The 71,360-nt window shown below is 44.4% G+C and overlaps 5 protein-coding genes and 1 pseudogene across 10 annotated transcripts in view; 2 read left to right on the top strand and 4 right to left on the bottom strand.

The window, feature by feature from the left end:
- Positions 1–29,331: 29,331 nt before the first annotated feature.
- LOC125527128 (citrate-binding protein-like) lies at positions 29,332–30,135 on the bottom strand. Its single transcript, XM_048691693.1, has 2 exons — positions 29,860–30,135; positions 29,332–29,736 (listed from the first exon to the last, which is right to left on the bottom strand). The coding sequence occupies exons 1-2, from the start codon at positions 30,133–30,135 to the stop codon at positions 29,332–29,334; spliced, it is 681 nt and encodes a 226-aa protein (XP_048547650.1).
- Positions 30,136–33,031: 2,896 nt separating this feature from the next.
- Positions 33,032–50,485, top strand: LOC125527130 (uncharacterized). Its single transcript, XM_087514904.1, has 11 exons — positions 33,032–33,446; positions 45,053–45,210; positions 45,288–45,476; positions 46,142–46,246; positions 46,337–46,378; positions 49,500–49,595; positions 49,683–49,778; positions 49,911–50,021; positions 50,129–50,161; positions 50,244–50,294; positions 50,387–50,485. Exons 1-11 carry the CDS (start codon positions 33,032–33,034, stop codon positions 50,483–50,485), a joined length of 1,395 nt encoding a protein of 464 aa, XP_087371030.1.
- On the top strand, positions 34,906–43,915 carry LOC125527129 (uncharacterized). 6 transcript variants are annotated; one of them, XR_015618337.1, is made up of 5 exons: positions 34,906–35,418; positions 35,519–35,598; positions 35,704–37,109; positions 38,387–41,038; positions 41,164–41,518. XR_015618337.1 is itself a non-coding variant. In XM_087546555.1 (5 exons), the coding sequence occupies exons 4-5, from the start codon at positions 41,280–41,282 to the stop codon at positions 42,381–42,383; spliced, it is 1,017 nt and encodes a 338-aa protein (XP_087402681.1). In that variant the 5' UTR covers positions 34,910–35,418; positions 35,519–35,598; positions 35,704–41,038; positions 41,164–41,279; the 3' UTR covers positions 42,384–43,915. The 6 variants fall into 6 exon arrangements, 1 of the variants encoding a protein (XP_087402681.1); XR_015618336.1 differs by having other exon boundaries at positions 38,380–41,038; XM_087546555.1 differs by adding an exon at positions 42,201–43,915 and having other exon boundaries at positions 34,910–35,418; positions 35,704–41,038; positions 41,164–42,113.
- LOC147978821 (uncharacterized) lies at positions 43,436–43,849 on the bottom strand (annotated as a pseudogene).
- Positions 50,486–51,461: 976 nt separating the features above from the next.
- LOC125527127 (citrate-binding protein-like) lies at positions 51,462–52,078 on the bottom strand. Its single transcript, XM_048691692.2, has 2 exons — positions 51,989–52,078; positions 51,462–51,888 (listed from the first exon to the last, which is right to left on the bottom strand). The coding sequence occupies exons 1-2, from the start codon at positions 52,070–52,072 to the stop codon at positions 51,484–51,486; spliced, it is 489 nt and encodes a 162-aa protein (XP_048547649.2). The 5' UTR covers positions 52,073–52,078; the 3' UTR covers positions 51,462–51,483.
- An 18,435-nt stretch (positions 52,079–70,513) lies between these two features.
- Positions 70,514–71,360, bottom strand: part of LOC125543141 (protein FAR1-RELATED SEQUENCE 5) — a 4,400-nt gene continuing 3,553 nt past the window's right edge. Inside the window, exons 5-6 of the mRNA XM_087546554.1 lie at positions 70,871–70,938; positions 70,514–70,786 (exon numbers count right to left, since the gene is read on the bottom strand). Coding sequence (XP_087402680.1) covers positions 70,930–70,938 — 9 coding nt within the window. The 3' untranslated portion in view covers positions 70,514–70,786; positions 70,871–70,929. The remainder of the gene's footprint in view (positions 70,787–70,870; positions 70,939–71,360) is intronic.

The following is a 71,360-nucleotide window of genomic DNA, read 5'->3' as shown; positions in this document are numbered from 1 at the left end:
CCTGCCTCGTGGGCCCCCTGGTGGCTCTCCGATGACCATCTTCTCCTATATGAAGTCTTTCGTCGAGAAAAAAATAAGAAGCAACCTTTCGGGACGAAACTCCGCCGCCACGAGGAGGAACCTTGGCGGATCCAATCTAGAGCTCCGACAGAGCTGTTCTGCCGGGGAAACTTCCCTCCTGGAGGGGGAAATCATCGCCATCGTCATCACCAATGCTCCTCTCATCGGGAGAGGGCAATCTCCATCAACATCTTCATCAGCACCATCTCATCTCAAAACCCTAGTTCATCTCTTGTATCCGATTCTTGTCTTCAAGTCCGGGATTGGTGCTAGTAGGTTGCTAGTAGTGTTAATTACTCCTTGTAGTTGATTCTAGTTGGTTTAATTGGTGGAAGATCATATGTTCAGATCCTTTATGCGTATTAATACCCCTCTGATTATGAACATGAATATGCTTTGTGAGTAGTTACGTTTGTTCCTGAGGACAAGGGAGAAGTCTTGCTACTAGTAGTCATGTGAATTTGGTATTCATTCGATATTCTGATGAGATGTATGTTGTCTAGCCTCTAGTGGTGTTATGTGAATGTCAACTACATAACACTTCACCATTATTTGGGCCTAGAGGAAGGCATTGGGAAGTAATAAGTAGATGATGGGTTGCTAGAGTGACAGAAGCTTAAACCCTAGTTTATGCGTTGCTTCGTAAGGGGCTGATTTGGATCCATATGTTTCATGCTATGGTTAGGTTTACCTTAATACTTTTGTTGTAGTTGCGGATGCTTGCAATAGAGGTTAATCATAAGTGGGATGCTTGTTCAAGTAAGAACAGCACCCAAGCACCGGTCCACCCACATGTCAAATTGTCAAAGTACCGAACGCGAATCATATGAACGTGATGAAAACTAGCTTGACGATATTCCCATGTGTCCTCGGGAGCGCTTTTCCTTATATAAGAGTTTGTCCAGGCTTGTCCTTTGCTACAAAAAGGATTGGGCCACCTTGCTGCACTTTATTTACTTTTGTTATTTGTTTCTCGCTACAAATTATCTCATTACAAAACTATCTGTTACCACTTATTTCAGTACTTGCAGAGAGTACCTTGCTGAAAACCGTTTATCATTTCCTTCTGCTCCTCGTTGGGTTCAACACTCTTACTTATCGAAAGGACTACGATATATCCCCTATACCTGTGGGTCATCATCAATCCCTACACTGTCACTTCCGAGAGTGAGATCTGATAGATATGATAAGATAATATTTTTGGTATTTTTATGATAAGATGCAAAGTAAAATAAAAGCAATGAAAATAACTAAGTATTGGAAGATTAATATGATGAAGATAGACCCGGGGGCCATAGGTTTCACTAGTGGCTTCTCTCGAGAGCATAGGTATTTTACGGTGGGTGAACAAATTACTGTTGAGCAATTGACAGACTTGAGCATAGTTATGAGAATATCTAGGTATGATCATGTATATAGGCATCACGTCCAAGACAAGTAGACCGACTCCTGCCTGCATCTACTACTATTACTCCACACATCGACCGCTATCCAGCATGCATCTAGAGTATTAAGTTCATAAGAACAGAGTAACGCCTTAAGCAAGATGACATGATGTAGAGGGATAAACTCATGCAATATGATGAAAACCCCATCTTGTTATCCTCGATGGCAACAATACAATACGTGCCTTGCTGCCCCTACTGTCACTGGGAAAGGACACCGCAAGATTGAACCCAAAGCTAAGCACTTCTCCCATTGCAAGAAAGATCAATCTAGTAGGCCAAACCAAACTGATAATTCGAAGAGACTTGCAAATATAACCAATCATACATAAAATAATTCAGAGAAGATTCAAATATTGTTCATAGATAAACTTGATCATAAACCCACAATTCATCGGTCTCAACAAACACACCGCAAAAGAAGATCACATCGAATAGATCTCCACAAGAGAGGGGGAGTGCTACGTCTTGAGCTTGCGTTGGTTTTCCCCGAAGAGGAAGGGATGATGCAGCAGAGTAGCGTAAGCATTTCCCTCAGTTTTTGAGAACCAAGGTATCAATCTAGTAGGAGCCCACGCTCAAGTCCCTCGTACCTGCACAAAGTGATAGCTACTCGCAACCAACGCGATTAGGGGTTGTCAATCCCTTCACGGTCACTTACGAGAGTGAGATCTGATAGATATAATATTTTTGGTATAAAGATGCAAAGTAAAAAGTAAAAGCAAAGTAAAAAAGCAAAGCAAGATTAAAGTGATGGAGATTGATATGATGAGAATAGACCCGGGGGCCATAGGTTTCACTAGTGGCTTCTCTCAAGAGCATAAGTATTCTACGATGGGTGAACAAATTACTGTTGAGCAATTGACAGAATTGAGCATAGTTATGAGAATATCTAGGCATGATCATGTATATAGGCATCACATCCATGACAAGTAGATCGAAACGATTCTGCATCTACTACTATTACTCCACTCATCGACCACTATCCAGCATGCATCTAGAGTATTAAGTTAAAAACAGAGTAACACCTTAAGCAAGATGACTTGATGTAGAGAGATAAATTCATGCAATATGAAATAAACCCCATCTTGTTATCCTCGATGGTAACGATACAATACGTGCCTTGCTGCCCCTTTTGTCACTGGGTAAGGACACCGCAAGATCGAACCCAAAGCTAAGCACTTCTCCCATGGCAAGAACTACCAATCTAGTTGGCTAAACCAAATGGATAATTCGAAGAGACTTGCAAAGATAACCAATCATACATAAAAGAATTCAGAGGAGATTCAAATATTATTCATAGATAGACTTGATCATAAACCCACAATTCATCGATCTCAACAAACACACCGCAAAAAGAAGATTACATCGAATAGATCTCCACAAGAGTGGGGGAGAACTTTGTATTGAGATTCAAAGAGAGAGAAGAAGCCATCTAGCTACTAACTATGGACCCGAAGGTCTGAGGTAAGCTACTCAGACTTCATCGGAGGGGCTAGGATGATGTAGAAGCCCTCCGTGATGACGGTCCTCTTTCGGCGGAGCTCCGAAACAGGCCCCAAGATGGGATCTCGTGGATACAGAAAGTTGCGGCGGTGGAATTAGGTTTTTGGCTCCTGTTCTGATCGTTTAGGGGTACGTGTGTATATATAGGAGGAAGAAGTACGCCGGAGGAGCAACGAGGGGCCCACGAGGCAGGGGGTGCGCCCCCCACCCTCGTGACCGCCTCTTTTGTTCCTTGGAGCAGGGTCCAAGTCTCCTGGATCACGTTTGGTGAGAAAATCACGTTCCCGAAGATTTTATTCCGTTTGATATTCCGTTTATCTGAAACACTGAAATAGGCAAAAAACAACAATTCTAGCCTGGGCCTCCGGTTAATAGGTTAGTCCCAAAAATAATATAAAAGTGGAAAATAAAGCCTAATATAGTCCAAAACAGTAGATAATATAGCATGGAGCAATCAAAAATTATAGATACGTTGGAGACGTATCAGGCATCCCCAAGCTTAATTCTTGCTCATGCTCGAGTAGGTAAATGATAAAAAGAGAATTTTTGATGCGGAGTGCTACCTGGCATAATTTCAATGCAAATCTTCTTAATTGTGGTATGAATATTCAGATTAGAAAGATTCAAGACAAAACTTCATATTGACATAAAAATAATAATACTTCAAGCATACTAATAAAGCAATTGTGTCTTCTCAAAATAACATGGCCAAAGAAAGTTATCCCTACAAAATTATATAGTCTGGCTATGCTCCATCTTCACCACACAAAGTATTCAAATCATGCACAACCCCGATGACAAGCCAAGCAATTGTTTCATACTCTAACTTTTTCAAAACTTTTTCAATCTTCACGCAATACATGAGCGTGAGCCATGGATATAGCACTATAGGTGAAATAGAATGGTGGTTGTGGAGATTTCAAAAAGGAGGGGAAGATAGTCTCACATCAACTAGGTGTATCAACGGGCTATGGAGATGCCCATCAATAGATATCAATGTGAGTGAGTAGGGATTGCCATGCAACGGATGCACTAGAGCTATAAATGTATGAAAGCTCAACAAAAGAAACTAGTGGGTGTGCATCCAACTTGCTTGCTCACGAAGACCTAGGGCAATTTGAGGAAGCCCATTATTGGAATATACAAGCCAAGTTCTATAATGTAAAATTCCCACTAGTATATGAAAGTGACAACATATGAGACTCTCTATATGAAGAACATGGTGCTACTTTGAAGCTCGATATATGAGACTCGCTATATGACGGTGCTACTTTGAAGCACAAGTGTGGTAAAAGGATAGTAGCATTGCCCCCTTTTTTTGGGCCTTCTTTTTTTGGCCTTGCTCTCTTTTTTTTATTGGGACAATGCTCTATTGAATGATGATCATCACACTTTTATTTATTTACAACTCAATGATTACAACTCGATTCTAAAACAAAGTATGACTCTATATGGATGCCTCCGGCGGTGTACCGGGATATGAAATGAATCAAGAGTGACAAGTATGAAGAAATTATGAACGGTGGCTTTGCCACAAATACTATGTCAACTACATGATCATGCTAAGCAATATGACAATGATGAATGTGTCATGATGAACTAGATGGTGGAAAGTTGCATGGCAATATATCTCGGAATGGCTATGGAAATGCCATAATAGGTAGGTATGGTGGCTGTTTTGAGGAAGGTATATGGTAGGTGTATGATACCGGCGAAAGGTGCGCGGTATTAGAGAGGCTAGCAAAGGTGGAAAGGTGAGAGTGCGTATAATCCAGGGACTCAACATTAGTCATAAAGAACTCATATACTTATTGCAAAAATCTAGAAGTTATCAAAGCAAAGTATTACGCGCATGCTCCTAGGGGGATAGATTGGTAGGAAAAGACCATCGCTCGTCCCCGACCGCCACTCATAAGGAAGACAATCAATAAATAAATCATGCTCCGACTTCGTTACATAACGGTTCACCATACGTGCATGCTACGGGAATCACAAACCTTAACACAAGTATTCTTTAAATTCACAACTACTCAACTAGCATGACTTTAAAATTATCACCTCCATATCTCAAAACAATTATCATGCTTCAATCTTTTCTTAGTATTCAACACACTCAAAAGAAAGTTTCACAAATCTTGAATACCAAGCATATTATTATTAAGCAAATTACCATGCTATTAAGAGACTCTCAAAATAATTTGAGTGAAGCATGAGAGATCAATAGTTTCTTTAAAACATATCCACCACCGTGCTCTAAAAGATCTAAGTGAAACACATAGAGAAAAATTATAACACTCAAAAGATATAAGTGAAGCACATAGAGCAAAATTATCTAGCTCAAAAGATATAAGTGAAGCACATAGAGCAAAACTACTTAGCTCAAAAGATATAAGTGAAGCACATAGAGTATTCTATCAAATTTTAATTCATGTATGGCTCTCTCAAAAGGTGTGTACAGCAAGGATGATTGTGGCATACTAAGACACAAAGACACAAATAATACAAGACGCTCCAAGCAAAACACATATCATGTTGGTGAATAAAAATATAGCTCCAAGTAAATTACCGATGGAAGTGGACGAAAGAGGGGATGCCTTCCGGGGGCATCCCCAAGCTTTGACTTTTTGGTGTCCTTGGATTATCTTGGGGGTGCCATGGGCATCCCCAAGCTTAGGCTCTTGCCACTCCTTGTTCCATGATCCATCAAAAGAATTCACCCAAAACTTGAAAACTTCACAACACAAAACTCAAGATAGAAAACTCGTGAGCTCCGTTAGCGAAAGAAAACAAAATACCACTTCAAGGTACTGTAATGAACTCATTCTTTATTTATATTGGTGTTAAACCTACTGTATTCCAACTTCTCTATGGATTATAAACTATTTTACTAGCCATAGATTCATCAAAATAAGCAAACTACACACGAAAAACAGAATCTGTCAAAAACAGAATAGTCTGTAGTAATATGTAGCTAGCGCAAGATCTGGGACCCCAAAAATTCTACAATAAATTTCTGGACTTGAGGAATTTATCTATTAATCATCTGAAAAAATAATTAACTAAATAGCACTCTTCAAATAAAAATGACAGCAGTTCTCGTGAGCACTAAAGTTTCTGTTTTTTACAGCAAGTTCAACAAGACTTTCCCCAAGTCTTCCCAACGGTTCTACTTGGCACAAACACTAATTAAACACAAAAAACACAACCAAAACAGAGGCTAAATAATTTATTTATTACTAAGCAGGAGCAAAAAGAAAGGAATAAAAATAAAATTGGGTTGCCTCCCAACAAGCGCTATCGTTTAACGCCCCTAGCTAGGCATAAAAGCGAGGATAGATCTAGGTATTGCCATCTTTGGTAGGCAATCCATAAGTGGCTCTCATGATAGTTTCATATGGTAATTTTATTTTCTTTCTAGGAAAGTGTTCCATGCCCTTTTTTAATGGAAATTGAAATCTAATATTCCCTTTCTTCATATCAATAATCGCACCAACCGTTCTAAGGAAAGGTCTACCAAGAATAATAGGGCAAGAAGGATTGCAATCTATATCAAGAACAATGAAATCTACGGGCACATAATTCCTATTTGCAACAATAAGAACATCATTAATCCTTCTCATAGGTTTCTTAATAGTGGAATCTGCAAGATGCAAGTTTAGAGAGCAATCATCAAAATTACGAAAATCTAGTAAATCACACAAAGTCTTGGGAATACTAGAGACACTAGCACCCAAATCACACAAAGCATAAAACTCATGATCTTTAATTTTAATTTTGATAGTTGGTTCCCACTCATCATAGAGTTTTCTAGGGATAGAAACTTTCAACTCAAGTTTTTCTTCATAAGATTGCATCAAGGCATCAACAATATGTCCGGTGAAGGCTTTATTTTGACTATAAGCATGTGGAGAATTTAGCACGGATTGCAACAAGGAAATATAATCAATTAAAGAGAAACTTTCATAATTAAATTCCTTGAAATACAATATAGTGGATTTAGCAACATCTAGAGTTTTATTTCTTTCAATCCCACTTTCATCAATTTCATCATTAAGATCTAAATACTCCGAATTTTTAGAACGCCTTCTAGGTAAAGAAAGATCATATTCAGTTTCATCAAGATTCATATTGAAAAATAAAGATTTAATAGGGGACACATCAATAACTTTTAGATCTTCATCTTGATTCTCATAGGTATTGGAAAAACACGCTTTAATAAAGGCATCTTTGGAAGCACGCATCCTAGCGGTTCTTTCCTTGCACTCATCAATGGAAATTCTCATGGCTTTGAGAGACTCATTGATATCATGCTTAGGAGGAATAGATCTAAGCTTTAAAGAATCAATCTCAAGAGAAATTATATCAATTTTTCTAGCCAAATCATCAACTTTAAGCAATTTCTCCTCAAGCAAAGCATTAAAATTCTTTTGTGAATTCATAAACTCTTTGACACTAGTCTCAAATTCAGAGGGCATCTTATTATAATTTCCATAAGAGTTGTTGTAGGAATTCCCATAATTATTAGAAGGATTACTAGGATATGGCCTAGGATTAAAATTCCCTCTATAAGTGTTGTTACCAAAATTATTCCTACCAACAAAATTCACATCCATAGATTCATTGTTATTCTCAATCAAAGTAGACAAAGGCATATCATTAGGATCAGAAGAAACACTCCTAGTAGCGAATAATTTCATAAGTCCATCCATTTTTCCACTCAACACATTGAAATTTTCTATCGCATGCACTTTTTTATTAGAAGATCTTTCAGTATGCCATTGAGAATAATTAACCATAATATTATCTTGGAGTTTAGTAGCATCTCCTAAAGTGATTTCCATAAAAGTGCCTCCCGCGGCTGAATCTAAAAGATTTCTAGAAGCAAAATTCAATCCAGCATAAATTTTTTGTATAATCATCCACAAATTCAAACCATGAGTAGGGCAAATTCATATCATTAATTTCATTCTCTCCCAAGCTTGTGCAACATGTTCATGATCAAGTTGTTTAAAGTTCATAATATCGTTTCTAAGAGAGATGATCTTAGCGGGAGGAAAATATTTAGAGATAAAAGCATCTTTGCACTTGTTCCATGAATCAATACTATTCTTAGGCAAAGACGAAAACCAAGCTTTAGCACGATCTCTAAGAAAAAAAGGAAATAGCTTCAATTTAATGACATCATTATTGACATCTTTTTTCTTTTGCATATCACATAAATCAACGAAGCTATTCAGATGAGTAGCGGCATCTTCACTAGGAAGGCCGGCGAATTGATCTTTCATAACAAGATTCAACAAAGCAGTATTAATTTCACAAGATTCAGCATCGGTAAGAGGAGCAATCGGAGTGCTAAGGAAATCATTATTATTGGCATTGGTGAAGTCACACAATTTAGTAGTATCTTGAGCCATCGCGACAAACAAGCAATCTAACACACGAGCAAACAAAAAGGCAAATAGAGAGGGAGGATAGAGAGAGAGGGCGAATAAAACGGCGAGGGTGAATTGGGGGGAGAGGAAAACGAGAGGCAAATGGCAAATAATGTAATGCAAGAGATAGGGATTGTGATGGGTACTTGGTATGTTGACTTTTTGCGTAGACTCCCTGGCAACGGCACCAGAAATCCTTCTTGCTACGTCTTGAGCTTGCGTTGGTTTTCCCCGAAGAGGAAGGGATGATGCAGCAGAGTAGCGTAAGTATTTCCCTCAGTTTTTGAGAACCAAGGTATCAATCCAGTAGGAGACCACACTCAAGTCCCTCGTACCCGCACAAAGCGATAGCTACTTGCAACCAACGCGATTAGGGGTTGTCAATCCCTTCACGGTCACTTACGAGAGTGAGATCTGATAGATATAATATTTTTGGTATTTTTGGTATAAAGATGCAAAGTAAAAAGTAAAAAGAAAAGTAAAAAGCAAAGCAAGATTAAAGTGATGGAGATTGATATGATGAGAATAGACCCGGGGGCCATAGGTTTCACTAGTGGCTTCTCTCAAGAGCATAAGTATTCTACGGTGGGTGAACAAATTACTGTTGAGCAATTGACAGAATTGAGCATAGTTATGAGAATATCTAGGCATGATCATGTATATAGGCATCACGTCCGTGACAAGTAGATCGAAACGATTATGCATCTACTACTATTACTCCACTCATCGACCGCTATCCAGCATGCATCTAGAGTATTAAGTTAAAAACAGAGTAACGCCTTAAGCAAGATGACTTGATGTAGAGAGATAAATTCATGCAATATGAAATAAACCCCATCTTGTTATCCTCGATGGCAACAATACAATACGTGCCTTGCTGCCCCTTCTGTCACTGGGTAAGGACACCGCAAGATCGAACCCAAAGCTAAGCACTTCTCCCATGGCAAGAACTACCAATCTAGTTGGCCAAACCAAACGGATAATTCGAAGAGACTTGCAAAGATAACCAATCATACATAAAAGAATTCAGAGGAGATTCAAATATTATTCATAGAAAGACTTGATCATAAACCCACAATTCATTGGTCTCAACAAACACACTGCAAAAAGAAGATTACATCGAATAGATCTCCACAAGAGAGGGGGAGAACTTTGTATTGAGATTCAAAGAGAGAGAAGAAGCCATCTAGCTACTAACTATGGACCCGAAGGTCTGAGGTACACTACTCACACTTCATCAGAGGCGCTAGGATGATGTAGAAGCCCTCCGTGATGACGGCCCTCTTCCAGCGGAGCTCCGGAACAGGCCCCAAGATGGGATCTCGTGGATACAGAAAGTTGCGGCGGTGGAATTAGGTTTTTGGCTCCTGTTCTGCTCGTATGGGGGTACGTGTGTATATATAGGAGGAAGAAGTACGCCAGAGGAGCAACGAGGGGGCCACGAGGCAGGGGGCGCGCCCTAGGGGGGGCGCCCCCCACCCTCGTGACCGCCTCTTTTGTTCCTTGGAGTAGGGTCCAAGTCTCCTGGATCACGTTCGGTGAGAAAATCATGTTCCCGAAGATTTTATTCCGTTTGGACTCCGTTTGATATTCCGTTTATTTGAAACACTGAAATAGGCAAAAAAACAACAATTCTGGGCTGGGCCTCCGGTTAATAGGTTAGTCCCAAAAATAATATAAAAGTGGAAAATAAAGCCCAATGTAGTCCAAAACAGTAGATAATATAGCATGGAGCAATCAAAAATTATAGATACGTTGGAGATGTATCAGGGAGAACTCTGTATTGAGATCCAAAAAGAGAGAAGAAGCCATCTAGCTAATAACTATGGACCCGTAGGTCTGAGGTAAACTACTCACACTTCATCGGAGAGGCTATGGTGTTGATGTAGAAGCCCTCCATGATCGATGCCCCCTCCGGCGGAGCTTCGGAACAGGCCCCAAGATGGGATCTCGTGGATACAGAAAGTTACGGCGGTGGAATTAGGGTTTTGGCTCCTGTTCTGATCATTTGGGGGTACGTAGGTATATATAGGAGGAAGAAGTACGTCAGTGGAGCAATGAGGGGCCCACGAGGCAGGGTAGGTGCGCCCCTACCTCGTGGCCTCCCTGTTGGTTGCTTGACGTAGGGCCCAAGTCTCCTGTATCATTTTCGGTGAGAAAATCACGTTCCTGAAGGTTTCATTCCGTTTGGACTCCATTTGATATTCCTTTTCTTCGAAACCCTAAAATAGGCAAAAAAATAGCAATTCTGGGCTGGGCCTCCGGTTAATAGGTTAGTCCCAAAAATAATATAAAAGTGGAAAATAAAGCCCAATAATGTCCAAAACGATAGATAATATAGCATGAAGCAATCAAAAATTATAGATACGTTGGAGACGTATCAACCGCTGCGAAGACTAACACCGATAGAAGGATTAAAGTAGGGAATGACTCTACTTTGGAGAAGGATGCTCGAGTCGGTGCCATGGAGCTGGAAGTAGCGCTTGCGAAGATGGATGGCCTGGTCGCGGGAGAGGGCATCCATTGCGAAGTAGGTTGTCCAGAAGACAGCGGAGGTGAACCTTGCGGGAAACAACTTGACGATGCTATTTCGTGCGGCTGCGAGCGCCAATGAATCTATAATTTTTGATTGCTCCATGCTATATTATCTATTGTTTTGGGCAATATTGGGCTTTATTATCCACTTTTATATTATTTTTGGGACTAACCTATTAACCGGAGGCCCAACCCAGATTTGTTGTTTTATGCCTATTTCAGTGTTTTGAAGAAAAGGAATATCAGACGGGGTCGAAACGGAGCGAAATCAACTAGAGAAGTTATTTTTGGAACGAAAGCCACCCGATGGACTTGGACCCCACGTCAAGGAAGGAACGAGGTGCTCACGAGGGTGGGGGGCGCCCCCCCTAGGGCGCGCCCCCTGTCTCGTGGGGCCCTCGTGGCTCCCCTGACATACCTCCTGCACCCATATATACCTACGTGACCTAAAACTTCCAGAATGCAACATAGATCGGGAGTTCCGCCGCCAGAAGCCTCCGTAGCCACCAAAAGTCAATCTAGACCCGTTCCGGCACCCTGCCGGAGGGGGGGGGGACTCTCACCGGTGGCCATCTTCATCATCCCGTTGCTCTCCATGACGAGGAGGGAGTAGTTCTCCCTCGGGGCTGAGGGTATGTACCAGTAGCTATGTGTTTGATCTCTCTCTCTCTCTCGTGTTCTTGATTTGACACGATCTTGATGTATCGCGAGCTTTGCTATTATAGTTGGATCTTATGTTTCTCCTGCCCCTCTTCTCTCTTGTAATGAATTGAGTTTTCCCCTTTGAAGTTATCTTATCGGATTGAGTCTTTAAAGACTTGAGAACACTTGATGTATGTCTTGCCGTGGATATCTGTGGTGACAATGGGATACCACGTGCCACTTGATGTATGTTTTGGTGACCAACTTGCGGGTTCCGCCCATGAACCTATGCATAGGGGTTGGCACACGTTTTCGTCGTGATTCTCCGGTAGAAACTTTGGGGCACTCTTTGAGGTTCTATGTGTTGGTTGAATAGATGAATTGAGATTGTGTGATGCATATCGTATAATCATGCCCACGGATACGTGAGGTGACAATGGAGTATCTAGGTGACATTAGGGTTTTGGTTGATTTGTGTCTTAAGGTGTTATTCTAGTACGAACTCTAGGGCTGTTTCTGACACTTATAGGAATAGCCCAACGGATTGATTGGAAAGAATAACTTTGAGGTGGTTTCGTACCCTACCATAATCTCTTCGTTCGTTCTCCGCTATTAGTGACTTTGGAGTGACTCTTTGTTGCATGTTGAGGGATAGTTATGTGATCCAATTATGTTAGTATTGTTGAGGGAACTTATACTAGTGAAAGTATGAACCCTAGGCCTTGTTTACCATCATTGCAATACTGTTTACACTCACTTTTATCACTTGCTACCTTGCTGTTTTATTATTTCAGATTACAAAAACTATTATCTACTATCCATATACCACTTGTATCACCATCTCTTCGCTGAACTAGTGCACCTATACAATTTACCATTGTATTGGGTGTGTTGGGGACACAAGATACTCTTTGTTATTTGGTTGCAGGGTTGCTTGAGAGAGACCATCTTCATCCTACGCCTCCTACGGATTGATAAACCTTAGGTCATCCACTTGAGGGACATTTTCTACTGTCCTACAAACCTCTGCACTTGGAGGCCCAACAACGTCTACAAGAAGAAGGTTGTGTAGTAGACATCAAGCTCTTTTCTGGCGCCGTTGCCGGGGAGGTGAGTTCTTGAAGGTATATCTTTAGATCTTGCAATCGAATCTTTTTGTTTCTTGTTTTATCACTAGTTTAGTTTATAAAATAAAACTATAAAAAAAATGGAATTGAGTTTGTCTCATACGCTTCACCTTTTTAATATCTTTCGTGAGTATGATGGAAAGGAAAATTGTGCTCAAGTGCTAGAAGAAGAAATCTATAAAATGTTTGGTACTAAATATGTGAATGATGACCATGATTGCAATGTTGTTAGTACGAATTCTTTGAATATCCATGATGCTAATGATGATTGCACTAGTTATGATGAAAATGCCTCCTATAAACATGTCAATTTTTGTGGAGTAGACTGGGTTTGCAAGTACACACAAAATAGGGAAGGTAGATATTGCAAGAGGCATAAGTACTTAGAAACCAAATTGTTGCAAGAAGAGCTAGATGAATGTGCTGAAAAATTCAATATTTTTTGTGCCCCTTGTGAACTTTGCAATGAACATGGTCATTTAAAGCTCCAATGCTATTTGTTTCATGATCAAGTCGTGTCCAAACATTGTGATAATTTGATTACCCTTGAGCATCATAAAGAGCTTAGCCTTCTTTTGGGTTATGAAGAAATGAAACGTATAACTGAGGGTATTCCAAAGTTTAATCTTGATAAAGTTCTTCATTTTGATATAGAAAAGATTTATATGTATTGTGCGGTGAATTGCATTGAAAATCCTTATATTGCCAATTACATAAAGAAAAGAAAACAAATAGAAGATGAAGAGAATACTAATGAAAGGGAAGAGACTTCCCAATACCCTCCCATTATTTCTTATGATGAATCAGGTAACGAGGAGGAGCCTCCTATTCAACCAATCTCATTAATAAGGAGCTACAAAAAGAGGATTGAACCCACACATGATGTGGTGAAGAAGAAGAAAAGAAAAAGGAAGAGAGGTAAAAAGATAACTCTCCCAAATAAAGTTGCTCCTATTATTACTGTGCCTCATGAAAATGAAGATGATACACTTTATGATGATCTCGTTATGCCTATTGCTTGTTGTGATGATTATGATTGGGAAGATAATGATACTTCTTATGATCTTGAAAATCTTTTTGGTACTTGCTTGGAAGAATATGATAATAATGTTTGCTATACTATTGGTGCTATCCATACTATTAATGATGAGAGTGATTATGCTTATGATACGAAAAGGCCCAAGCTTGGGGAAGATATGTTTGATGAGGATGACATATTTGAGAATATATTTGCTGCAATTAATGTTTGTCCCAAGCTTGGGGATGCTATGTTTAATAATGATGATATTTTTAGCCTTCCATGTTTTGATATGCAAAGTGATTATGATGAGAACAAAGTTGCTACTTATGATGATTATTGTGATGAAACTTATGCTATAAAAAGTAGTGATGATTATATTTATAAAACTTGTCATGATTATGAGTACCCTTTCTCTGAACATTACTCCTTTAACGTGGAAACAATTTATAGTATTCAAGTCTCTTATGATACTCCCACTATTCCGAATGAGAAGAATTTTGCTTATGTGGAGAGTAATAAAATTTCTATGCTTGTAGATCATGAAAAGAATGCTTTAGGTGCTGGTTATATTGTTGAATTCATTCATGATGCTACTGAAAATTATTATGAGGGAGGAACATATGCTTGTAGGAATTGCAATAATATCAAGTTTCCTCTCTATGTGCTTAAAATCTTGAAATTATGCTTGTTTTGCTCTCCTATGCTAGTTGATTATTGTTCCCATAAGTTGTTTGCTCACAAAATCCATATGCATAGGAAGTATGTTAGACTTAAATGTGCTAGTCATATTCTTCATGATGCTCTTTTTATGTTACAATTCTTATCCTTTATGTGAGCATCGTTGAAATCATCATGCCTAGCTAGGGGCATTAAACGATAGCGCTTTGGGAGGCAACCCAATTTTATCTTTGTTCCTTGCTTTTTTTTCCTGTTTAGTAATAAATAATTCATCTAGCCTCTATTTAGATGTTTTTTATATGTTTAATTAGTGTTTGTGCCAAGTAGAACCTTTGGGAAGACTTGGGGAAAGTCTTGTTGATCATGCTGTAAAAAACAGAAACTTTAACGCTCATGAGAATTGCTGCCATTTTTATTTTGAGAGTGCTATTTAGTTAATTATTTTTGAAGATGATTAATATACACATTCCTAAGGTCCATAAATTTATTTGAGAATTTTATGAGTTCCAGAAGTATACGTTTGATCAAGATTACTACAGACTGTTCTGTTTTTGACAGATTCTGTTTTTCATGTGTTGTTTACTTATTTTGATGAATCTATGACTAGTAAAATAGTTTATAAACCATAGATAAGTTGGAATACAGTAGGTTTAACACCAATATAAATAAAGAATTAGTTCATTACAGTACCTTGAAGTGGTGATTTATTTTCTTATACTAACGGAGCTTACGAGTTTTCTGTTAAGTTTTGTGTTGTGAAGTTTTGAAGTTTTGGGTAAGGATTCGATGGACTATGGAATAAGGAGTGGAAAGAGCCTAAGATTGGGGATGCCCAAGTCACCACAAGGTAATATTCAAGGATAGCCAAGAGCCTAAGCTTGGGGATGCCCCGGAAGGCATCCCCTCTTTCGTCTCCGTTCATCGGTAACTTTACTTGGAGCTATATTTTTATTCTCCACATGATATGTGTTTTGTTTGGAGCATCAATTTATTTTGTTAGGATTTGATTTATGTTATTTAGAACAATTTTTTGCATCTTTTATTCCAATAAAAGTGGCATTGATAGCCTTTACTATGCCTATGTTACAAGTATACATGTTGCTGTTTGAAAACAGAAAGTTTACCGCTGTTGCAATAATTCCCTAGAAAAGTAAGAATGTGATAAAATGTTGAAACCTTTTGCATATTAAGCTCTGATAAATTTACTACAGTGGGAATTTTATATCATAATTTTTGGAGTTAGGGAAGTATGGATGTTGCAGCATTCTTTACAGACTATCCTGTTTAGGCAAATTGCTGTTATGTTTGCATTGTTTGCATATGTTTGCTTCTTTAATGATTATATTTGAGGATAGGAATATTAAATATGCAGAGGCATTTAGTATGAAATGTTGAATAATAATTTTAGTGATTTTCTACAGTAGAGTATGATAAGGTTTTGGCAATACTAACTTATCTCACGAGTCCTTGTTGAGTTTTGTGTGGATGAAGCTTTTGAGATTTAGGGAGATCGTGATATGAGAGGAATTAAGGAGACACAAAAGCTCAAGCTTGGGGATGCCCAAGGCACCCCAAGATAATATTTCAAGAAGTCTCAAGCATCTAAGCTTGGGGATGCCCCGGTTGGCATCCCACCTTTCTTCTTCAACAATTATCGGTTAGTTTCGGTTGATCCTAAGTTTTTGCTTCTTCACATGATGTTTGATATTCTTAGAATGTCATTTTCTTTTGCTTTGCTTGCTGTTTGAATAAAATACCAAGATCTGGAATTATTAAATGTTAGAGAGTCTTCACATAGTTGCATAATTATTCGACTACTCATTGATCTTCACTTATATCTTTCGGAGTAGTTTGTCATTTGCTCTAGTGCTTCACTTATATCTTTTAGAGCATGGTCGTAGTTTTATTTTATAGAAAAAGATGAACTATCATGCTTCACTTATATTATTTTGAGAGTCTTAAATAGCATGGTAATTTGCTTAAAATCCTAATATGCTAGGCATTCAAGAATAATAAAATTCTCTTATGTGTGTGTTGAATACTAAGAGAAGTTTGATACTTTATAATTGTTTTGAGATATGGAGATGGTGATATTAGAGTCATGCTAGTTGAGTAGTTGTGAATTTGAGAAATACTTGTGTCGAAGTTTGTGATTCCCATAGCATGCACGTATGGTGAACCGTTATGTGACGAAGTCGGAGCATGATTTATTTATTGATTGTCTTCCTTATGAGTGGCGGTCGGGGATGAGCGATGGTCTTTTCCTGCCAATCTATCCCCCTAAGAGCATGCGCGTAGTACTTTGCTTTGATAACTTCTAGATTTTTGCAATAAGTATTTGAGTTCTTTATGACTAATGTTGAGTCCATGGATTATACGCACTCTCACCCTCCCATCATTGCTAGCCTCTCTAGTACCGCGCAACTTCCGCTGGTACCATAAACCCACCATATACCTTCCTCAAAACAGCCACCATACCTACCTATCATGGCATTTCCATAGCCATTCCGAGATATATTTCCATGCAACTTTCCACCGTCCCGTTTATTATGATACGCTCCATCATTGTCATATTGCTAGCATGATCATGTAGTTGACATCGTATTTGTGGCAAAGCCACCATTCATAATTCTTTCATACATGTCACTCATGCATCATTGCACATCCCGGTACACCGCCGGAGGCATTCATATAGAGTCATATCTTGTTCTAAGTATCGAGTTGTAATTCTTGAGTTGTAAGTAAATAAAAGTGTGATGATCATCATTATTAGAGCATTGTCCCAGTGAGAAAAGGATGATGGAGACTATGATTCCCCCACAAGTCGGGATGAGACTCCGGACGAAAATAAATAAATAAAAGAGGCCAAAGAAGCCCAAATAAAAAAAGAAAGAAAAAAAGAGGCCATAAAAAAGAGAGAAGGCCCAAATAAAAAAATAAAAAATGAGAGAAAAAGAGAGAAGGGACAATGCTACTATCCTTTTACCACACTTGTGCTTCAAAGTAGCACCATGATCTTCATGATAGAGAGTCTCCTATGTTGTCACTTTCATATACTAGTGGGAATCTTTCATTATAGAACTTGGCTTGTATATTCCAATGATGGGCTTCCTCAAAATGCCCTAGGTCTTCGTGAGCAAGCAAGTTGGATGCACACCCACTAGTTTCTTTTGTTGAGCTTTCATACATTTATAGCTCTAGTGCATCCGTTGCATGGCAATCCCTACTCACTCACATTGATATCTATTGATGGGCATCTCCATAGCTCGTTGATACGCCTAGTCGATGTGAGACTATCTTCTCCCTTTTTTGTCTTCTCCAAAACCACCATTCTATTCCACCTATAGTGTTATATCCATGGCTCACGCTCATGTATTGCGTGAAGATTGAAAAAATTTGAGAACATCAAAAGTATGAAGCAATTGCTTGGCTTGTCATCGGGGTTGTGCATGATTTAAATATTTTGTGTGGTGAAGATGGAGCATAGTCAGACTATATGATTTTGTAGGTATAGCTTTCTTTGGCCATGTTATTTTGAGAAAACATAATTGCTTAGTTGGTATGCTTGAAGTATTATTATTTTCTATGTCAATATGAACTTTTGTCTTGAATCTTATGGATCTGAATATTCATGCCACAACTAAGAAGAATCACATTGGAATTATGCCAACTAGCATTCCACATCAAAAATTATCTTTTTATCATTTACCTACTTGAGGACGAGCAGGAATTAAGCTTGGGGATGCTTGATGTGGAGTTGAAGCGACGCTTGATATGCCTGGTCTTCCTGTGAAACCTGGGCTCCTTGGCAAGAGCAATAGCTCCAGTGTTGTCACAGAAGAGAGTCATCGGGCCCGACGCATTGGGTATGACTCCTAGGTCGGTAATGAACTCCTTCACCCAGACTGCTTCGTGTGCTGCCTCCGAGGCTGCCATGTACTCCGCTTCACATGTAGATCCCGCCACAACGCTTTGCTTACAACTGCACCAGCTTACTGCCCCACCATTCAAAATATACACGTATCCGGTTTGTGACTTAGAGTCATCCAGATCTGTGTCGAAGCTAGCATCGACGTAACCCTTTACGACGAGCTCTTCGTCACCTCCATAAACGAGAAACATTTCCTTAGTCCTTTTCAGGTACTTCAGGATATTCTTGACTGTTGTCCAGTGTTCCTTGCCGGGATTACTTTGGTACCTACCTACCACACTTACGGCAAGGTTTACATCAGGTCTGGTACACAGCATGGCATACATAATAGAACCTATGGCTGAGGCATAGGGGATGACACTCATCTCTTCTATCTCTTCTGCCGTGGTCGGACATTGAGCTGAGCTCAATTTCACACCTTGCAACACAGGCAAGAACCCCTTCTTAGACTGATCCATATTGAACTTCTTCAATATCTTATCAAGGTATGTGTTTTGTGAAAGACCTATGAGGCGTCTTGATCTATCTCTATAGATCTTGATGCCTAATATATAAGCAGCTTCTCCAAGGTCCTTCATTGAAAAACTCTTATTCAAGTAGGCCTTAATGCTGTCCAAAAGCTCTATATCATTTCCCATAAAAAGTATGTCATCTACATATAATATGAGAAATGCTACAGAGCTCCCACTCACTTTCTTGTAAACGCAGGCTTCTCCATAAGTCTGCATAAACCCAAACGCTTTGATCATCTCATCAAAGCGAATGTTCCAACTCCGAGATGCTTGCACCAGCCCATAAATCGAGCGTTGGAGCTTGCACACCTTGTCAGCATTCTTAGGATCGACAAAACCTTCCGGCTGCATCATATACAGTTCTTCCTTAAGATAACCGTTAAGGAATGCCGTTTTGATGTCCATTTGCCATATCTCATAATCATAGTATGCAGCAATTGCTAACATGATTCGTACGGACTTCAGCTTTGCTACGGGAGAGAATGTCTCATCGTAGTCAACCCCTTGAACTTGTCGATAACCCTTAGCGACAAGCCTAGCTTTATAGATGGTCACATTACCATCCGCGTCTGTCTTCTTCTTAAAGATCCATTTATTTTCTATGGCTCTCCGATCATCGGGCAAGTCAGTCAAAGTCCATACTTCGTTTTCATACATGGATCCTATCTCGGATTTCATGGCTTCCAGCCATTTGTCAGAATCCGGGCCCACCATCGCTTCTTCATAGTTCGAAGGTTCACCGTTGTCTAACAACATGATTTCCAAGACAGGGTTGCCGTACCACTCTGGTGCGGAATGTGTCCTTGTGGACCTTCAAAGTTCAGTAGGAGCTTGATCAGAAGTATCTTGATCATCATCATTAACTTCCTTTCTAATTGGTGCAGGCACCACAGGAACATTTTCCTGAGTTGTGCCACATTCCGTTTCAAGAGGTAATACTTCATCAAGTTCTACTTTCCTCCCACTTACTTCTTTCGAGAGAAACTCCTTCTCTAGAAAGGATCCATTCTTGGCAACAAAGATCTTGCCTTCGGATCTGGGGTAGAAGGTATACCCAATAGTTTCTTTAGGGTATCCTATGAAGACGCATTTTTCCGACTTGGGTTCAAGCTTTTCAGGTTGAAGTTTCTTGACATAAGCATCGCATCCCCAAACTTTTAGAAACGATAGCTTAGGCTTCTTCCCAAACCATAATTCATACGGTATCGTCTCAACGGATTTCGACGGAGCCCTATTTAAAGTGAATGTGGCAGTCTCTAAAGCATAGCCCCAAAATGACAGCGGTAAATCGGTAAGAGACATCATAGATCGCACCATATCCAATAGAGTGCGATTACGACGTTCGGACACACCATTACGCCGAGGTGTTCCAGGCGGCGTGAGTTGTGAAACTATTCCACATTTTCTTAAGTGTGTACCAAATTCGTGACTCAAGTATTCTCCTCCACGATCTGATCGCAAAAACTTGATTTTTCTGTCACGTTGATTCTCAACCTCACTCTGAAATTCCTTGAACTTTTCAAAGGTTTCAGACTTGTGTTTCATTAAGTAGATATACCCATATCTACTCAAGTCATCAGTGAGGGTGAGAACATAACGATATCCACCACGAGCCTCAACACTCATTAGACCGCACACATCAGTATGTATGATTTCCAATAGGTTGGTTGCTCGCTCCATTGTTCCTGAGAACGGAGTCTTGGTCATCTTACCCATGAGGCATGGTTCGCACGTGTCAAATGATTCATAATCAAGAGACTCTAAAAGTCCATCTGCATGGAGCTTCTTCATGCGTTTGACACCTATGTGACCAAGGCGGCAGTGCCACAAGTATGTGGGGCTATCATTATCAACCTTACATCTTTTGGTATTCACACTATGAATATGTGTAGCATTACGCTCGAGATTCATTAAGAATAAACCATTCACCATAGGAGCATGACCATAAAACATATCTCTCATATAAATAGAACAACCATTATTCTCGGATTTAAATGAGTAGCCATCTCGAATTAAACGAGATCCTGATACAATGTTCATGCTCAAAGCTGGTACTAAATAACAATTATTGAGGTTTAAAACTAATCCCGTGGGTAAATGTAGAGGTAGCGTGCCGACGGCGATCACATCGACCTTGGAACCATTCCGACGTGCATCGACACCTCGTCCTTCGCCAGTCTCCGTTTATTCCGCAGCTCCTGCTTTGAGTTACAAATGTGAGCAACTGCACCGGTATCAAATACCCAGGAGCTACTACGAGTACTAGTAAGGTACACATCAATTACATGTATATCACATATACCTTTCGTTTTGCCGGCCTTCTTATCCGCTAAGTATTTGGGGCAGTTCCGCTTCCAGTGACCACTTCCCTTGCAATAAAAACACTCAGTCTCGGTCTTGGGTCCATTCTTTGGCTTCTTCCCGGCAGCTTGCTTACCGGGCGCGGCAACTCCCTTGCCGTCCTTCTTGAAGTTCTTCTTACCCTTGCCTTTCTTGAACTTAGTGGTTTTATTCACCATCAACACTTGATGTTCCTTTTTGACTTCTACCTCTGCTGATTTCAGCATTGCAAATACTTCAGGAATGGTCTTTTCTATCCCCTGCATATTGAAGTTCATCATGAAGCTCTTGTAGCTCGGTGGAAGCGACTGAAGGATTCTGTCAATGACCGCGTCATCCGGGAGATTAACTCCCAGCTGAGTTAAGCGGTTATGTAATCCAGACATAGTGAGTATGTGCTCACTGACAGAACTATTTTCCTCCATCTTACAGCTGAAGAACTTGTCGGAGACTTCATATCTCTCGACCCGGGCATGAGCTTGGAAAACCATTTTCAGCTCTTCGAACATCTCATATGCTCCGTGTCACTCAAAACGCTTTTGGAGCCCCGGTTCTAAGTTGTAAAGCATGCCGCACTGAACGAGGGAGTAATCATCAGCACGTGCCTGCCAAGCGTTCATAACGTCTTGGTTCTGTGGGACGGGTGCGTCACCTAGCGGTGCTAGTAGGACATAATCTTTCTTGGCAGCTATGAGGATGATCCTCAAGTTCCGGACCCAGTCCGTATAGTTGCTGCCATCGTCTTTCAGCTTGGTTTTCTTTAGGAACACATTGAAGTTGAGGACAACGTTGGCCATTTGATCTACAAGACATATTGTAAAGATTTTAGACTAAGTTCATGATAATTAAGTTCATCTAATTAAATTATATAATGAACTCCCACTTAGATAGACATCCCTCCAGTCATCTAAGTATAACATGATCCGAGTTAACTAGGCCGTGTACGATCATCACGTGAGACGGACTAGTCAACATCGGCGAACATCTTCATGTTGATCGTATCTTCTATACGACTCATGCTCGACCTTTCGGTCTTCTGTGTTCCGAGGCCATGTCTGTACATGCTAGGCTCGTCAAGTCAACCTAAGTGTTTGCATGTGTAAATCTGTCTTACACCCGTTGTATGTGAACGTTGGAATCTATCACACCCGATCATCACGTGGTGCTTCGAAACAACGAACTGTCGCAACGGTGCACAGTTAGGGGGAACACTTTCTTGAAATTATTATGAGGGATCATCTTATTTACTACCGCCATTCTAAGTAAACAAGATGCAAAAACATGATAAACATCACATGCAATCAAATAATAATAGTGACATGATATGGCCAATATCACATAGCTCCTTTGATCTCCATCTTGGGGCTCCATGATCATCTTGTCACCGGCATGACACCATGATCTCCATCATCGTGTCTCCATGAAGTTGCTCGCCAACTATTACTTCTACTACTACGGCTAACACGTTTAGCAATAAAGTAAAGTAATTTACATGGCGTTTCTCAATGACACGCAGGTCATACAAAAAATAAAGACAACTCCTATGGCTCCTGCCGGTTGTCATACTCATCGACATGCAAGTCATGATTCCTATTACAAGAATATGATCTCATACATCACATATATATCATTCATCATTCATCACAACTTTGGCCATATCACATCACAAAGCACTTGCTGCAAAAACAAGTTAGACGTCCTCTAATTGTTGTTGCAAGTTTTACGTGGCAGCAAAAGGGTTCTAGCAAGAACATTTTCTTACCTACGTAAAAGCCACAACGTGATTTGTCAACTTCTATTTACCCTTCATAAGGACCCTTTTCATCGAATCCGCTCCAACTAAAGTGGGAGAGACAGACACCCGCTAGCCACCTTATGCAACTAGTGCATGTCAGTCGGTGGAACCAGTCTCACGTAAGCGTACGTGTAAGGTCGGTCCGGGCCGCTTCATCCCACAATACCGCTGAAGCAAGATAAGACTAGTAGCGGCAAGAAAGTTGACAACATCTACGCCCACAAAAAATTGTGTTCTACTCGTGCAAGGAGAACTACGCATAGACCTAGCTCATGATGCCACTGTTGGGGAACGTTGCAGAAAACAAAAATTTTCCTACGGTTTCACCAAGATCCATCTATGAGTTCATCTAGCAACGAGTGATCGGATTGCATCTACATACCTTTGTAGATCACGCGCGGAAGCGTTCAAAGAACGGGGATGAGGAAGACGTACTCGACGTGATCCAAATCACCGGAGATCCTAGCGCCGAACGGACGGCACCTCCGTGTTCAACACACGTACGGTTAGTGTGACATCTCCTCCTTCTTGATCCAGCAAGGAGGGAGGAGAGGTTGATGAAGATCCAGCAGCACGACGGCGTGGTGATGGATGCAGGGCGTCACTGCAGCAGGGCTTCGCCGTAACACTGCGAGAGGGAGAGGTGTAGCAGGGGAGAGGGAGGCGCCAAGACACAAGGGTGCGACTGCCCCTCCCTCCCCCCTTTATATAGGCTCCCCAAGGGGGGCGCCGGCCCTAGGAGATGGGATCTCCTAGGGGGGGGGCGGCGGCCAAGGGTGGAGCGCCCCCCAAGCCAGGTGGGGCGCCCACCCCCACCCTAGGGTTTTCAACCCTAGGCGCATGGGGTGGGCCTAGGGGGGCGCACCAGCCCACTATGGGCTGGTTCCCCTCCCCACTTTGGCCCATGGGGCCCTCCGGGATGGGTGGTCCCACCCGGTGGACCCCCGGGACCCTTCCGGTGGTCCCGGTACAATACCGGTGACCCCGAAACTCTCCCGATGGCCGAAACTGCACTTCCTATATATAATTCTTCACCTCCGGACCATTCCGGAACTCCTCATGACGTCCAGGATCTCATCCGGGACTCCGAACAACCTTCGGGTTACTGCATATTCATATCTCTACAACCCTAGCGTCACTGAACCTTAAGTGTGTAGACCCTACGGGTTCGGGAGACATGTAGACATGACCGAGACGGCTCTCCGGTCAATAACCAACAGCGGGATCTGGATACCCATGTTGGCTCCCACATGCTCCTCGATGATCTCATCGGATGAACCACGATGTCGAGGATTCAAGCAACCCCGTATACAATTCCCTTTGTCAATCGGTACGTTACTTGCCCGAGATTCGATCGTCGGTATCCCAATACCTCGTTCAATCTCATTACCGGCAAGTCACTTTACTCGTACCGTAATGCATGATCCCGTGACCAGACACTTGGTCACTTTGAGCTCATTATGATGATGCATTACCGAGTGGGCCCAGAGATACCTCTCCATCATACGGAGTGACAAATCCTAGTCTTGATCCGTGTCAACCCAACAGACACTTTCGGAGATACCCGTAGTATACCTTTATAGTCACCCAGTTATGTTGTGACGTTTGGTATACCCAGAGCACTCCTACGGTATCCGGGAGTTACACGATCTCATGGTCTAAGGAAAAGATACTTGACATTGGAAAAACTCTAGCAAACGAACTATACGATCTTGTGCTATGTTTAGGATTGGGTCTTGTCCATCACATCATTCTCCTAATGATGTGATCCCGTTATGAATGACATCCCCATGTCCATAGCCAGGAAACCATGACTATCTGTTGATCAACGAGCTAGTCAACTAGAGGCTCACTAGGGATACATTGTGGTCTATGTATTCACACATGTATTACGATTTCCGGATAATACAATTAAAGCATGAACAATAGACAATTATCATGAACAAGGAAATATAATAATCATTTTATTATTGCCTCTAGGGCATATTTCCAACACTTGTATCACCATCTCTTCGCCGAACTAGTGCACCTATACAATTTACCATTGTATTGGGTGTGTTGGGGACACAAGAGACTCTTTGTTATTTGGTTGCAGGGTTGCTTGAGAGAGACCATCTTCATCCTACGCCTCCTACTGATTGATAAACCTTAGGTCATCCACTTGAGGGAAATTTGCTACTGTCCTACAAACCTCTGCACTTGGAGGTCCAACAACGTCTACAAGAAGAAGGTTGTGTAGTAGACATCACTGGGCATGTAGAGACCGGTGAAGTACACCACGACGATCCTCCCTCTCTTGGAACACGGACATCAAACTCAAGGCTAGCCCTAATTATTGGGTGGACAGGGGGCAGGGGGCGCTTGCCCCCGTTCTTCATCGTATTGTATTTGTCCAATAGTTTAACATGTATCTTATAATTATCGCTTCTACCATATAATAGTTACCAATCACGACGGCGCCAACAACTGTAATGACAGTGGAGGAAAATGGCGACATGTTGGCTGAGCCTCCAATCGGCCAGCACGCCTGATATCGCAGCGAACAGATACAATGTGATGTCGCTTCAGATGCGTCGGTGTTTTCCCCAAGGAATAAGGGAGGATGTAGCACAACAACGTAAGGTATTTTCCTCAGTGATGAGACCAAGGTTATCGAACCAGTAGGAGAACCACGCAACACTACGTAAGCGGTACCTGCACACAAATAACAAATACTTGCAACCGATGCACTAAAGGGGTTGTCAATCCCTTTCGGGTAGCGGTGCCAAAAAGTGACGTAAGGATAGGATAAGATTGTAGTAGATTGATAGATGCAAATAAGAGTAAATAAAACGCAACATGGTATTTTTGGGTTTTTGATAATACAGATTTGAAAATAAAAGAAAAGGCAATTGGCAATATGGATCCGAAAGTATATGATAAGAAAATAGACCCAAGGGCCGTAGATTTCACTAATGGCTTCTCTGGAGAAAATAGCAATGGTGGGTAGACAAATTACTGTTGGGCAATTGATAGAAAAGCAAATAATTATGATGATATCCAAGACAATGATCATGTATATAGGCATCACGTCCAAGATTAGTAAGCCAACTCCAGCCTGCATCTACTACTATTACTCCACACATCGACCGCTATCCAGCATGCATCTAGTGTATTAAGTTCATGGAAAATGGAGTAATGCGTTTCCGAGGAGGCACGGCCGTGACTCTCGTGAAAGCACAACCATGACTTTGCGGAAGCAAAACCGTGACTCTCGCGAAAGGAAAAAACAGAAAACGCGTTTTTTCCTTTCCGAGAGGCACGACTCGCGAAAATACAACCATACTTCTCGCGGAAGCAAAACCGTGACTCTCGCGAAAAAAAACAAAAAACGCGTTTTTTTCGTTTCCGAGAGCAAGGCCGTGACTCTCGCGAAAGCACACCACGCCTCTCGCGGAAGCAAAACCGTGACTCGCGAAAAAAAACAGAAAACGCGTTTTTTTCGTTTCTGAGAGGCACGGCCGTGACTCTCGCGAAAGCACACCCGTGCCTCTCCCGGAAGCAAAACCGTGACTCTCGTGAAAGAAAAAAAAACAGAAAACACGTTTTTTTCGTTTTCGAGAGGCACGGTCGTGACTCTCGCGAAAGCAAAACCATGCCTCTCGCGAAAGCAAAACTGTGACTCTCATGGAAGGAAAAAAAAGAAAACACAATTTTTTCGCGCAATTTATTTTTTTAATTTTTTGATTGAAAAGCTAAGGAAGACCGGTGGAAAACCAAAACGTAAAAAAACAGAAAAAAACCGTTTGAAAAGCCAAAAACACATGCAGAAAAATAAAAAAAATAAAATTCGAAGGAAATGCCCACAGAGTGACATGTGGCGAATGACTGAGAACACGCCGAGTGGCATTGATCGTTGCGAGGCTCCCTAAGGAGCGCTTGTTAACTAGTTGCTCTTAAAGAAGTCCCCGACGTAAAGAAGAAAATGATCCGACCCAGCAGCGCTTTTTTTAAAAGACAACCCGGGCCAGTAGCTTCAGGCGAGCGTTATACAGGTTTTGCGCAATTTAGGAGAGTGGAACCATCATGTCCTTTGGCAAACTGGGCCTAGCAGGCCCATCTCCCTTCCGCAATGCGTTTTGGCTAGAGCAAAAAAAAAACAAAAAAACAAAAAAAAACCTCCATCGCTAGATCCAAAAAACCCATCGTCGATGTACCAGCTTCCGGCTCGATGTTTTAATTGCACAATAGCTTCTTTACAGCTCTTGGAAGTTATCAATATAGGAAACAACAGTAACTATCAATCAAGATACACTCATGCATCGTGACTTTTTCCTCTTACAGGTGATTAAACTTTTTTGTTGGTGGGGGAGGTTGTTACACTTATGCAATAAGTTAATTTCACTACCTAACCGATGGATTTGTAACCTTTGATTGTTACACTTATGCAATAACTTAATTTCACTACCTAACCGAACCAGGTAACATGGTGCACATATTTTCATCGATTTGCTCAATTGAGCTTTGGAAAAATCATTTGTCTCTTTAAAACTTGTGCTCTGGATCAAATTGGCAGATGTGCAATGGGGTTGACGAGAACACCATAGGCACTCGTTTGGAGCTTTTCTTGGGCAGTTTTCCGGAATCATATTCTGGACAATCAAGAGCTACAAAGGATTATGGGGTGGATAGGGGGTGCTTGCCCCCTCCCCCCTTCCCGCGTGCTTCACCATGTTTTATTTATTTATTCAATAGTTAAACATGATCATGGTTACCAGTGGGTCGACCATAGGGAAGACCAACACTGAGAGGAGTAAGGCATGGAACGACTCTACTAATGATGCTTGAGTCGGTGCCATGGAGCCAGAAGTAGCACCTGCGAAGATGGATGCCCTGCTCAAGGAAGAGGGTATCTATGGCAAAGTAGGTTGTCCAGAAGACAATGAAGGTGAACCATGTGGGCAACAGCTTGACAACGCTATTTCGTGTGGCTGCGAGCCCCAATGGCGGTACATCGGTGAACCGGCGAGGAAGATGGCCATGCCGACAACCATGGTGGCCGCTGATGCCACGAATGCTGCATTGAAGCCGACATACCAAAGCATTGTGGCGCAGCGGCCTAAAATCTAAGTCTAGCAGCCATGAAGGACTACTTAAGTTATGATTATGGGGTGGACAGGGGGCAGGGGACACTTGCTCCCCCCCCCCCTCCTCTTCATCATATTGTATTTGGTCAACAATTTAACATGTATCTTATAATTAAAGTTTTTTTAGTTTCTACGTAGAACATGTGGATATTGCATGTGTTTGTATCGAAATGAAAATCATGAAATGGAGAGTGTGGTTGTGAGTGTGAGATTTGTTGGTTGATCGGGAGCTGCCCACGGACGCGGCCGGTCGTGTCCGTGGACGTTTTGAGGCTCTCATTTGGGTTGTGTGGTTGTAGATGCTCTAAGAATAGCATGACTCGGTTGGTTGGATGTAATCAGGGGAGGGGGGCCTGCCTAGTTAAATTACGTGGGGTGAGGGTGGGATGGAGGGATTAGTTAGGAAACTTACGTGACTAGCGTAGGCTTTATATAGGTGTAGCATTTTTGCAGCAAAATACCATGCGGGAGGAGGGAGGAAGTTTCGTGGCTGGCTTGAGGGATGTACTATTATGCCATCTAGGACAATTCCATTCAAATTGAGAAAGTACTCAACAAAAATGTAGGACAAGCCCATCCCATGAGTTTCGTTGGGCAGGCTCATCCATAGTATTTATGTAACCTTAATCAATGAAGATGGTTAGTGTAAGAATTAGCATTGGTTTTTAAATAGTTTGAATTGCTTATCACATATGTCACATCATAAGAATTAGCATTGTTTGGTCAAATTATTCTTGGTACTTTATTAAGAACATGAAATACAAAATGTTGCCATTTAGTTTGGTATGTCAATAAAGATATTCTCGACGTCTAAGATTAGCCAAAGGAGGACTTGCGAGTGCCGGGAGGAAAATGCCGCCGCCGCTGACCTCCATCGAGGTCTCCACCGACAGAGCTCATCACCGGCGAAGTTTATTTAAGATTAGCATTGCTCGAAAATGGTTGAATAATCGTCACCATCGATCTCATCACATCATCCGTCCAAATTAACACACAGCGAAGGCAAATATTAAATTATAAAACATGGTTCGAACTCAAATTTAAAATCATGGTTATCAAATCATCAAACTGAACTTCGGTAGTTTCGGTAGGTGTCGAAATATTTCTGAAACTGAAATTTAAAACCATGGTTGGAACCAACCAAATTATCAAGCTGCATACACGCGCGTACGTTGTGTGATTCATGGCTTGGTGAAGACCCGAACGTTCCTCCACCGTGACTCCATGCGGTGCGACGGGTGGTGGTGCGACTGCTTGTACACCCCGAACTTAAAGTAGTGCTCGGCGTGCGGCCCGCCGTGGCTGCTCGAGCGCAGCCTCTCGGCGCCGTCGACGAACACGGTGACGTTGCGCGCGCCGACGTCGTGGACGACGTTGAGCCGGAGCCAGCGGTCGTAGACATCGTGGGCGAGCACGCTCTGCAGGTGGTGGTAGTAGGTGAGGTTGCCGTCGTAGACGTGGAGCATCAGCGTCGTCGCCTGCCGCTCCGGCTTGGCCCCGAAGATCTGCATGATGGACGCGCCGGACGTGCCCGCCGGCACGTACACCTCGCCCTCGAACTGCCACACCCCCGACGTGTACACCTCCTGCGTGCATGCTCCATGGATCAACACACGAATTAATATAAGCAACGTGCGATCGAGCGTGAGATGGGACGCAAAGGAGGATATGTTTGGTGTCGGATGCCGCATGCATGGGCGCCTACATACGTTGATCTTGATCTCGGTGCGCGCGCCACCGGGGTGGGTGGCGCTGCCGGGCTTGTCGGTGGAGTAGACCCACATCCGGCGCACGCCGCCGGCGAACTCGTAGCGCTCGTCGAGCGGAACGTTGTAGGGCTTCTGCACAATGAACTTGGACTCCGGCAGCCTCACATGGGTGAAGCCGGTGGTGAGGTGGTCGCCGGTGCCGCTGCTGCCGCGAGCCCTGCTGATCACCACCGCGGTGACCACCACAAGTACACTGCACAAGATGGAGGAAGCCATCAGATCGCTCGCTCGCGGACGCACGGACGCACGCAAATGACTTGAACGGTTAATTGTTGGAACAAGAGGCATGTGCATGATGTGTATTTATACAAGTGCTTAAGGAGTACGTATATATGTTGATCACTAGCACCAAAGCCCTAAAGGGACGTGCATTCGGGAAGATAGTAACATCTACTGTCATTTATTCTTCAGCGGCCAGCCAGTGCTTTTGTTTTAGATGCATACAAACGGAATTACTTATGCACGTGGATGCACTTCGTTGTTATAATCAAGCCTCTCTATCTCAAAACAAACATAATCAAACACAATACATTGTTTTTAGAGCGCCACATATGTATTTGAAAACAAGAAGTAAACAAACTATCACATTTGTCCACATATGCTTACATTATCTCTTCCTTCGATTAAGCAGTGAGTCCTGATTATAACCTCCGAGGTTGAAGCTTAAATTTAATTAAGAAAAAGAACGTGACAAAGGAGTTGCACTATGGAGACTCAGAGAGCAGACGGGTTTCACAATGGTGTAAACTGACAAAAAGAGTGGTACTAGGAGGAATCAAGGAGTAGACGGGATTCACAACAACTTAAATAAAGTAACAACAGAGTGGTACTAGGAAGAATCAAAGGGTTGATGTCAAAAAGAGAAAAGAAAAAGAATCAAAGGGTACATACATACATAACCCCACATACAAGACTTGCGTGCCACTGCCATTGGATAAAAAGAATAGGTGGATCAATGACAACGTGCTATTGTGAAGTGACCATATCATACGACGGAAGCAAATATGTTTCACTAAGGAATCATTTGCACTAGATTTCATAGCAAATCTAACATCCATTCAAAGCTCCTTTTCAGAACCCTTTGTTTTTCCTGTGATGAATTCAAACAAACTTTGGTTTATGAAATCCAGAAGGATTTGAAGTGTACATGACATTGCAATTCTGCGCTTTTTCTATTCCTGCCTTTCCTGAGTTTTCCTATCCCGCGAATCAAAAAGGCCGTGAGCTTTGATGGCACATGAACCTTCCACAATGAAAGTCCATTGTTTCCTTGTCTGATCAAACATGTGACGAATCAGACTTTTTCTCTAACCATGCTTCTCCTCTCTCTCTCTCTCTCTCTCTCTCTCTCCCTCTCTCTCTCTCTCTCTCTCTCTCTCTCTTTGTTTCAGCCAACAGTCTGTAGGCTGAGATGGCACTAAAATGTTCAATTTCTATCATAGTGCCAAGCCCACATTATCCTCCTGGTGATGTGTTCATATGTTCTTAAGCAAAACTTACGGTTTTGCTAGTTCTCGGTCCACAAAGAATTAACTTAGAGCTTGGTTGACCCTTAAACCTCTAGATTCACTTTGTGATTCGTGTGTCATGTGAGTTGCAACTGGGTTGCAACCGAGTGTTTCTCAGTTGCAAGTGGGACGCAACTGAGGAAAACTGCCCCAGACTATTTGATTTGCCTCGTGATTTGTGCTGACCAAGAGTTGCAACAAGTCGCTCCCCCAAAACTTAACCTTAGTGGAAAAAGAACTTAACTTTTTTAGACAAAAAAGCTTAACTTTTTTTTGAGAGCATAAAAAAAACTTAACAATACTAGCGATTTTGTTACTCTTTTTTTTGAATTGAGCGATTTTGTTACTCAATCCAAAACACATTGCGGTAAGGAGATGGGCCTGCTAGGCCCATATAGCGATCAAACTGTTTTTTTTCTTTTTCCTTTTCTTCTTCTAGTTTTTCCGTTTCATTTCTTCCTTTTCCTTTTCTTTATTTTCCCCATTCTATAAACATTTTTCAAACTTATGAAGTTTTTCTAAATCCATGAATGTTTTTCAAATTCACCAAAAAATTCAACTCATGATCTTTTGTTAAACATGTGAACTTTTTTTTTGAATACACGAGGATTTTTTTAATTCAAGAAGATTTTTAAAAATTGTGAACAATTTTTTAATTGAATTTTTTAATCACACAATTTTTTGTTTCATGAATTTTTTTCATTTCACATTTTTTTAAATGGAGAATTTTTTTTGAACTCATGAACATTTCTTAATTAAGAACGTTTTTTAAAAGTGTAAACATTTTTTGAATTTGCAAGCATGTTTTAAATTCATGAACATATTTGTGAATCATGAACAGTTTTTAAAATACAAAATAATTTTCAGATTCTAAAACAATTTTATGAACTTAAGGTTATTTTTGAATTCTTGACATTTTTTGAATTCGTGAATTTAAAATTTGGGAAAAAATGTTCAATTGAAATTTGTAATTTTTTGTGAAACTATGTATGTTTTTTTTGAATTGGTGGTAAAAAGACAAGAAAAACAAAAAGAAATGAAGGACACGAAAATAAACACAGGGCGCCCCGCCCCTGTAGTTGGGCCGTCCCAAAATCGCTTGCGCGAAAAGGGGGTGGGGGTGTGCGGTGCGTGATTCCTGACTTTCCACCGCGCAGCGCGGGGATCAGGGATTCAGGGGAATGTATCTTGTGAACTAGTGCTTGTGGTGCTACCGATTCACCTGTCGTTGTTGCACATTTTAAAATGTTTCAAAAAACTAGAAAAAAAATCTAGCACATAGACACAATATCAATGTATGTTGTTACAAAATTTTATATCAAGATTTGAAACTTTGCACGAGATACAAAAATGATTTTGTTTTACATCAATATGATAATGTGCCAAATCTAAAACCCACCTTATTTTTGTACTATTCAAATTTTATGACAACATAGACCGATGTTGTGTGAATGTGTTAGATTTTTGTGAATTCTTTTGAACATTTGTAAATGCACCACAAGCAAAAAATTGCAGTATACTGGTCTACTCATCCCCATCCACAGTACCTAATAAAAAAAAATCTCCCCGTCCACAACGACTTCACCCCTGTGATCGCCGATCAAATGGCGATGCCGCAGAAGAGGCGCCGCCGCGGGAGGAGGCCTCTTCAAGGAGTGTCCCGCCGGCGCCTTGGTGAAGACGGCGCATCGTTGCCTGTGGATGGAGGCTCTCCGCCGCCTGGGCTCCCCGACGAGCCTGCCATGTCCTCAACGGAGCCAAGGTGCCATGAAATTATCGCCTCGCGCCTCGCCCAATTGCAGTTGCCAGTCGGCGACAACGGCTCGGACATGGCCGCTTTTCCAAATCTCCCTTCCATTGAAACCCTCGAAGCCCTTACTTGCAAATCTTTCCACGACGATGATTCGCGAGCTGCTCTGCTAGAATACCAATGCCAGAAGTTCTTGAACGAGACCCACAGACGAGATGGAGATTCTGGAGGATCTAATTCGGCCGTCATTGATATGGGCTCCGCTCATACTGAACTGGAGAGTGAATTGCAAAAAACATCGACAGTTCAGACTAGATTTGCAGGAACCACACATATACGAAATTGTGCCAAAAAGCACTAATTTTTTCATAATTTTTTGCAAAAAACACCAGTTGCTTGTTTGGACCGTTTTAAGTGCGTTTATGACAAGGGGGGCGCATCTGTCGACGTGGCAGCACTGTTCACACGGCAACGCCGTTAGACGGCGTTACACGTCGCTGGCTCACCGGTTCGAGCCGGGCCGCTTAGTCTTCGAGCCGTACCCCGCCCGGTCCGCTCCTCTCACTCTCTTTTCCTCCCCCGCACTCTCTCCTCTCAGTCATGGCGACGGCTGGCGGCGCAGGCGGCGGGTCTGCCGGCGTTGGAGACGATGGTCCACCTGTGGGAGATATATGCGGGAGCTCAAACCCTAGCTGGCCATCGGATACGAGCAGCCCCAGCCAGAGCCCCCGGCACTGTCTCGAATATGCGGCGGCAAGATCTTGGGCCAGGGCAGTGAAGGGGAATCCGTCAGAGAGTCACCGGATTGCCTCGTCATTCGGCGGCGTCTAGTGAGTTTCCTCTTCCCTCTTACCTCTTCCTGTAGATCGATTCTAGGGTTAGGGTTAGGTTTTTTTGGCACTGTTAATTGGTGCTCTCTTAATTGTGATTTAGTTGCGGTTGATTTGTAGTTAACAGAGTAGCTAGTTGACAGAGTAGTTATGTGACGCCCCGAGTCCGATGTGTCAGGTGTCTCCCAGTTGTTCGCCGTCGTTGCCATGTCATTCGCTTGCGTGTTGCATCTTGCCATGTCATCATCCGCATTGCATCTGCATGTTTTCGAGAACTTGCATCCGTCCCGGTCTCCTCGTTCCTTCCGTTGTCAGTTCTGAGTCCAGACACACTTGCACGCGTCCGCGGCACGTCTGAAATATTATTTTTTAAGTGACCGGAAAATGTTCTCGGAATGGGATGAAAGTTGGCGTGCGGTGTTGTTTTGTTGTCAGTAGGCCGCCTGCCAAGTTTCATCGCGTTCGGAGTCCGTTTGACGCCCCAACAGATAACTATAGCGGCATTATAGCCGGTCAAACGTCGGACGTTTTCGGTCTCCAGAAACAGATGTCGGACCCACTCTCTCTCTTCTCCCCCTCGCAGTCTCGCCACAGCCCACCTAGTCCATCCTCCTTCCCCTCTCCGCTTCCGGAGTTGTCCGATGCGACCGCACGGTCCGAAACCCTCTCTGCTCAGTGCATCAAACCCCCTCGCGCGCGTCCGGAAAGCTATCCCGGACCCGACCCGGACTGTCGCCACCGTTGTGTCCGGATCATCCCCAAACATCTACAAAACGTCACCGTTTCCTTGTTTGGACTCCCTAACCCATTCATCTCCGACCGTCCGATTTTGATCAGATGATCCAAAATACTTCTCCTATCTATATTCCGGTATTTATAGACCACCCGAACCCTAGAAATGAGGAACCTTGTCCCATCCTCCCAGCCGCCGCCGCCAGCATCTCCCACCTCGGGATCCTCCCATTCCCCACCGCGCCAGTCACCAGCCACACCTGGATCCAATCCATCCACTGCAGCCAATCCATCGATCACCTTCCACCCCGCCCGAGGTTCTCCTCGTTCCTCTCGCACCCGAGGAGAGAGCAGACGCATCGCTCGCGCTCGAAGCCTCATGCCTCCCCGACGCCCTCGCCTCGCGCCGGCAAGTGACCTCGCCGGAGTGCCCTGCCGGAGTAACAGCCACACCAGGGACCCTCGCGCCCTTCTCCTTCCCTGCTCTCTGCTCTCTCTCTCTCTCTCTCTCTCTCTCTCTCTCTCTCTCTCTCTCTCTCTCTCTCTCTCTCTCTCTCGGCTTCCCCGTTTTTCTTCTCTCAATTCTCTCTGTCTTTCTTTCTTCAGGACTCAGTAGCAGCCATGGACGCCGTCGCGCAGACCTGCCTCCGTTCCCGTGACCACGTGCCGGTCAGCAGCAGTAGTTCACTGTGCCGCTACCCATCTTTCTCCTTCCTCCCGTTTCCCCTACCTCTATCTCCCTCTAATCTCTGCGTTTCTCTGTTCTTTGCCTCGAACAGGAGCAGGCATGGCCGTCACCGTAGAGCTCGATGCCGAGCGCCGCCTTTGAGGCTTCAACTCCCACCACTGGTCTACGTGGGTGAGCAACAACAGCAGCGCATCGCGCCCCTTGCCTCCTGCCCTCTCCTCTATTTTCCCTGCTGCTCCTCTCTGATCTAACCCCGCCGTGGCCGCCTGTCTGCAGTTCGCCGATGCACCCGGCGGATGAAGCTGCCGGTGCCCCTGCTCCAGCGCTACATCGCCTCCCCCAGCACCAATCCCAGCTCCTCGTTTCCGGCAGGATCCGCCCCAACGTCGTGGTTCCCCGGCGCCCCGAACCTCCCCTGCTTCGTCGCTGCTCGAGCTCGGGCAAGCTCCCAGACCCATGGCACCCCTCCCGTGCGCGCTTGCTCTTGTCCTCCGCGCCCACTGTAGCTCGAGGAGGTGGATCCCCTCGATCCCGTGCTTCGCGTTGACCGCTTCCGGCTACCTCTACGCTGGATTCGCGCCAAGTTCCTGCGCCCGCGAAGCCTCTGCATCGAGCGCCAAGTTCTGCCTCCTGCTCTGCTTCGCCCTGTCTGCAGCCGCTTGAATCGGTGCCAGCGTGTTGACCGCGTCGCTGCCCAAGCCGCCTGCTGTTTCCGCCGAGGCCGCGTCAGGCCCAGCCAGCGCCCGCCGGCCTGCCTCTTCCACCGTATGGGCTTGGCCCATGGTGAGAAAGCCCCAGTGCCCTTTTTTTCTTTATTTTGTTGGGCCTGCTCCAGTTTTAGTTTCGGCCCAGTGTAGCCTTTTTTTTCAGATCTGTGAATTAGTCAATTTCCAGGGATTTGCACTTTTGCAGATCAGCACCTAAACTTCATGCATTTCATTACTCACAAACAGTGCATCATATGTAAAAAACTTTATATATGAAAAATGCTTATAATCTTGTCTAGTTTCATAATATGTCATTTTCATCCATGGTTAAAATGTTTAATATGATGTTTGGTTAAATTTGCTCCTATTGCCATGTTAAAATGCTTTATTTCATAACTAAATAACCGTAGCTCCAAACCTAACAAACTTCATATGTAAATGGGGTTGAAAAATGCCTAGTTTAACATGGTGGCCTCACTTTGCATGTTTAACAACTATAAAATATGGTTTAGGACAGAATAGTACCATAACCAATATATGCACATGAGGAGTTTCCGGACTTGTTGTTTGTCGTTCCTGCCTCATTTAAACTTGCCTAGATAGGTAGTTTTCATTTGCTTCACCCTCTTGCCATGTTTAACAACATTTAATATTGTTCGGTACATAAACGAGATCGAACTAAATAACTTGAACATGGTGTTTCGTCAATATGCAACGGAGATGCATATTGAGCTCCACTTAAATTGTAGTATTGTTTGTTGCACTTTGCCATGCCTTGCCTCATTAATCCGGACATGCATCATATTTGGTTGAGTATCATGTCATGCTTATGTGGTGGTTGTTTACTGTTTTGTTTGCTCCTTTCCGGTGTTGCTTCTTCGGGTTGGTTCCGATAACGTCGCTTTGTGAGGACCCGTTCGACTACGTCTGTTTGTCTTCTTCATGGACTCGTTCGTCTTCCTTGCGGGATTTCAGGCAAGATGACCATACCCTCGAAATCACTTCTATCTTTGCTTGCTAGTTGCTCGCTTTTTTGCTATGCCTATGCTGCGATACCTACCACTTGCTTATCATGCCTCCCATATTGTTAAGCCAAGCCTCTAACCCACCTTGTCCTAGCAAACCGTTGTTTGGCTATGTTACCGCTTTGCTCAGCCCCTCTTATAGCGTTGTTAGTTGCAGGTGAAGATTGAAGTTTGTTTCCTTGTTGGAACATGGAGATGTTGTTCCTTGTTGGAACATGTTTACTTGTTGGGATATCACAATATCTCTTATTTAATTAATGCATCTATATACTTGGTAAAGGGTGGAAGGCTCGGTCTTATGCCTGGTGTTTTGTTCCACTCTTGCCACCCTAGTTTCCGTCATATCGGTGTTATGTTCTCGGATTTTGCGTTCCTTACGCGGTTGGGTTATAATGGGAACCCCTTGGCAGTTCGCCTTGAATAAAACTCTTTCAGCAAGGCCCAACATTGGTTTTACCATTCGCCACCTAGCCTTTTCTTTCCCTTGGGTAGGCCTGCCCAAGGGTCATCTTTATTAAACCCCCGGGCCAGTGCTCCTCTGAGTGTTGGTCCAACCCAGAGCACCATGCGGGGCCGTCCCTTGGCAACTTGGGTTACGTTGGCTCCCGTACGCTTAGCTTATCCGGTGTGCACTGAGAACGAGATATGTGCAGCTCCTATTGGGATTTGTCGGCACAGCGGGTGGTCTTGCTGGACTTGTTTTACCATTGTCGAGGATGTCTTGTAACCAGGATTCCGAGTCTGATCGGGTCTTTCCGCTAGAAGGAATATCCTTCGTTGATCGTGAGAGCTTGTGATGGGCTAAGTTGGGACACCCCTGCAGGGATTTGAACTTTCGAAAGCTGTGCCCGCGGTTATGGGCAGATCGGAATTTGTTAATGTCCGGTTGTAGAAAACCTGAAGTTGACCTTAATTAAAACACATCAACTGCGTGTGTAACCGTGATGGTCTCTTCTCGGCGGAGTCCGGGAAGTGAACACGGTGTTGGAGTTTATGCTTGACGTAGGTTGTTCTAGGATCGCTTCTTGATCATAGTTCATCGACCGTGCTTTGCCTTCTCTTCTCGCTCTCTTTTGCGAATATGTTAGCCACCATATTAGCTAGTCGCTTGCTGCAGCTCCACCTCATACCTTTTACCTTACCCATAAGCTTAAATAGTCTTGATCACGAGGGTGTGAGATTGCTGAGTCCCCGTGACTCACCAATACTTACAAAACCAGCTTGCAGGTGTCGATGAGACCGTGCAGATGACGCAACCAAGCTCAAGGAGGAGCTCGTTGAAGATCTTGTCCTTTGTGTTGTTTCATTCTAGTTGATCAGTAATGGAGCCCAGTTGGGGTCGATCGGGGATCTGTGTAGCATTTGGGGTAGTCTTCTTTTATTTTGGTTCCGTAGTCGGACCTTGATTGTATCTGGATGATGTAATGATTTATTCATGTAATTGTGTGAAGTGGCGATTGTAAGCCAACTATGTATCTATTTCCCTTATTGCATTACATGGGTTGTGTGAAGATTACCTCACTTGCGACATTGCTTTCAATGCGGTTATGCCTCTAAGTCGTGCTTCGACACGTGGGAGATATAGACGCATCGACGGCGTTACAAGTTAACAGAGTAGCTAGTTGATGATGTAGTCAGCAGAGTAGTTAGCAGGGTACTGTACTTGGAGAGATCAGTTTGCATTGGTTTGACAGTGAAGTTGACTGGTTTTCAGAACTTGACAGTGGTTTTGAGAAGGTGTTTGTTGTTTTCAGAGTGTACTGTACTGTATTGTAGCAATTATAATGTTGATTACTCTATTTTAGTGCTCTGTTTTAGGAATTATGCATTTTTTACAGTACATTGGTGCTCTGTTTTAGTGCTCTGTTAATTAAGCTATTTTAATTATTTGTGTGTAATTTGAACGATGATGTTTGGGATGTTAGAATGCACTTCCATGACAGAGACAACTTGGAGAGATCAGTTTGCATTTCAGACATAACATATTATAATTTGGTTGCCCTAATAGAGACAGAGGGATATGGGCTTAATGATTTCATGTATTTTGTGAGGGATCCTGGTGTGGGGATTACAGGAATGGATGAAATTTGTGATGATGATAAGGTGGATGAAATGCTTGACCATATTGCTAACAATGATCAGCATGTAGTGAACTTGACAGTGGTTAGGGGCACTGATCCAAGACCTGCAGATTTGAACTCAGGCTATCTGGTTGAGGAGCAGGTTCCTTTGAGCCATATAGGAGAGAACCCTGTGTATGTAGTAAATCCTTCTGGTGTTCTCTTAAGATCACCACCAAAAAGTATAATACAGAGTTAGACAGAGCCATTGCAGTTCTACACTACACAGCAGAGCACAAACCATGATCTGGATACAAATGCTGCCATGGAACAATCCAATCCAGCAGACCAGGATGAACTGGAGACATTAATGGAGTTGAAGAGGAGAACAAAGATTGCCAAATTTAGGAAACATAAGATTGCAGCTGAGCATGTAAATAAGGTTAAGCAGAAGCTACCAATTCTTCTAACTGAAGATGATTCAGATCTGGATGCAGATGAAGACTATCTTCAGAGGCTTAATGAGATGAGGCAGCAAAGAGAGGATCCACTCATTCATTTTGATGGAGACACTGATGTGGATGAAGTGTATGAGGAAGATGAGGAAGGGCAACATGTAGAGGTGGAGCAACAGGAGCAGGTGGAGCAAGATGAGCAGGTGGAGAAGCAAGAGGTGCCTACAAAGAAGAAGAAAGCTAGAAAAGGGCCAACAGAGAGGTCACATTCTAGCTTGGAACAGAGATTTGAGGATGTCTGGGCACCATCATCAGATGAGGAGCCAGATCTTGGTGTTTTGAAGCGGGAATATGATGATGGAGCTGAGGAAGTACAATTTATTCTGCCCAATGGAAGGAAGAGCAGATCAGTGAGATCTTTGCCAAGGATCTGGTACAGTGAGGAGAGAGAGAACCCAGAGGAGCAGTTTTGCAGAAAAATTTGTTTCCTCAATGTGTATCAGTTTAGGAGAGCAATTCAGACATTGCACATAACTCAGAATAGGAATTATGAGTTCCACAGAAATTGCAATGATAGCATCATAGTTGTGTGCACAAATGCAAGATGCCCTTTCTTTATTGCAGCTTCTGTTGTTGCAAATGAGACTACTTTTTGCATAAGGAAGGCAAATTTTGTGCACACATGCCCAGCAGTAGGAGAGAACACCAAGGTCACTGCAAAATGGGTTGCACACCAGTGTGAGGCAGTGATGAGAGTTGATATTGGTACACCAGTCACCACAATAATGCAGACACTGAAGAAGAAATATGGAATAGAGATGTCCACCCATATGGCCTATAGGGCTAGGAAGCAAGCATTGAAGGTTGTCCAAGGAGATCAGAGAGGACAATACACTAGAATAAGAGATTATTTGTAGGCTGTGTTGGATACAAACCCAGGCTCTAGATGTATTGTTACTACTAGGCATGTACCAGAGCACCCAAGCAAAAACCCTAGGTTTCATGGCCTCTTTTTCTGTCTAAGTGCTTGCAAAGAAGGGTTTTTGAATGGATGCAGACCATTCATAGGTACATTTCATTTACTAAGATGTGAATTGTTTATGTGCTCACATTACATACACTATGTTCTCACAATTGTCAGCTTTGCAGGGGTAGATGGTTATTTTATCAAGCTGTCAACAGGTCAACAGATCCTTGCTGCAACAGGAAGGCATGGGAACAATAATATCTACCCTATAGCATTTGGAGTTGTTGACAAAGAGGACAAAGATAGCTGGACCTGGTTCTTAACACAGCTTAAAGATGCACTTGGTGGAGAAAGTGGGAAGTTTGGTTATTATACCATCATCTCTGATAGGCAGAAGGTAAACTTCTCTTCTCATACAATATTGCAATAGGTTTCATGGTTTCATATGCACATTGCTATAGCTTCATTGTTTCATTGTTTATAGGACCAATGCTTAGCTTTATTTCCCATTGTTTCAAACAGGGGCTTTTAAATGCAATAAACCATGTTTCCCCAATTGTCCATAAAGATTCTGCCTTAGACATATCTATCAGAATTCCCAAACTGCTGGTTTTAGAGGTGATGAATTAAAGAAACACATGGATGCAGCTAGCTACTCTTATACTGAGAATGAACACCTTGATGCAATGAATGCTTTGAAAAGAGAGTGTAAGGCTGCTTGGACATGGCTTCACAAAATCCCTGTTCATACTTGGGCTAGGCATGCTATGGATTTTAATTGCAAAACTGACCTGGTAGTGAACAACATCAGTGAGGTGTTTAATAAAATGATATTAGATGTCAGAGGCAAGCCAATAGTGACCATGATAGAAGGAATTAGGACAAAATTGATGGTCAAATTTAACAAGAATAGAACAAAGACAGAGACAGCAAATTGGGAGAATTGCCCTACCTATGCTGAAATGTTAGAGGAGACAAAGTACAACTCAAGGTGGTGCCAGACTTTGATGGTTGGTCCTAACATCTACCAAGTGACTAGTGGAGAAAACACCTACTCAGTGAACTTGCTGGACAGAACATGTGGATGTAGGAAATGGGATATGACTTCTATGCCTTGCCATCATGCAGTTTCTGCAATAGTGAAAGCTAACTTGCAGCCAAAGGACTTTGTTGCTGATTTCTTCAAAAAAGAAATGTATAAAAAAGCATTTGCACATATCATATTTCCTGTGCCTGGTCCAAACCTGTGGCCAAGGACAAGAACTCAGGACATAGAGCCTCCAGTATTCAAAGACAAGGTTGGGAAGCAACAAACAAAGAGGAGGAAAAACCAATTTGAGAAGCCAGCACCAAGAGATACATCTAGGATGGCATCTATTACTTGCAGCAACTGCAAACTTGTAGGGCATAGATACAATGTTTGCTCCAAGCCCCTCAAGCTAGCTCTTGCTATGAGAATGAACCAGCATCAGGTTAGTTATAGTAGCACCTCAATTCTCTTTATTTTGTCTCCATTGTAACTCACAAGCCTTAACTGTTTTTGAAATGCAACCAAACAGGTCACGGGCTTCTACTTCAACAACAAATGCATCTACAACTGCTGCACCACCAAGGAAAAGGCCATCTTCATCTACTACTGCACATACAGCTGTTGCACCACCAAGGAAGAGGCCATCTCCATCAACTGCTGCTCCTACACCTGCTGCCACTACACCTGCTGCTCCTCCAAGGAGGTCTCCTAGGAAGAAAGCTACCAATGCTGGTACAGCCTCTACCTCTGCTGCAGGAAACATGTCAACTTTTCAATCTCCAAGACAGAGTGGAAGAAAAAGGACTTCTTCATTCAAGTTGAAAGAGTACTTCTATGCTTCTGGGAACTAGATGCCTTTGTCTTTGTTGGCATGTGATGTCTATGTGTTGGCTGTGAACTAGATTATGCCTTTGTTGGCTTTTAGAACCTATGATGCCTATGTTGGCTTTCAACTAGATTATGCCTTTGTTGGCTTTCAGAACCTATGATGCCTATGTTGGCTATGAACCATTGTTGGTTGTGAGAACTTGGATGTTTATCTTAAATGTTGGCTTAGATGGATGTGAGAACATGAAAATAATGTTGGTTGTGATGCTGGTGATTCTGGTGATGATGTTGGCTTAGATGGATGATGATGATGCTTACTATGATTCTAGGGTCACTCGGCGTCGAAAAACCCACCAAAGTGAGTCTAGGGTCACTCAGCGTCAAAAAACCCACCAAGTGAGTCTAGGGTCTATCAGCGTCGAGAAACCCACCAAAGTGAGTCTAGGGTCACTCGGCGTCGAAAAACCCACCAAGTGAGTTTAGGGTCTATCGGCATCGACAAACCCACCAAAGTGAGTCTAGGGTCTATCGGCGTCGAGAAACCCACCAAAGTGAGTCTAGGGTCTCTCGTCATCAACAAAACCAACCAAAGTGAGTCTAGGGTCTCTCGTCATCGACAAAACCAACCAAGTGAGTCTAGGGTCACTCGGCGTCGAAAATCCCACCAAAGTGAGTCTAGGGTCTCTAGGCATTGACAAAACCAACCAACCAACAGCATCAGATTCAGCATAACTGGAAGATTCATACATAATCATAACTAATAAGTACCATATTACACGATAGTGCTTAATGCTAAATAGGTACATTACATAACCATAATTCAGATATTACTAGATCATTCATCTAATAGTAGTCATTACATAACCATAATTATAGTACTCATCATCCCATAACCATGCTGGTGGTACTAATAAGCAGCATATTACATTATACTGCTCATTCATCTAAGATGGCCTTGATCCCATTCAGCTTCAGCTTGGTCTGCTCGGCAACCTTCTCAAGCTCACCAATGTGGGCCTGCGACTTAATCTTCTCTTCAGCAAGCTTCAACTTCATGTTCCTAATGACATTGGCTTGAGCAACTGTCTGGTTCTTGAGCATGTCATACTTCTCCTACAGCTTGCTCTCATCAGGTTTGTTCTGCATCTTACCTCTCTCCAACTGAGCCCTCTGCTCCTGGGCATCCAAAAGGCCGTTGACATCTTCAACCAACCTCTCATAACTTGCCTGCAGCTTGATCTTCTGTTGTGTCAGATTGTGAACAGCAAATGAGCTTTCCAGATTGTCCTCAATCTTGCTCCTCCTGCACTCTTTATACTTATCCCACAACTTGGTCAATGCATTCTCCATTGTAGCTGGCCAAAATGGATCAACCCATTCAACTAGCCCACAGTTTCTTCCCTCCTGTAATTTTAGTGTTAAACAGGTATAAAGTAACACAATGCTACAAAGTAACAAATGGTGTAAAGTGCTCACTAATCCACATGCTATAAAGTAACAAACAGGTATAAAGTAACATAATGAGTTAAACAAACATGTATGATCTAGCTATATGACACAATGAGTTAAACAATTACAGTGCTCACTAATCCACATGCTATAAAGTAAGAAGTCTCAATCAGTGCTCCCAATCCTATGCACATACTGGCATATAAACAATGACCTCCCTAACCCATTATCACAGAAAATACATAACTAATTAGCAACCTACCTAATAGGCCAGATCTGCTGACAACACTCTGCACATGCTCACATATAAACAATGACCTCACTGAGCAACTAGCACACAAGATCTGCTAACTATAAAATCAGTACTAAACAGTGACCAGATTAGCATAAATTTGGCACATATCTTCACAGCACAAGCAAAGAACCTCCTGCCAGTATGGATGCCCTAGAAAGCAACACGCCTCTCTGCTGGCAGGGAGTGTTCATTGCACAAAACATCAGGTTCAGTGCCCTCAAAATCGGAGTCATCGATGGTCTCAGGGATCTGGAGGTGCAAAGGAAAGGCAACAAAACTTCAGATCAAGCTCAACAGAAAAATCCCAAAATCGCAACCCTAACCCTAGCTTGAGCTCGAGCAACTCACCTTGATGATGCCCTCGTCTGAAGCTGAGTCGGCATACTGGTGAGAGTTCTCGCTGATGTCGTCATCAGACCAGGAAACCATGGCGATGCGGCGGCGACGACGGTCGGAGATGTGGGAGGGGGCGGCGGCGGCGAACGAGCGGGTAGAGAGAGGGAGAAGGACGGGAGAGAGTGAGGGCTGGGGGGTGGGGCCTGCACCGCTTCGGGGTGTTTGACCCGCCCGACTCGAACCGGTGCGCCAGCGGCGTGTAACACCATCTAACTGCGTTGCTGTGTGAACAGTGCTGCCACGTCGACGGATGCGGGCCCCTTTGTCATAAACGCACTTAAAACGGTCCAAACAAGCAACTAGTGTTTTTTGCAAAAAATTATGAAAAAAATTAGTGCTTTTTGGCACAATTTCGTATATGTGTGGTTCCTGCAAACCTAGCCTGAAGTGTCGATATTTTTTGCAATTCACTCCTGAACCGGACGATGTCATCACCGACGAGGAACACATGAGAGACTGTGAACTGCTAGGGGCAGCCGTGGATGAAACTGACACCTATACCAGACTGGGCCAAGAGCAGGCCAACAAGCTCCATCTCAAGTATGCGCTCTGTCGCATCAAAGCTTGCCTGGTTAGTTAGTCTCATACCTGTTTATTAATCTGTCATGCATACATGAAAAATTATGCCCTCCATGAAAATTTATGTAGCTGTTGAAAGGAAAGCCGGTTGATGAGCTGGATGATGTTGCATTGGAATGCAAGTACCCTCCAGAGCTTATTGTAAAGAACAATTACTTTTTCCACTATGAAGACAACTTCTTTGGTTGGTATTTTGATGCCGAACTCTGTTACAAAGCGTCCTTGAGCGACTACCAGCGGCTAGTCCTTTTAAATGATGTAAGTGCTATCGTATTCACTGCATTTATTTTTGTAATGCATCTACATTTAATCTGTGCCCATGCACTCAGCAACCAGTTTCTTGTTGATTTTCCCTTTGAATGGGCAATAGCAAAAAATTGCTTAATAAGAATGTGACTTCTTGTGGCATGACTTTTAAGTGAGTAACCTCTCAGTGTAAGTGGCATTAGTTTCTTGGAGAAACTCAACACCTAAATTAAGAAAAGAGCAGCATTTGGAGATTAAGAAAATATTAGAATATGGGTGCTTGCAATAAATTGTGGTAAAATATGATAATACATGCAATCTACAACAAAAGAAAAGCCAGACATTTTGTTAGCGGGGTTTTCAATTAAAAAACAAACATATATTAATCTTTAATTGTTATTTGGATGGAACAAGTCCTAAAACCTCAAATGGGCGTTCATGCTATAGGCTGCTCCCAGAATACAACTACTATCCTGTTTTTGTATGCATATACAAAGTTTGCCCGTTTTTCCAAGTCCCCATATATTTTTGACATGTTCGAGTACTATGTGTTATTTAGGTCTTCTTGAACTGCATAAGTACTCTATAATCAATACTCATAGGAGCATCCCGTTCACTTATGTCCAGTGCTTGTTATTCTCAGGGCAGCTGTACCATGATGTTTTATTTGGGTGCAGGGTGATCAGTATTCGAGTTGGAGAAGATACCAAACATTTTATAGCACCCCTGAAGCTGATAGAGATTATCTCAGCTACTGGGAAACAGTTGTGAAGGAACTTAAAGTATGCCTTGTGCAATAATCAGCTAGTTCAAGATTAGAACTTTTATCAGTATTTTTGTTTTCTTGGACTAACAACGTTTGTTCTTGACAGTGGCTTGAGCAGTATCTGCTGACAAACGAGTCTTCTATTGAGGTATGCATATTTGACCTCTCAAAACCATGGACTCTCTCCACCCTCTAAAGCTAAGATGGATAAAATTGCCCTAGATCTCCAAGATATTTGGAGGTTAGAGGAGATTAAATCTAGGCAAAGATCTAGAGAAAGAAACATATTGGAGGGGGGAGGAATACTGCTTACTTCCATGCTTTGGCTAATCAAAGAAGGAGGAAGAAGCAGATCAGTGTGCTAAAAGGCCCAGATGAACCTGTAGAGGATACCAAGAGTATTATAAACATTGTTGTAGATTACTACAAGCAACTGTTTGGTAGGGAGGAAACCCTGGATATTAATTTAGATGATGACTTTTGGGATCCTTCTGTAAAGGTTTCTAATGAGTATAATAGGAAATTAGAAGCTAATATTACTGAGGAAGATGTCAGGGCAGCTGTCTTTGGGTCCTATGCTGAAGGAGCCCCTGGGCCAGATGGCTTCCCATTCCTCTTCTATCAACAATTTTGGGACACTATTAAGGGTGACCTAATGCTGTTGGTGGATGCTTGGAACAATGACTCCTTGGATCTTTATAGATTGAATTTTTCTCTGTTAACAGTGATTCCTAAAGAGTTTGATGCTGATATTATTCAGAAATTTAGGCCTATTGCTCTAACAAACTGTAGTTTTAAGATTTTTGCTAAATGCCTGGCTAACCAGCTAGGTGATATTGGGGATGAAATTATTTCACAAAATCAAACAACTTTTATTAAAGGGAGATACATAGTTGAAAGTGTGGTGACAGCTCATGAGACAATTCATGATGCTGTAACCAACAATAAGGAAGGTTTTGTATTTAAGCTTGATTATGAAAAAGCTTATGATAGAGTCAGTAAGGAATTCCTCCTGAAAATCATGTATCAAAGAGGGTTTAGTCCCAAATGGATGAAAAAGGTGGAATCTCTGTTATATAAGAGTTCAGTAGGGGCTGGAATAAATGATTGTAATAGTGTGTTTTTGAAACCTTTAAGGGAGTCAGGCAGGGGGATCCTGCTTCTCCAATGCTCTTTAATTTAGTGGCAGATGTATTTAGTAGAATGCCCAATAAGGCTGCTAGTAAGAATATGTTGACAGGGATGATGAGTAATATCTTCCCTCAAGGAATAATTAGCTTGCAATATGCAGATGATACTCTTTTGTTTGTAGAAAATAATTTGGAGTCTGCAAAGAATTTAAAATGGCTACTTGCTTGCTTTGAGCAAATGTCTGGACTAAGGATCAACTTCCATAAGTGTGATCTGGTTCCCATTAATGTTGATGAGGAGGGTATCCAATGTGTTGCCCAAGCCTTTTCTTGTGGGCTGGGATCTTTTCCTTTGAAATATCTAGGATTCCCCCTCCATCACTCCAAATTAAGGAGAGGGGATTTACAACCTGTGGTTGACAAAGTCCTGAAAAAGGCAGCTGGGTGGAGGGGGAGACTGCTAGGCTATGAGAAGAAGCTTATTCTAGTACAATCTTGCTTAGCTAGCATCCCTACTTACCTGATGAGTATGATTAAATTCCCTAAATGGGCTATTAATTTGATCAACTCTCAAATGGCCCACTGTTTTTGGGATAACTATGAGGGTCACCATAAGTACCATCTGGCTAGCCGGGGTCTATTGAATAAAAAAAACAGTATGGTGGTCTGGGGATCCCAAACATTGCTGACATGAACCTTTGCTTACTTGCTGCTTGGGTGGACAAGTATCAAAGAGGTGAACAAAAAATATGGAAGAAAATTGTGGATGCCAAATATAGGACTAGTAATCCTAATATCCTTTCTTGCCCGGATAGCAGTGCCTACTCCCCCTTCTGGAAAGGAGTCCTTTGGGCTGCTAAAGCAGCAAAGATGGGCTACCAATGGAAAGTGGGGAATGGTAGGAAAGCTAAATTCTGGGAAGATCACTGGTTTGGGTCCTGTAGCTTATCCATTCAATTTTGGGAGTTGTATAGTATTGCCAATGAGCACAATAAAACTATTGCTGAGGTCTGGGATGGTACAAATCTTAAGATTTCTTTCAGAAGATGTGTAGACAATAGGCTATTGCATCTTTGGTTTGATTTGCTGAGTATTGCGCAGTCAGTTATTCTAAATGATGATGATGATGCTATTATTTGGAAACTTGAGCATAATGGGAGATACTCAGTGAGATCCTTGTATGCCATGATAAACTTTAGGGGGATTACCCCTGTACATATTCCAAAAGTTTGGCAACTGCATGTCCCACCTAACATTCATATTTTCTTGTGGTTACTTGCTCAGGATAACCTGCTAGTTAGGAGCAACCTGAGCAAGAGGCAGCACTTAGATGATCTTAGTTGCTTATTTTGTTGTGAAAAGGAGACTAGTAGCCACCTTTTCTTTGATTGTGTTGTGGCTGTAGAAGTGTGGAAAAACATTCATGAGATTGTGGGATGTATGCCCCAGCCTGGATTTAAGTATGTGATTGACAAATGGGAGAAACATAAATCCCTGCAAGCTGACAATATGTTTGTCTCAGCTAATCTCTGGGCTATCTGGAGATGTAGAAATGATATGTGCTTTAACAATTCCCCATGGTTGGGAGTGCAGGTGATCCTGAGGAGAATTGTAGGTTTCTGCAACCAATGGAAGATCCTGTGCAAAGAGGCTGCAAGAGAGCGCGTGGAGAATCTAACAGCATCTCTGTGGGAGCTGTCCAGGCGGCCGCCTCTGCTGCTCTGGCCAGAGCCAGGATGAGGAAGAAGGAACTGTGGGTGAAATACTATCAGAAGAAGAAGACGGAAGGATGGTGCAGTATCGAGGGAGGGATACTCATGGCAGGATGAAAAAAGAAAAATGATGGAGACCAGTTCCAAGCCTCCCTGAGTTTCGGCATTAGCCTTTTAATTCTCTTGTCAGTAGACATTTGAGTAGCTGGGAAGTGTATGAGGTTGTAGCAGAGTCAGGATGGATTTTATGCCGGAGAGTGCTAAAAAAACTCCCCCGCGGGCTGTAATGAGACTAGATTCTGTGGTTTCATTTTAAGTAATGGAACCGGGGCAGAAGCCCTTTTCCTCTAAAAAAAACCATGGAATCGCAAAAAATCTCTATATAAATATTGCAGCACCACAATAACTTTTCTGTTCTACTATTTAGTGGGCGCATAAACATTCAAAGGCTATGTTCCAAGCAATCAGGATCGCTTCTAAGTTTCCCTGCATGACTCTGAAACTAGCAGCTGTTGGTTTACATGTACGATTCCTCTGCCCTTTGCTCAGTCAGATGTTCGGCCCTAGTTATAGTTGTGTCTAACAATTGCATTCTTTGGATTCAATTCAGGAGTATATATGGAATGCGCGCATACATCTCATGTTTGTGAAAGATCTTGACGGTATCTTGTATCAGATTTGGAGGCGGGTCAATGCTGATCATCAGGTCGGCGCTACACACCAGCCTTTTCAATCAAAACTCAACATTGTAATTTTTACTGATGATTGTGTTTTGTGAATACTTGCTCTCCACTTATGCTTGGCGATGTTGTTTATTTTCCCCTTGGACAATGTACAGCTGCGTTTCAGAGATGCTCTCAAGCAAGTTTATGAGGCTAACTTGTTTCCAGCACACGACCGCAGTATGAAGTATGAGCTGGAGTACGGCGATTCCAAAATGGAGCTAGTAGTAGGTTTTTCGTTCCACCGACGTTTTATATGTGCTTTCTTTTGTTATAATAAATCGGTATATCTTTTACAATGCAAATTGATTGATTTGGTCTTCTTTCTATGTAGTTTGTTAAGTGCACGACAGGCCTTAGTGACGGTGTAAGTATAGTATGGTGTTGTCTTAGCATCCATTGGTCCCTGTTATATTCTCGTGTGTGATTTCTTTCTTTTGTGTCTCTAGCTTCCAAAAGATAGAGCCCGTGAGCTGATTAAACAGGAAATTCGCTGGACGGTATGTTCGGTAGATACTGTCAAACAACATTGTATCCACTTGCAGTTTTGTATGTAATATAGGAGTATATAGCTTACTCTTTCCATTTTCAGCGTGAGTCGTCAGGAACGTATGAGCGGTACGCCAGGAAGAAGCTCAAGATTGCAGAACTGATAGGGTTGATTCCCAAGGACAAGATAGCAGCTCCGTAGTTGTATTTGTTATAAGATAGCAGCTGTGTAGTTGTGCTGGTAATGTCTTGGCGCTGGTTCCATAAAGATTACAGGCTGCATTATTCCTAGCAACGCCTGTTAGGTACCTTATGTATGGAAAAAAAAATCTTGAATTGGCTAGTTGTGTCTTGCATTTATTACGTGCGTACCTAGAGCAAATTGGTAAGATGCCATCATGAAATGAACAAATTCGATTGATGGAAAATCATCGTTGAGACTGCGAAATTCAGGAAAGCTCGCGACATGGTTTAGTTTAGGAATTCCCGTTCATTTTGCCGCAAAAGAAGGCGCCCTTGACAAACAAACCAATTGCCTATCCCCCAAATTCCTCACAGGACCAAATCAAATGATTTTGAAATGAGAAAATTCCAAAACAATATATAGAACGCTTCTCTTCTGTTTGAGTTACTGGGTGACCTTTGGAGCAGAAATTAATCAGCCAGTTAACTGGTTAACCGGTCGATTTCTTGAACATGGATCCCTAACACACCCTTCTTGTGGTTTTCCGGTCGGATCTTCCTTATAAACTAGACCAAATTTTTTCTTCTATTATGAATAGGCAAGAGCTCCCTGGTGTGTGACGAGGTTTTCGTAAAAATAAAGGGTAACCTCATCCAAGGGACAACCAACAACAAATAACGACACGAGGAGGAGCAGAATTTAGAAACACATGACATCATCTTAGATGTGACGTAATTATGTCTTATCTAGATGTGTTCTAGACGAACTCTAACCGTAATTGTGTAATTGTCTTGAAACCGTGACATGAAGATAGGATTCCGTTAGGCCTTGTACACATTCATCAATGATTACGGCCGTTGAGTTCTTCAATTCTATTTCTACATCACCGTCCAAATTAACACACACCAAAGGGAAATATAATGGATCAAAATTCTTTTAAAATGCAACATCTGTGAGTTGCGAATGAATCTAGTTGGAACCAATCAAATCATCAAACTGCACACCCATCGCGTGATTCAATGCTTGGTGAAGACTCGGACGTTCCTCCATCGCGACTCCATGCGGTCCGACGGGTGGTGGTGCGACTGCTTGTACACCCCGAACTTGAAGTAGTGCGCTGCGCCGGGCGCGCCGTGGCTGCGCGAGCGCAGCACCTCGGCGCCGTCGACGAACACGGTGACGCTGCGCGCGCCCACGTCGTGGACGACGTTGAGCCGGAGCCACCGGTCGTAAACGCCGTCGGCGAGCACCCTCCGCAGGTCGTGGTAGAAGGTGAGCCTGCCGTCGTAGACGTGGAGCATCAGCGTCGTCGCCTGCCGCTCCGGCGCCGCCCCGAAGATCTGCATGATGCACGCGCCGGACGTCCCCGCCGGCACGTACACCTCACCCTCGAACTGCCACACCCCCGACCTGTACACCTCCTGCGTGCGTGCGTGCCCCATGGCTCATTAAGCAACGTGCGAGCATGGCATGAGACGAGGGATTTGTTTAGCTAGTGATGCCGCGTGGGCGCGCACGTACGTCGATCTTGGTTTCGGTGCGCGGGCCACCGGGGTGGGCGGCGCTCATGGGCTTGTCGGTGGAGTAGACCCACATCTGGCGCATGCCGCCGGCTGTTAGACTTTGTAACGTAGCCTAACTGTGTAATATGTATCATGTATCATTATAAATATATGTGATAGGCTACCTCCAGAGGGTTGGGCCAGTTCCCACAAATCCTACGTCTAATATGGTATCAGTCTAAACCTAGGACCTACTCCACCTCCGTCTCAGCCGCCGCCGCCGCCGCGCCCCAAACCCTAGGGCCGCCGCCGTCGCCGCTGCAATGACTGCTTCCGCCTCCAACTCTGCCAGCTCCGGGACCATACCCGCAACGCTGGCCGCCCTGCTGAATCTTCCTGCCCGCACTGGTGCCTCGCCGACGCCGCACTTCTTTGGCACCGCCACGGTGGGTTCGCCGTTTTCCGCCCTGATCCCGCCGTCTCCTGCGCCGTCGACCGTGGCGGCCTCCCCCGCCGCGATGTTCGCGCCACCGGCGACTACCGCTGGCTCGTCCCCGACACTCACCATCATGCCGGCGGCCTCGGGGGGCTCTGACGATCAGCGTGCGGGTGTGACACCCCCAGCCCCGGCGGTCTCTGCGGTAGCTGCCACCGACGCTGCCCTGAGCTCCGGGCCGTTCCACTTCGACAACCTCATCACGACTCGTCTCACGCCGGACAACTACATGTTTTGGCGCGCCAAGGTTCTACCGCTGCTCCGCAGCCGCTCCCTCCTTGGCTATGTCGACGGCTCTCTGCCGTGTCCGCCGCAGGTCCTTCACATCGTCCACGGCCCGGCCATCAACCCGGCGCACCGTCTGTGGGTGCAACAGGACCAAGCGATCCTCTCCGCCATCCAGGGTTCCCTTGGAGACGGGGTTGCTGGCCTTTGTCTCTTTGCTGTCTCCTCCTTGGATGCGTGGACGACTCTGGAACATGCGTTTGCCCAGACCTCCACTGCTCACGCGATGGTTCTTCGCAGCAAGCTTGATGATGTCAAGAAACTGGACTCCTCGGCCACAACATACTTCAACAAACTCAAGGTCTTGGCGGATACATTGACCTCTATCGGTCGACCATTGAGTGATGAGGAGTTCGCCGTCTATGTGATTAAGGGCCTTGATGCTGACTACGACAACCTTGCCGAGGCCGTCCACAATGCCAAGCCGCCACTTCCGCCGCACGAGCTCTTCTCCCGGCTGCTCTTCACCGAGCAACGCATCGAAGCTCGCCGCTCCACCAACTCCATCGCCGACCAGCCCGCGGCCTTCTAGGCCTCGCGTGGCCAGCGCTCCACTGCGTCTTCGTCGCCTGCCCGCGTCACCAACCCGCCAGCGCCATCCTCGGGCGGAGGCCCTGTACGCTGTCAGCTTTGCGGGCGTGAGAGGCATGTCGCCTCCAGGTGCCACAAGAGGTTTCAGAGGAGCTTCCTGGGTATTGGCAACGATGGCAAAGGTAATGAGCGACAGTTTGCCATGGCGGACTCTGGCCCTCCTGCTGCTCATGTTGCTGCCAAGAGCAAAGATACACGCGTCGACCCCGGCTATACATCGTCATATTCGATTGATCCTGCATGGTATATGGACACTGGCGCCACGAATCATATGACGAACGAGCTCACCAAGCTGTCCACCCATCAGCCATATTACGGTCCCGACAAGGTTCACACCGCCAATGGTGTAGGTATGCCCATCTCTCACGTTGGTCAAGCATCTCTCTTAACTAGTCATCCATCTAGGTAGCTTCATCTTCGTAATATTTTACGGGTCCCCTCGATGACTCTTAATCTGTTATCTGTTCCAAAACTCACTCTTGATAACAATGTCCTATGTGAATTTCACCCGTTTGATCTTTTTGTTAAGGATCGAGCCACCCGGGAAATTCTGCTTAGTGGTCGTCTCAGCCATGGCTTATACCGCTTGGAGGATTCATCCGCCCCGCGCGTCTTCAGTGGTGTTCGTGTGTCGCCGTCCCAGTGGCACTCTCGCCTTGGTCACCCTGCCACTCCCATAGTTCGTCATATACTTCACCGTCATGAGCTGCCTATTGAGTCTAGTAATAAGGAGATGTCCGTGTGTGATGCCTGTCAACAAGGCAAAAGTCATCAGTTACCATTTGTTTCTTCTACTCGTCAAGTAACGAGTCCTCTTGAACTTGTGTTCTCTGATGTGTGGGGTCCCGCTCAAACTTCTGTGAGTGGTCACAACTATTATGTTAGCTTTATTGATGCCTATAGTCGGTTTACCTGGCTTTATCTTCTTAAGCGCAAATCTGATGTGTTTGATATATTCATTCAGTTTCAAGTGCATGTAGAACGTCTTCTCAAGCATAATATTATTCATGTCCAGTCTGATTGGGGGGGGCGAATATTGCAACCTCAATGCTTTCTTTAATAAGCTTGGGATCTCTCATCGTTTATCATGTCCTCATACACATCAGCAGAACGACGCTGTTGAGCGCAAGCATCGACATATAGTTGAGACCGGACTCACACTCCTGGCTCATGCGTCTGTACCTTTTCATTTTTGGAGTGATGCCTTTGCTACAGCATGTTTTCTTATTAACCGTCTACCTATGCGTATCATTAATATGAAAACTCCTATTGAGCTCCTTTTACATGAAATTCCTGATTATACCTTCTTTAAGGTGTTCGGGTGTGCTTGTTGGCCTCATCTTCGTCCCTATAATTCTAGAAAGCTTGAATTTCGGTCTAAGAAATGTGTGTTTCTAGGTTATAGCTCTCTTCATAAAGGCTATAAGTGCCTTCATGTGCCAACAAATCGTGTCTATATATCTCGTGATGTTGTCTTTGATGAGAACGTCTTCCCCTTTTCCTCCATGCCGCAGCAACCTTCCACACCACCATCTATGCATTCATCTCCTCTTATGCTTGGACAATTTGAAGATGTTGCATATTCGCCTGTGTTGTTACCTAACCATGGTGCAGGTGTTGGACGTGGTGCTCGCCTGGAACTTCTTCCGGATACAACTCCTATCGCGCATGTTGACCGGTCAGTGCACGTGCATGCACCCGTCGTCGACCCCGCCTCTGGCGCCGTGCTCGTCCATGCAACTGGACCGGCGCTGGTCTCTGACACTGGGCTGGTGTCATCCGAGGCACGGTCCACGACAGTTGAGGCGCGGCCCATGACCCCGCCGCTCTCCCCTGGGCGACTCGAGCGGTCTCCCTCCCCGCCTCCACGCCTAGACTCGCCTCCGTCGTCGCCTTCGTCGACCGCTCGTATGTCCCTGCCGCCCCTTTCGCCTGGGTCGGCTGGGCCTACCGTCGACTCGCCTGAGCCCTCGCCTGGGCTCCCGTCGCCCGCTCTGCCGTCATCCTCTCCCATGTTGGCGCCGCCGGCTCCCGTTCCTGTTGCACCGCAACGCCCGCATACTCGAAGCCGCAGCGGTATTGTCAAGCCCAAGTAGCGTCATGATGGTACTGTCACATATTTGGCTGCCTGTCTTGCTCACTCTGTTGCAGATCCCACTGATGAACCATGCCACTATGAGGTTGCTATGAGTATTCCTCACTGGCGGGCAGCTATGGAGCAAGAGTACAACGCTCTTCTTCATAATGAGACATGGACATTGGTTCCTCCTCCGCCTCGTGTCAACGTTATTGATTCGAAGTGGGTTTTCAAAGTCAAGAGACATGCGGACGGGTCTATTGAGCACTACAAGGCGCGTCTCATGGCTAGAGGGTTTAAGCAGCGACAGGGCCTGGACTACGAGGACACATTCAGCCCAGTTGTTAAACCTACTACCATTCGGCTTCTTTTGTCTCTTGCAGTCTCTCGAGGTTGGTCTCTTTGACAGCTTGATGTGCAGAATGCTTTTCTCCATGGGTTGCTTGAAGAGGAGGTTTACATGCGGCAGCCACCAGGGTTTGTTGATCCAGATCAGCCTCATCATCTCTGTCGTCTAACGAAGGCGCTCTACGGACTGAAACAGGCACCTCGTGCCTGGCATGCTCGTTTTGCTTCGGCTCTTCATACTCATGGATTCGTTCCGTCGACAGCTGATAGTTCGTTGTTCTTATTTCAGCGCCCCAGCCTGACTGTGTATTTGCTTGTGTACGTGGACGATATTATTCTGGTCAGTTCTTCTGACACGGCTGTTGATGCTCTTGTGATTGCTCTTGGCAGAGATTTTGCGGCTAAAGACTTGGGACAGCTACACTTCTTTCTGGGCATTGAGGTTGCACATCAGTCTCGTGGAAGCTTGGCTCTCACCCAGAAAAAGTACTCCCTGTTGGGGAACGTTGCAGAAAACAAAAATTTTCCTACGGTTTCACCAAGATCCATCTAGGAGTTCATCTAGCAACGAGTGATCGGATTGCATCTACATACCTTTGTAGATCACGCGCGGAAGCGTTCAAAGAACGGGGATGAGGAAGGCGTACTCGACGTGATCCAAATCACCGGAGATCCTAGCGCCGAACGGACGGCACCTCCGCGTTCAACACACGTACGGTCAGCATGACGTCTCCTTCTTCTTGATCCAGCAAGGGGGAAGGAGAGGTTGAGGAAGATGGCTCCAGCAGCAGCACGACAGCGTGGTGGAGATGGAGTTGCAGTACTCCGGCAGGGCTTCGCCAAGCACTATGGAGGAGGAGGATGTGTTGGAGAGGGAGAGGGAGGCACCATAGGCATGGTTTGAGAGGCCCTCCTTCCCAACTATATATAGGGAGTCCAAGGGGGGGGGCGCCGGCCCTAGGAGATCCAATCTCCTAGGGGGGGTGCGGCCAAGGGAGGAATCCCTCCTCCCCAAGGCACCTAGGAGGTGCCTTCCCCCTTTGGGACTCTTCCCTTCCTTGAACCCTAGGTGCATGGGCCTCTTGGGGCTGGTGCCCTTGGCCCATATAGGCCAAGGCGCATCCCCTACAGCCCATGTGGCCCCCCCGGGGCAGGTGGCCCCACCCGGTGGACCCCCGGGACCCTTCCGGTGGTCCCGGTACAATACCGGTGACCCCGAAACTTGTCCCGATGCCCGAAATAGCACTTCCTATATATAATTCTTTACCTCCGGACCATTCCGGAACTCCTCGTGACGTCCGGGATCTCATCCGGGACTCCGAACAACATTCGGGTTACTGCATATACATATCCCTACAACCGTAGCGTCACCGAACCTTAAGTGTGTAGACCCTACGGGTTCGCGAGACATGTAGACATGACCGAGACGACTCTCCGGTCAATAACCAACAGCGGGATCTGGATACCCATGTTGTTGGCTCCCACATGCTCCTCGATGATCTCATCGGATGAACCACGATGTCGAGGATTCAAGCAACCCTGTATACAATTCCTTTTGTCAATCGGTATGTTACTTGCCTGAGATCCGATCGTCGGTATCCCAATACCTCGTTCAATCTCGTTACCGGCAAGTCACTTTACTCGTACCGTAATGCATGATCCCGTGACCAGACACTTGGTCACTTTGAGCTCATTATGATGATGCATTACCGAGTGGGCCCAGTGATACCTCTCCGTCATACGGAGTGACAAATCCCAGTCTTGATCCGTGTCAACCCAACAGACACTTTCGGAGATACCCGTAGTATACCTTTATAGTCACCCATTTACGTTGTGACGTTTGGTACACCCAAAGCACTCCTACGGTATCCGGGAGTTACACGATCTCATGGTCTAAGGAAAAGATACTTGACATTGGAAAACTCTAGCAAACGAACTATACGATCTTATGCTATGTTTAGGATTGGGTCTTGTCCATCACATCATTCTCCTAATGATGTGATCTCGTTATCAATGACATATAATGTCCATAGTCAGGAAACCATGACTATCTGTTGATCACCGAGCTAGTCAACTAGAGGCTTACTAGGGACATGTTGGTGTCTATTATTCACACATGTATTACGATTTCCGGATAACACAATTATAGCATGAATAAAGACAATTATCATGAACAAGGAAATATAATAATAATGCTTTTATTATTGCCTCTAGGGCATATTTCCAACAGTCTCCCACTTGCACTAGAGTCAATAATCTAGTTACATTGTGATGAATCGAACACCCATGGAATTCTGGTGTTGATCATGTTTTGCTCTAGGGATTGGTTTAGTCAACGGATCTGCTACATTCAGGTCCGTATGTACTTTACAAATATCTATGTCTCCATCTTGAACATTTTCACGATTGGAGTTGAAGCGACGCTTGATGTGCCTTGTCTTCTTGTGAAACCTGGGCTCCTTGGCAAGTGCAATAGCTCCAGTGTTGTCACAGAAGAGTTTGATTGGCCCCGACGCATTGGGTATGACTCCTAGGTCGGTGATGAACTCCTTCACCCAAATTGCTTCATGTGCTGCCTCCGAGGCTGCCATGTACTCCGCTTCACATGTAGATCCCGCCACGACGCTCTGCTTGCAACTGCACCACCTTACTGCCCCACCATTCAAAATATACACGTATCCGGTTTGTGACTTAGAATCATCCAGATCTGTGTCGAAGCTAGCGTCGACGTAACCCTTTACGACGAGCTCTTCGTCACCTCCATAGACGAGAAACATTTCCTTAGTCCTTTTCAGGTACTTCAGGATATTCTTGACCACTGTCCAGTGTTCCTTGCCGGGATTACTTTGGTACCTTCCTACCAAACTTACGCCAAGGTTTACATCAGGTCTGGTACACAGCATGGCATACATAATAGAACCTATGGCCGAGGCATAGGGGATGACACTCATCTCTTCTATATCTTCTGCCGTGGTCGGACATTGAGCTAAGCTCAATTTCACACCTTGTAACACATGCAAAACCCCTTCTTAGACTGATCCATATTGAACTTCTTCAATATCTTATCAAGGTATGTGCTTTGTGAAAGACCTATGAGGCGTCTTGATCTATCTCTGTAGATCTTGATGCCTAATATATAAGCAGCTTCTCCAAGGTCCTTCATTGAAAAACTCTTATTCAAGTAGGCCTTAATGCTGTCCAAGAGTTCTATATCATTTCCCATCAAAAGTATGTCATCTACATATAATATGAGAAATGCTACAGAGCTCCCACTCACTTTCTTGTAAACACAGGCTTCTCCATAAGTCTGCGTAAACCCAAACGCTTTGATCATCTCATCAAAGCGAATGTTCCAACTCCGAGATGCTTGCACCAGCCCATAAATCGAGCGTTGGAGCTTGCACACCTTGTCAGCATTCTTAGGATCGACAAAACCTTCCGGCTGCATCATATACAATTCTTTCTTAAGGAAACCATTAAGGAATGCCGTTTTGACGTCCATTTGCCATATCTCATAATTGTAGAAAGCGGCAATTGCTAACATGATTCGGACGGACTTTAGCTTCGCTACCGGTGAGAAAGTCTCATCGTAGTCAACCCCTTGAACTTGTAGATAACCCTTAGCGACAAGCCGAGCTTTATAGATGGTCACATTACCATCCGCGTCTGTCTTCTTCTTAAAGATCCATTTATTTTCTATGCTCGCCGCTCAACGGGCAAGTCTGTCAAAGTCCATACTTCGTTTTCATACATGGATCCTATCTCGGATTTCATGGCTTCTAGCCATTTGTCGGAATCCGGGCCCGCCATCGCTTCTTCATAGTTCGAAGGTTCACCGTTGTCTAACAACATGATTTCCAAGACAGGGTTGCCGTACCACTCTGGTGCGGAACGTGTCCTTGTGGACCTTCGAATTTCAGTAGGAGCTTGATCAGAAGTATCTTGATCATCATCATTAACTTCCTCTCTAGTCAGTGCAGGCACCTCAGGAACATTTTCTTGAGTTGCGCCATTTTCCAGTTCAAGAGGTAATACTTCATCAAGTTCTACTTTCCTCCCACTTACTTCTTTCGAGAGAAACTCTTTCTCCAGAAAGGATCCATTCTTGGTAACAAAGATCTTGCCTTCGGATCTGAGGTAGAAGGTATATCCAATAGTTTCTTTAGGGTATCCTATGAAGACGCATTTTTCCGACTTGGGTTTGAGCTTTTCAGGTTGAAGTTTCTTGACATAAGCATCGCATCCCCAAACTTTTAGAAATGACAGCTTAGGTTTCTTCCCAAGCCATAATTCATACGGTGTCGTCTCAACGGATTTCGACGGAGCCCTATTTAAAGTGAATGCGGCAGTCTCTAAAGCATACCCCCAAAAAGATAGCGGTAAATCGGCAAGAGACATCATAGATCGCACCATATCTAATAGAGTGCGATTACGATGTTCGGACACACCATTACGCTGAGGTGTTCCAGGCGGCGTGAGCTATGAAACTATTCCACATTTTCTTAAGTGTGTGCCAAACTCATGACTCAAGTATTCTCCTCCATGATCTGATCGCAGGAACTTAATTTTCCTGTCACGTTGATTCTCAACCTCACTCTGAAATTCCTTGAACTTTTCAAAGGTTTCAGACTTGTGTTTCATTAAGTAGACATACCCATATCTACTCAAGTCATCAGTGAGGGTGAGAACATAACGATAGCCACCGCGAGCCTCAACACTCATTGGACCGCACACATCAGTATGTACGATTTCCAATAAGTTGGTTGCTCGCTCCATTGTTCCTGAGAACGGAGTCTTGGTCATTTTACCCATGAGGCATGGTTCGCACGTGTCAAATGATTCGTAATCAAGAGACTCTAAAAGTCCATCAGCATGGAGCTTCTTCATGCGTTTGACACCTATGTGACTAAGGCGGCAGTGCCACAAGTATGTGGGACTATCATTATCAATCTTACATCTTTTGGTACTCACACTATGAACATGTGTAGCATTACGCTCGAGATTCATTATGAATAAACCATTTACCATCGGAGCATGACCATAAAACATATCTCTCATATAAATAGAACAACCATTATTCTCGGATTTAAATGAGTAGCCATCTCGAATTAAACGAGATCCTGATACAATGTTCATGCTCAAAGCTGGCACTAAATAACAATTATTAAGGTTTAAAACTAATCCCAAAGGTAAATGTAGAGGTAGCATGCCGACGGTGATCACATTGACCTTGGAACCATTCCCGACGCGCATCGTCACCTCGTCCTTCGCCAGTCTCCGCTTATTCCGCAGCTCCTGTTTTGAGTTACAAATGTGAGCAACCGCACCGGTATCAAATACCCAGGAGCTACTGCGAGTACTGGTAAGGTACACTGAAGGAAATATGCCCTAGAGGCAATAATAAAGTTATTATTTATTTCCTTATAATCATGATAAATGTTTATTATTCATGCTAGAATTGTATTAACCGGAAACATAATACATATGTGAATACATAGACAAACAAAGTGTCACTAGTATGCCTCTACTTGACTAGCTCGTTAATCAAAGATGGTTATGTTTCCTAACCATGAACAATGAGTTGTTATTTGATTAACGGGATCACATCATTAAGAGAATGATCTGATTGACATGACCCATTCCATTAGCTTAGCACCCGATCGTTTAGTATGTTGCTATTGCTTTCTTCATGACTTATACATGTTCCTATAACTATGAGATTATGCAACTCCCGTTTACCGGAGGAACACTTTGGGTACTACCAAACGTCACAACGTAACTGGGTGATTATAAAGGAGTATTACAGGTGTCTCCAAAGGTACATGTTGGGTTGGCGTATTTCGAGATTAGGTTTTGTCACTCCGATTATGGGAGAGGTATCTCTGGGCCCTCTCGGTAATGCACATCACTTAAGCCTTGCAAGCATTGCAACTAAATGAGTTAGTTGCGGGATGATGTATTATAGAACGAGTAAAGAGACTTGCCAGCAACGAGATTGAACTAGGTATTGGAATACCGACGATCGAATCTCGGGCAAGTAACATACCGATGACAAAAGGAACGACGTATGTTGTTATGCGGTCTGACCGATAAAGATCTTCGTAGAATATGTAGGAGCCAATATGGGAATCCAGGTCCCGCTATTGGTTATTGACTGGAGACATGTCTCGGTCATGTCTACATTGTTCTCGAACCCGTAGGGTCCGCACGCTTAAGGTTACGATGACAGTTATATTATGAGTTTATGCATTTTGATGTACCGAAGGTTGTTCGGAGTCCCGGATGTGATCACGGACATGACAAGGAGTCTCTAAATGGTCGAGACATAAAGATTGATATATTGGAAGCCTATGTTTGGATATCAGAAGTGTTCCGGGTGAAATCGGGATTTTACCGGAGTACCGGGAGGTTACCGGAACCCCCCGGGAGCTAAATGGGCCACGATGGGCCTTAGTGGAAAAGAGAGGAGGCAGCCCTACATGGGCCGCGCGCCCCTCCCCTCCCTTGGTCCGAATTGGACAAGGAGAGGGGGCCGGCCCCCTCTCTCTTTTCCCCCCTCCACAAGTCCTATTCCAACTAGGATTGGGGGGGGGGGGATCCTACTCCCAGAGGGAGTAGGACTCTCCTGGCGCGCCCTATGTGGCCGGCCAGCCTCCCCCCTTTGGTCCTTTATATACTGAGGCAGAGACACCCTAGAACACAGAAGTTGATCCACGTGATCTAGTCCTTAGCCGTGTGCGGCGCCCCCAGCCACCATAGTCCTCGATAATACTGTAGCGGAGTTTAGGCGAAGCCCTGCTGCTGTAATACATCAAGATCGTCACCACGCCGTCGTGCTGACGGAACTCTTCCCCGACACTTTGCTGGATCAGAGTCTGGGGATCGTCATCGAGCTGAACGTGTGCTCGAACTCGGAGGTGCCGTAGTTTCGGTGCTTGATCGGTCGGATCATGAAGACGTACGACTACATCAACTAAACGCTTCCGTTGTCGATCTACTAGGTATGTAGATCATACTCCCCCTCTCGTTGCTATGCATCACATGATCTTGCGTGTGCGTAGGAATTTTTTTGAAATTACTACGAAACCCAACATACACATCAATTACATGTATATCACATATACCTTTCGTTTTACCGGCCTTCTTCTCCGCTAAGTATTTGGGGCAGTTCCGCTTCCAGTGACCACTTTCCTTGGAATAAAAGCACTCAGTCTCGGGCTTGGGTCCATTCTTTGGCTTCTTCCCGGTAGCTTGCTTGCCGGGCGCGGCAACTCCCTTGCCGTCCTTCTTGAAGGCTTTCTTTCCCTTGCCCTTCTTGAACTTAGTGGTTTTATTCACCATCAACACTTGATGTTCCTTTTTGACTTCTACCTCTGCTGATTTCAGCATTGCAAATACTTCAGGAATGGTCTTTTCCACCCCCTGCATATTGAAGTTCATCACAAAGCTCTTGTAGCTCGGTGGAAGCGACTGAAGGATTCTGTCAATGACCGCGTCATCTGGGAGATTAACTCCTAGCTGAGTCAAGCGGTTATGTAACCCAGAAATAATGAGTATGTGCTCACTGACAGAACTGTTTTCCTCCATCTTACAGCTGAAGAACTTGTCAGAGACTTGATATCTCTCGACCCGGGCATGAGCTTGGAAAACCATTTTCAGCTCTTCGAACATCTCATATGCTCCGTGTCTCTCAAAACGCTTTTGGAGCCCCGGCTCTAAGCTGTAAAGCATGCCGCACTGAACGAGGGAGTAGTCATCGGTACGTGCCTGCCAAGCGTTCATAACGTCTTGTTCTGCAGGGAGAACAGGTGCATCACCCAGCGGTGCTTGTAGGACATAATATTTCTTGGTAGCTATGAGGATGATCCTCAGGTTCCGGACCCAGTCCGTGTAGTTGCTGCCATTGTCTTTTAGCTTGGTTTTCTCTAGGAACGCGTTGAAGTTGAGGACTACGTTGGCCATTTGATCTACAAGACATATTGTAAAATTTTAGACTAAGTTCATGATAATTAAGTTCATCTAATCAAATTATTCAATGAACTCCCACTTAGATAAACATCCCTCCTGTAATCTAAGTATAACATGATCCGAGTTAACTAGGCCGTGTCCGATCATCACGTGAGATGGACTAGTCAACATCGGTGAACATCTTCATGTTGATCGTATCTTCTATACGACTCATGCTCGACCTTTCGGTCTTCTGTGTTCCGAGGCCATGTCTGTACATGCTAGGCTCGTCAAGTCAACCTAAGTGTTTGCATGTGTAAATCTGTCTTACACCCGTTGTATGTGAACGTTTAGAATCTAACACCCGATCATCACGTGGTGCTTCGAAACAACGAACTGTCGCAACGGTGCACAGTTAGGGGGAACACTTTATTGAAATTATTATGAGGGATCATCTTATTTACTACCGTCGTTCTAAGTAAACAAGATGCAAAAACATGATAAACATCACATGCAATCAAATAATAATAGTGACATGATATGGCCAATATCACATAGCTCCTTTGATCTCCATCTTGGGGCTCCATGATCATCTTGTCACCGGCATGACACCATGATCTCCATCATCATGATCTCCATCATCGTGTCTCCATGAAGTTGCTCGCCAACTATTACTTCTACTACTATGGCTAACACGTTTAGCAATAAAGTAAAGTAATTTACATGGCGTTTCTCAATGACACGCAGGTCATACAAAAAATAAAGACAACTCCTATGGCTCCTGCCGGTTGTCATACTCATCGACATGCAAGTCGTGATTCCTATTACAATAGCATGAACATCTCATATATCACATGTATATCATTCATCATTCATCACAACTTTGGCCATATCACATCACAAAGCACTTGCTGCAAAAACAAGTTAGACGTCCTCTAATTGTTGTTGCATGTTTTACGTGGCCGAAGTAGGGTTCTAGCAAGAATGTTTTCTTACCTACGTGAAAGCCACAACGTGATTTGTCAACTTCTATTTACCCTTCATAAGGACCCTCTTCATCGAATCCGCTCCAACTAAAGTGGGAGAGACAGACACCGCCAGCCACCTTATGCAACTTGTGCATGTTAGTCGGTGGAACCGGTCTCACGTAAGCGTACGTGTAAGGTTGGTCCGGGCCACTTCATCCCACAATACCGTTGAAGCAAGATAATACTAGTAGCGGCAAGAAAGTTGACAACATCAAAGCCCACAACAAATTGTGTTCTACTCGTGCAAGAGAACTACGCATAGATCTAGCTCATGATGCCAATGTTGGCGAACGTTGCAGAAAACAAAAATTTTCCTACGGTTTCACCAAGATCCATCTAGGAGTTCATCTAGCAATGAGTGATCGGATTGCATCTACATACCTTTGTAGATCACGCGCGGAAGCGTTCAAAGAACGGGGATGAGGAAGGCGTACTTGACGTGATCCAAATCACCGGAGATCCTAGCGCCGAACGGACGGCACCTCCGTGTTCAACACACGTACGATCAGCGTGACGTCTCCTTCTTCTTGATCCAGCAAGGGGGAAGGAGAGGTTGAGGAAGATGGCTCCAGCAGCAGCACGACGGCGTGGTGGAGATGGAGCTGCAGTACTCCGGCAGGGCTTCGCCAAGCACTATGGAGGAGGAGGATGTGTTGGAGAGGGAGAGGGAGGCACCAAAGGCGTGGTTTGAGAGGCCCTCCTTCCCCACTATATATAGGGAGTCCAAGGGGGGGCGCCAGCCCTAGGAGATCCAATCTCCTAGGGGGGTGCGGCCAAGGGAGGAATCCCTCCTCCCCAAGGCACCTAGGAGGTGCCTTCCCCCTTTGGGACTCTTCCCTTCCTTGAACCCTAGGCGCATGGGCCTCTTGGGGCTGGTGCCCTTGGCCCATATAGGCCAAGGCGCATCCCCTACAGCCCATGTGGCCCCCCGGGACCCTTCCGGTGGTCCCGGTACAATACCGGTGACCCCGAAACTTGTCCCGATGCCCGAAATAGCACTTCCTATATATAATTCTTTACCTCCGGACCATTCCGGAACTCCTCGTGACGTCCGGGATCTCATCCGGGACTCCGAACAACATTCGGGTTACTGCATATACATATCCCTACAACCCTAGCGTCACCGAACCTTAAGTGTGTAGACCCTACGGGTTCGCGAGACATGTAGACATGACCGAGACGACTCTCCGGTCAATAACCAACAGCGGGATCTGGATACCCATGTTGGCTCCCACATGCTCCTCGATGATCTCATCGGATGAACCACGATGTCGAGGATTCAAGCAACCCCGTATACAATTCCCTTTGTCAATCGGTATGTTACTTGTCTGAGATCCGATCGTCGGTATCCCAATACCTCGTTCAATCTCGTTACCGGCAAGTCACTTTACTCGTACCGTAATGCATGATCCCGTGACCAGACACTTGGTCACTTTGAGCTCATTATGATGATGCATTACCGAGTGGGCCCAGTGATACCTCTCCGTCATACGGAGTGACAAATCCCAGTCTTGATCCGTGTCAACCCAACAGACACTTTTGGAGATACCTGTAGTATACCTTTATAGTCACCCAGTTACCTTGTGACGTTTGGTACACCCAAAGCACTCCTACGGTATCCGGGAGTTACACGATCTCATGGTCTAAGGAAAAGATACTTGACATTGGAAAACTCTAGCAAACGAACTATACGATCTTATGCTATGTTTAGGATTGGGTCTTGTCCATCACATCATTCTCCTAATGATGTGATCTCGTTATCAATGACATCTAATGTCCATAGTCAGGAAACCATGACTATCTGTTGATCACCGAGCTAGTCAACTAGAGGCTTACTAGGGACATGTTAGTGTCTATTATTCACACATGTATTACGATTTCCGGATAACACAATTATAGCATGAATAAAGACAATTATCATGAACAAGGAAATATAATAATAATGCTTTTATTATTGCCTCTAGGGCATATTTCCAACACTCCCTTGATCTCTTGCGCCGTGCTGGTATGCTCAAGTGTAAGCCGTCACCCACGCCCATGTCCTCTACAGATAAGCTCTCGGCCACTGCTGGTTCTCCTCTTTCTTCTACGGATGCTACGGAGTATCGGAGTATTGTTGGTGGCTTGCAGTATCTGACTATCACCCGTCCTGATCTTTCATTTGCGGTTAACAGGGTATGTCAGTATCTTCATGCTCCTACAGATGTGCACTGGTCTGCTGTGAAGCGCATTCTTCGTTATGTGCGTCTCACTGTCTCCTATGGTCTTCATCTGCGACCTAGTTCCTCTACTGTTCTCTCTGCATTCTCAGATGCCGATTGGGCTGGATGTCCAGATGACAGGCGATCCACGGGGGGACATGCTGTATTTCTGGGTCCTAATTTGATCGCCTGGAGTGCGCGCAAGCAAGCCACTGTTTCTCGTAGCAGCACAGAGGCTGAGTACAAAGCAGTTGTCAATGCGACTGTTGAGCTTATCTGGATTGAGTCTTTGCTTCGAGAGCTGGGAATCTCCCAGTCACATCCTCCAGTTCTTTGGTGTGACAACATCGGTGCTACGTTTCTTTCGACAAACCTGGTGTTCCATGCACGAACCAAGCACATTGAGATTGACTATCATTTTGTGAGGGAACGTGTTGCATAGAAACTACTACAGATCAAGCAGATCAACTTGCCGACATCTTCACCAAGCCTCTACCTTCTCCCATGTTTGAGGTCTGTAGGCGCAATCTCAACCTCCTAGATGCATCAGGAGTGAGTTGAGATTGAGGGAGGGTGTTAGACTTTGTAACGTAGCCCAACTGTGTAATATGTATCATGTATCATTATAAATATATGTGATAGGCCACCCCTAGATGGTTAAGCCAGTTCCCACAAATCCTACGTCTAATACTGACGAACTCGTAGCGCGCGTCGAGCGGGACGTCGTAGGGCCTCTGCACAACGAACTGGGACTCCGTCAGGCTCACGGGGGTGAAGCCGGCGGTGAGGGTGTCGCCGGCGTGAGCCGTGCCGATCGCCACCGCGGTGACCACCACAAGCAGAGTGCACAAGATGGAACGAGCCATCAAATCGCTCGCCGCCCCGAAGATCTGCATGATGCACGCGCCGGACGTGCCCGCCGGCACGTACACCTCGCCCTCAAACTGCCACACCCCCGACCTGTACACCTCCTGCTTGCGTGCCCCATGGACCATGGCTCATTAAGCAACCTGCGAGCATGGCATGAGACGAAGGATTTGTGTAGTGATGCCGTGTGGGCGCGTACGTACGTCGATCTTGGTTTCGGTGCGCGGGCCACCGGCGTGGGCGGTGCTCATGGGCTTGTCGGTGGAGTAGACCCACATCCGGCGCACGCCGCGTGCATCATGCAGATCTTCATCTAAAATTACAAACTAGACCCTAGAATTTTACATAGACGCCCCTAAATCAAAAACGAAAAAGCAATTAGCCCCCGCTTCGACGCCGCCATCGTGTGTTGTTTGTGCCCTTTGGGGTGTTTGGGCTTGTTGTGCCGTGCCCACAACGGATTCTATGGTGTGTGTGTTGTTTGTGCGTCTGTGTTGGACTTTGGTGCGGTGGCATTGTGTGTCTATGTGTTGGATGATACCTTGTTGACTTATGCTTGGTGGTTGCTTTATTTATAAAATGGGACGAAAGCCTTTTTTGATGTACGGGGGCACGTGAATGATCGGAACAGTTGGTTATTGGAACAAGATGTACCTTCATGCTGTATGGTGACTTGAGTTAGATAGTAATTAACACTCACGCGTACGTGCTCGCTTCAGATGTCTACTTCAAGGACATACATTCTTCATCGCCTCATCGGCCAGCCAGTGCTTTTGTCGATTTGTAGGTGCATATACAATGCAAACGGAACTACTGATGCTAGAATCAAGCCTCTCTCTTGAAGAACGAAAGCGACATAATCGAAGCAAATTTTTCTCTAGATTAGACGAGTAAATTGCACAAAACCATCACTTTAAAGGCAAGGTCTGCGAAAATCACTACAATAAATTTTTTTTGCAGAAAACATCATGTCTTCGGTAATCTTTTTGCAAAAGACATTGATCGGCGGATCAGGCTCAGTTAAGTGAGTTTATGACAGATGGGGCCCGTTTTTTGCCTACATGGCATGACTTTTTGTGCCAGGTAGATTTTAATCTAAAATTACAAACTAGACTATAGAATTTTACATAGACGCCCCTAAATCAAAAACGGAAAAGCAATTAGCCTCCGCTTCAACCACCCGGGGCCGGGATGCGGCCAGGGCGAAGCAGAGGGGCGTGGCGACCTGGCGGCCGGGCGCTGGCGAAGCCGGGGCGACGCGGGGGGGGGGGGGGGGGGGGGAGCCGGCAGCCGGCGGTGGAGCAGGCGGCCACGGGCGCACCCGGCGGGCGCGGCGCGCGGAGGCGGAGCCGGGGTGGCCGGGGAACCGGCCACGCGGGCAGGCGGACGCCTGCGAAGGGCGCGGACAAGGGGCTCGGCCCTGGTGGAGGCGGCAGCGGCAAGCCGGACAGCGCGGGACGCGGAGCCGGCGCGGAGCAGGGCGACGCTCGCGGGCCGGGATGCGGGCGCGAGCTGGTCTGGGGACGTTGGAGGCCGATTTGACTGGATCCGGTGACGGGCGACGACGGCGGCGACCTGCATCCTGGGGAGGGAGCGGTGGCGGCCTGCATTCTGCAGAGGGAGGCGGCGACGGCTTGCGTCCTGCGGAGGGAGGCGACGGCTGCGGCCGTGGAGGTAGAGGCGGCGGCCACGTCCTGCGTAGGGAGCAGTGGCGGAGTCCTGCGTCGTGCGGAGGGAGGGGCGGCGGTGGCCCGTGGAGGGAGCAGCGGCGGGCATGCTAGTCGGCTGCGGAGCTCATGGGGAGGGTCTGGGCTGCATGGGGAAAAGTTGAGGGACTTTTTTGCTTTAAACCCAAACCGTTACGCCACGTAAGTAAAAACAGAGGCCATCTGTCATAAACGCGCTCAAACGACTTTAATCCGCCGATCAATGGTTTTTGCAAAAAGATTACTGAAGACATGGTGTTTTCTGCAAAAAAAAATGTATTGTAATGGTTTTCACAAACCTTGCCTTCAAGGTGATGGTTTTGTGCAATTTACTCAGACTAGACAGAAAGCACTCGCCCGGCCCTGTAACTACTCAACAAGGGAGAGGAAATACTCAGCAAGTTGGATACAAGGCCAAAAGATGACCAAATGGAGCGGAAGGCACATTGTTGAAATCAAGCAACTAGAGAACATATCCTGTACTCCCGATGATGTAGTACTCCGGCTGCACCGTGTGCTGCACAACTGTCGGATTGAAAATCTAGGTACAGGATGTAACGCGGAGTACTCAGCTTGTCAAATTTGCAGAAAACCCCCCATATAGATACAGAATCACCAACGTTTAATACATTATCTTGAAAAGCTGTGCCACCCCAGTTCTGGAACAGAATGAACAGAGACATCATGTGCCTCTGTAGCTTGTTGTCTCATGATGATGCATTCATCCAACACGTATAAATACGACAACAGCCCCATGGTACAGAGAGTATCATGACTTTCGAAGATGGAGAACATATGTATATATATGTTTTACATACAAAGTGCATAACATGAACCTCATTCAGCAAGTTTATTTGAGAAGGTAAAGCTAGTTCTAAGAAAATAAAGAGATAGGAAGTCCATGAACCAAGATTTGGTTTCATAAATCCTGCACCAAAGATGGAAAGACCAGAACATCAGGTCTGTTAAACACCTTTCTGAACTCAGAAGGCAACACATCAACAACCATCTCGAAATTTCATAGCTCATAGTAAGACAGTTTGAATGCTTTGTGAACGACATTCATGACAATACACATTAGTCTCATGCACATAACTAGAGTTGCAACCAGCAGTTACAAGCAATGTATAGAGGATTAGTAGGCACACATATATTGCGACAGATTCAACATGGTGTACTTGAACTAGGTCCATATATCACATTAACGAACACATTTTTCATCCATTATTTAACGCAAAGTAAAGGTTGTCCGCTCCCTTTGGTGGGTTGTGCTGCAAAATATTAAACAAGTAAAAGTCAAAGGTTTGCAAACATACTAAACATGTTTTAACTGATGAGGAGCAAAAAGTAAATACCCCTGTCATGTTTGCCTCGTTAAGTAGAACAATATGCTGATGTTGAACCTTCTTGGATGCTACTTGCTCTGCAAACAAGAAGGAAATCAGATTATGAAAACATGAAAGAAGATATACTATTTAGATTATGGTCTATTGACCTTTTTCCTTTTGTTAATGGCCTCCTCTGAACCCAAGGAAATCAGATTATGAAAACATGAAAGAAGATATACTATTTAGATTATGGTCTATTGACCTTTTTCCTTTTGTTAATGGCCTCCTCTGAACCCCTCTTCAATCTCTTGACACTGCCCTTTGTATTTGCAATATCAGGGGGATGAATATTGATGATGCTTGGGAATGTCGTTCCAATAAAGGATTCAAACTCTTGAACTTCACTTTGTTCGTCAAGTGGCGTTGTCTGACTCAAGTGTGCAAGAGCATCAGCAACAGCTTTGTTCAAGTATTCCATCTTGTCCTCACAATGTTTAGCTTCATGCAATGCCAAGCT

Source organism: Triticum urartu, chromosome 3A (assembly GCF_056163025.1).
Source record: "Triticum urartu cultivar PI428250 chromosome 3A, HENAU_Tu73, whole genome shotgun sequence".
Classification (NCBI taxonomy): domain Eukaryota; kingdom Viridiplantae; phylum Streptophyta; class Magnoliopsida; order Poales; family Poaceae; genus Triticum; species Triticum urartu.
The sequence above is the reverse complement of the archived record's forward strand: the minus strand, read 5'-3'. Positions and strand labels throughout refer to the sequence as shown.

Coding starts and splice junctions, on each gene's coding strand:
- LOC125527127 (XM_048691692.2), bottom strand. CDS start 52,072: ATGCGCCAGATGTGGGTCTACTCCACCGACAAGCCCATGAGCGCCGCC. Junction 51,889..51,988: donor GCACCGAAACCAAGATCGAC/GTACGTGCGCGC, acceptor GCACGCACGCAG/GAGGTGTACAGGTCGGGGGT.
- LOC125527128 (XM_048691693.1), bottom strand. CDS start 30,135: ATGGCTTCCTCCATCTTGTGCAGTGTACTTGTGGTGGTCACCGCGGTG. Junction 29,737..29,859: donor GCACCGAGATCAAGATCAAC/GTATGTAGGCGC, acceptor GCATGCACGCAG/GAGGTGTACACGTCGGGGGT.
- LOC125527129 (XM_087546555.1), top strand. CDS start 41,280: ATGGATGCAGCTAGCTACTCTTATACTGAGAATGAACACCTTGATGCA. Junction 42,114..42,200: donor TGAGAATGAACCAGCATCAG/GTTAGTTATAGT, acceptor GCAACCAAACAG/GTCACGGGCTTCTACTTCAA.
- LOC125527130 (XM_087514904.1), top strand. CDS start 33,032: ATGGCGATGCCGCAGAAGAGGCGCCGCCGCGGGAGGAGGCCTCTTCAA. Junction 46,247..46,336: donor CAGTTGTGAAGGAACTTAAA/GTATGCCTTGTG, acceptor TGTTCTTGACAG/TGGCTTGAGCAGTATCTGCT. Junction 49,596..49,682: donor TAGCAGCTGTTGGTTTACAT/GTACGATTCCTC, acceptor GATTCAATTCAG/GAGTATATATGGAATGCGCG.